Source organism: Aptenodytes patagonicus, chromosome W (assembly GCF_965638725.1).
Source record: "Aptenodytes patagonicus chromosome W, bAptPat1.pri.cur, whole genome shotgun sequence".
In the NCBI taxonomy this organism is placed as follows: Eukaryota; Metazoa; Chordata; class Aves; order Sphenisciformes; family Spheniscidae; genus Aptenodytes; species Aptenodytes patagonicus.
The window spans coordinates 16105914-16178002 of record NC_134981.1 but is presented as its reverse complement, the minus strand read 5'-3'; the positions used below and the strand labels follow the sequence as shown (position 1 = coordinate 16178002).

General features: G+C 45.6%; 1 protein-coding gene across 1 annotated transcript; it reads left to right on the top strand.

The window, feature by feature from the left end:
• Nucleotides 1-19998: 19998 nt before the first annotated feature.
• LOC143172174 (transducin-like enhancer protein 1) lies at nt 19999-63307 on the top strand. Its single transcript, XM_076361427.1, has 7 exons — nt 19999-21097; nt 21569-21669; nt 22918-22981; nt 23060-23104; nt 58629-58691; nt 59599-59703; nt 63302-63307. The coding sequence occupies exons 1-7, from the start codon at nt 21074-21076 to the stop codon at nt 63305-63307; spliced, it is 408 nt and encodes a 135-aa protein (XP_076217542.1). The 5' UTR covers nt 19999-21073.
• Nucleotides 63308-72089: the final 8782 nt, after the last annotated feature.

Here is a 72089-nt window from a genome sequence, read left to right as displayed (position 1 = left end):
GCTGTACCTTGTTATTGCAAACTTTAAACATAGTCTGCTCTTTCTTTATAACAAAAAACGAAGCTTAATGCAATTCTAAATAAGTATATCTAATAAACATTAATAGGGAATGATAAGAAGATGTGTGTTATAAAATTACACTTTGTATGTTTAAATGATGTGATACGACATTTTAAGACCTCTTTTTAGGTAGTCTATGAATATACTAATGGCATAAATATGTCTTAAGGCATTGTTTTAAGTCTGAAGTTACCAGTATCTGATATTTTATCTTTTAATTCTGCTATGAATAAGAAGGTTGTTAATAGAGGATACGTTCTGAGTTTACTTCCCACTGCAAGCTGTGTCACCATTTCTCATCTTGGTAGTCACACGGAGCCTGTAGAATTTGTTTATCCCTCATGTACTTCAAGTGTGACTATAAACCATTTATAATAGCAAAGTTCCTGATAGCTTTGCTCCAGCGGACCCCTCTTATGAAAAAGCCATTTTTTCCCAAAGGACAACTTCAGTCTGATCAGAGGGTCACTATAACTAACATTTCAGTTTGTATATTGGAACACTTTAAACCAGTGTGAGGCTTTTATCCTTCTTAACAGTATTTTCTGTATAGCAGAGTACATTGTTAGCAGGTGCAATAGCATACACTGCTATCGCTATATAAATAAGTCACAGAAAGGTGCCATATCTGCCTACCTGAATTACAAAGCAGAATATTGGAAGAGAAAACTTGGACCCGCGTATGCCCTGGGCCAGACTCTGTGTGGGTGCTAGGCTGAGTGTGGGGCCAGCTCCTTCGCATGGGCATGGCCACTGACGGATTGTGTATCTGTACTATTGCAAGATATGGTGCATATAAATCTATATGCTTTGAATGACCTTCAAAGTATGTATGTAATGTGTACAAATACTCCCCCAGCCATGGATATGTGTCCTGGTTTTGACTGGGATAGAGTTAATTTCCTTCCTAGTAGCTAGTACAATGCTGCGTTTTGGATTTAGGATGAGAATAATGTTGATAACACACTGATGTTTTAGTTGCTGCTGAGCAGTGCTTACACAGAGTCAAGGCCTTTTCCTGCTTCTCACACTGCCCCACTAGCGAGTAGGCTGGGGGTGCACAAGAAGTTGGGAGGGGACACGGCTGAGACAACTGACCCCAACTGACCAAAGGGATATTCCATACCATATGACGTCATGCTCAGCATATAAACTGCGGGGAAAAGCTGGCCGGGGGGGCTGCTGCTCGGGGACTGGCTGGGCATCGGTCAGCATTCTGTCCTATTAAACTGTCTTTATCTCAACCCATGAATTTTACTTTTTTTCTCTCCAATACTCTCCCCCATCCCACTGGTGGGGGTGGGTAGTGAGCGAACGGCTGTGTGGTGTTTAGCTGCCTGCCGGGTTAAACCACAACAGTCCTTTTAGCGCTCAACATGGGGCACGAAGGGTTGAGATAACGACAGATCTGACCAGAGCGTGTTAAGGCAAATTTATTATAAGCGTTCATCATATTGGTTTAACAGTCGCTGGTCACAATGTTGATTAATTCACTCTCAAAGTTGTCATGCTGGCTCTCAAATTTGTGTAATGTAAGACCTTACTTGCTGTATATGCTCCCTGTTGTGCTGTCTATCACCTCTGGGAGCTGGATCAAGGATATAATTTTGCTGCACTGTGTAACCCTACTGGTTTATGATGCGATAAAATTTTTGGTCGTGAGACTAATTTCTGTATTTGTATTTCTGTATTTCTACTCAGCATTGCCGTCATCTCCATATCTCGGGAGTCATTGTTTGGAAACTAGTAATAATTACACCTTTTACCTTTTCTCCTCGGGGAACCAATCTATGGGGGAGATGGGGGGGATACTTTCCCCTGCTCCTTCAGGCTAGCTACAACAGCTCTTGAGAATTCTGAATATCCTTAGGATGTTCAAACCAGCATGGTCCTATTGCTCTGTCTCCCGAATGTGGTTCAGGTCGTGATCTTGTTTAATGTTAAACAATTATTTAAGAATACCATTCAGAGATCAACCCCCGCGACAGGCACTGTGGCTACTCAAACCCCGTTGACAGGCACTGCAGCTACTCCAACCCCCACCACAGGCACTGCAGCTACTCAAATCCTGGCGACAGGCACTGCAGCTGAACCAGAGAACCAACCCATACCGGTATCAGTCGCCCCTATACACAAGAAGAAATACACCAGAAAATCAACTTGTTTAGTAAGGGGTGAAGATGAACCAGGGCCATCACGAGAACAGGAGGAGGAAGAGGCAGAACCCATAAATGAGATGGTAACCACCCGACCCCTATCCCTGAGTGAGCTGCGAGATATGCGAAAAGATTTCAGCCGTCGTCCAGGCGAGCACGTTGTCACCTGGCTGCTCCGATGCTGGGATAACGGGGCCAGTAGCCTGGAATTAGAGGGTAGGGAAGCCAAGCAGCTGGGATCCCTTTCCAGGGAAGGGGGCATTGACAAAGCGATTTGAAAAGGGGCACAAGCCCTCAGCCTCTGGAGGCGACTCTTGTCAAGCGTGAAGGAAAGGTATCCCTTTAAGGAAGATGTAATATGTCACCCAAGCAAGTGGACCACCATGGAGAAGGGTATCCAGTTCCTGAGAGAATTAGCTGTGCTGGAGGTGATTTATGATGACCTGAACAATGAACAACTATCCAAAGATCCAGATGAAGTCAAGTGCACACGACCCATGTGGCGGAAGTTGGTATGGAGCGCACCATCATCATATGCCAACTCATTGGCAGTGATGACCTGGAAAGATGGAGAGGGACAAACGGTGGATGAATTGGCTGGCCAACTCCAGCAATACAAAGAAAGTCTCTCTTCCTCCCTACGGGCCTGCATCTCGGCTGTGTAGAAACTGTCGCGGGAGGTCCAGCAACTCAGAGAGGATATGCCCTACTCCCCACCTGTATGGACCAGTATCTCAGCCATTACGAGTAAGCATCCCTCTGCTCAAGACAGAGGATATAGTGGATACACACCACGGGCCACCCTATGGTTTTACCTGCGTGAACATGGAAAGGATATGAGGAAGTGGGATGGAAAATCTACCTTGACCCTAGAGGCACAGGTACGTGAGTTGTAAGGAAAAACAATCACAAAAGGGGGTTGTTCCAGGAAAATTGCTGCTCCAGTTTCCAGCGGGCAGTTCCCCAGACAGAGTAGCAGGGCTGATCTTACACCTGATCTTAATAAAGGGACTTTTGATTTGCATTTCCAAGAAGTGAGTAACGGATACTACAACCAGGACTAGAGGGGCCCTGCCTCGAGCCAGGGGGAGGAAAGGGACAACCGGGTTTACTGGACCGTGTGGATTCGGTGGCCTGGCACATCAGACCCACAGGAGTAGAAGGCTCTACTAGACACCGGTGCACAGTGTACCCTAATGCCATCAAGCTATAGAGGGGCAGAACCCATCTGTATTTCTGGGGTGACGGGGGGATCCCAACAGCTAACTGCATGGGAGGCTGAAGTGAGTCTAACTGGGAATGGGTGGCAGAAGCACCCCATTGTGACTGGCCCAGAGGCTCTGTGCATCCTTGGCATAGACTACCTCAGGAGAGGGTACTTCAAGGACCCAAAAGGGTACCGGTGGGCTTTTGGTATAGCTGCCTTGGAGATGGAGGAAATTAAACAGCTGTCCACCTTGCCTGGTCTCTCGGAGGACCCCTCTGTTGTGGGGTTGCTGAAGGTGGAAGACCAACAGGTGCCAATCGCTACCACCATGGTGCACCAGCAGCAATATCACACCAACCGAGACTCCCTGATTCCCATCCATAAGCTGATTCGTCGACTGGAGAGCCAAGGAGTGATCAGCAAGACCCGCTCACCCTTTAACAGTCCCATATGGCCAGTGCGGAAGTCTAATGGAGAGTGGAGACTAACAGTAGACTATCGTGGCCTGAACTAAGTCACGCCACCGCTGAGTGCTGCCGTGCCGGACATGCTAGAACTTCAGTATGAACTGGAGTCAAAGGCAGCCAAGTGGTATGCCACAATCAATATCGCTAATGTGTTTTTCTCAATCCCTTTGGCAGCAGAATGCAGGCCACAGTTTGCTTTCACTTGGAGGGGCGTCCAGTACACCTGGAACCGACTGCCCCAGGGGTGGAAACACAACCCCACCATTTGCCATGGACTGATCCAGACTGCACTGGAACAGGGTGGAGCTTCAGAACACCTGCAATACACTGATGACATCATCGTGTGGGGCAACACAGCAGGAGAATTTTTTGAAAAAGGGAAGGAAATAGTCCAAATCCTGCTGAAGGCCGGTTTTGCCATAAAACAAAGTAAGGTCAAGGGACCTGCACAGGAGATCCAGTTTTTAGGAATAAAATGGCAAGATGGACGTCGTCAGATCCCAATGGATGTGACCAACAAAATAACAGCCATGTCTCCACCAACTAGCAAAAAGGAAACACAAGCTTTCTTGGGCGTCGTGGGTTTTTGGAGAATCCATATTCCAAATTACAGTCTGATCGTAAACCCTCTCTATCAAGTGACCCAAAAGAAGAACGGTTTCAAATGGGGCCCTGAGCAACGACAAGCTTTTGAACAAATTAAAGAGGAGATAGTTCATGCAGTAGCCCTGGGGCCAGTCCGGGCAGGACAAGATGTAAAAAATGTGCTCTACACCGCAGCCAGGGAGAACGGCCCTACCTGGAGCCTCTGGCAGAAAGCACCAGGGGAGACTCGAGGTCGACCCCTAGGGTTTTGGAGTCGGGGCTACAGAGGATCCGAGGCCCGCTATACTCCAACTGAAAAAGAGATATTGGCAGCATATGAAGGGGTTTGAGCTGCTTCGGAAGTGGTGGGCACTGAAGCACAGCTCCTCCTGGCACCCCGACTGCCGGTGCTAGGCTGGATGTTCAGAGGGAGGGTCCCCTGTACACATCATGCAACTGATGCTACATGGAGTAAGTGGGTCGCACTAATCACACAACGGGCTCGAATAGGAAACGCCAGTCGCCCAGGAATCCTGGAAGTGATCATGGATTGGCCAGAGGGCAAAGATTTTGGAATATTGCCAGAGGAGGAGGTGACGCGTGCTGAGGAGGCCCCAATGTATAATGAACTACCAGAAAATGAGAAGCAATATGCCCTGTTCACTGATGGGTCCTGTCGTCTTGTGGGAAAGCATCGGAGGTGGAAAGCTGCTGTATGGAGTCCTATGCGACAAGTTGCAGAAACTGCTGAAGGAGAAGGTGAATCGAGCCCATTTGCAGAAGTAAAGGCCATCCAGCTGGCTTTAGACATTGCTGACCGAGAAAAGTGGCCAGTGCTCTATCTCTAGACTGACTCATGGATGGTGGCAAATGCCCTGTGGGGGTGGTTGCAGCAATGGAAGCGGAGCAACTGGCAGCGCAGAGGCAAACCCATCTGGGCTGCCGCATTGTGGCAAGATATTGCTGCCCGGGTGGAGAACCTGGTTGTAAAAGTCCGTCACGTAGATGCTCACGTACCCAAGAGTCGGGCCACTGAAGAACATCAAAACAACCAGCAGGTGGATCAGGCTGCTAAGATTGAAGTGGCTCAGGTGGATCTGGACTGGCAACATAAGGGTGAATTATTTCTAGCTCGGTGGGCCCATGACACCTGTCGTAGTTTAACAGTTGGCAACTAAGCACCACGCAGCCGCTCGCTCACTCCTCCCCCCACCCCCCTGGTGGAATGGGGGAGAGAATTGGAAGAGCACAAGTGAGAAAAACTCATGGGTTGAGATAAAAACAGTTTAATAATTGAAATAAAATGATAATAATGTGATAATAATAATAATACACAAAGCAAGTGATGCACAGTACAATTGCTCACCACCCGCCAACCAATGCCCAGACAGTCCCCGAGCAGCGGCCCCCCCGGCCAGCTTTCCCAGTTTATGTACTGAGCATGACGTCACATGGTATGGAATGTCCCTTTGGCCAGTTTGGCTGTGTCCCCCTCCCAGCTTCTTGTGCACCTCCAGCCTTCTCAGTCGGTAGAGCATGGAAAGCTGAAAAGTCCTTGGCTAGTGTAAGCATTACCTAGCAACAACTAAAACATCGGTGCGTTATCAACTTTGTTCTCATCCTAAATCCAAAACACAGCACTGTACCAGCTACTAGGAAGGAAATTAACTCTATCCCTGCTGAAACCAGGACAACACCTCAGGCCCTCAAGGAAGAGATGCAACATATAGATGGACTCGTGATCGAGGGGTGGACTTGACCACGGAAACTATTGCACAGGTTATCCATGAATGTGAAAGATGCGCTGCAATCAAGCAAGCCTCTAAGGTATGGAGGACGATGGCTGAAAAATAAATATTTGGCAGATTGATTATATCACAATGTTATCGTAAGTCGGCAGATGATGAACTCTCTAAGACTCAATTTCGGAGTTTTAGAAAGCAGGCATTCTTTATTGCGGCGCCGGGCGCACAGGGGATCATTCCAACCTAATGTGCGCGCCGAGTTGTTCAACTCCAGAAGTTATATACAATTAGAATATATATACATATTCATTAGATTTCCTAGAAATGATTAACATATTCACGTTACTTCCTGGAACTCATCATCATATGTAAAAGTCTTTAACGCATGCACTCTTATGTTCATTGGTGGTCTCTCAGGGTCCTCTGGTGGTCGTCAATAGTCTTCCTCACTGTGTCCTTTTGCTCACCTCTTCAATTTGGCGTCCTTCAGTCCGAGTCATTCTTGTCTTTCTTAAAGGTTAACTTTAAAGGTTAACTACTGATGTATGGTCTGCCCTTGTTCTTTTCCTATTACTGTTACAGGGTGTTACATATACTTCTGAGCACTGATGTTATCACTCCCTCCTATTCTTTTGAGGATCTGGAGCTATTAAAGCTACAATCCTCACTACATTATTGGTTATGAATATATTGTAATTCTTTCAGATATTCTATCTTAGCTGATAACTGTCGCATTATACACCAGATTCTAAGATATAAAATTAATATCAGTAATAGGCATAATACAATTAGGATTATCAGAATAACGATTGGATGGAGCATCAAGTTCAGGATTCCTGTTGCAGTTGGTGACCAGCCAAGAAGAGTTTCCCACCAATGATGTTCTCTGTCGGAGTTTCCCTTTGTTCAGTGTCGACGACAGAGCGGGAGTTGCGATTCCGGAGTAATGACAGATCTCAATATGAGTATGGTCATTCTCCTTTATTTACACTTATAACAGGGCTTATATAGTTAACTACTATGGACACGTGCTACCTGCAGCTTGCAGATAGGTTACAGCCTTGTGTTCACGCGCATCTATCCTCTAGCAGATTGGCCCGTTCTTTCTGATCATGCGAAATGCCTTCATGGTCTTTATCTTGTTTTTCTCCTTCCAGCTGCACATTCCTTTCTCCGTTGTTTTCTGCTTAAGTGTCTTGTTATGCCGGGTGGTGCAGTGTTTGCTCATTAAAATCAAACTCAGGAATGTCCGTTAGTGAGACTCCCATTCCCACATCTCCCCCTTTTTGTTTTACTAGAAACACTGCTGAAACCGATCTTTCAATCATTTTTCGTATACATTGCAACAAACAGGGTACACAAAACAAAAATGCATATAAATACTATTACACATATCCCTCTTAGCTTGGCTAGTCCTTTTAACCAGCCACGAGGAGGAGCTGTCTGATACCCGCAAGTCTGCAAACGCAGCAGCCAGGGGGTCTTTCTCCCCGGTCACTCCCCCATCATTCATCGGAACGGATGGGGTGGCTGGGCACGCGCTTCATAACAACCTATAATTGGTTAATCACAGCTGTCCACGCACTCACAATACCCTTCTCATTGGTAGCTGCCGGCTGGTCTCGCCGATCTGTGCCTCCTCCTTATCCTGGGTGTTGTTCCGCTGTTGTTGTTCATCACGTAGCGAGGCTCCTTCTTCTGCTCAGGGAAGGATGGTCAAGGTCACCAGCCGTCTTTGTCAGCATATCCCTGCTACTGTTAAAAACATGGGTTGCTCATGGATACTAGATCGTGCCCCTGCTGTACCAGCCACTCCTCCACAATTCCCCCTTCTTGTTTTTGAGCAACCCAGACTTGATTAACAATTTTCATAATTGCTTTCTTCACACAGCTAAAAATTATACAAGAGCATATACTTATTACTAATATAACAATTAAAATGCGTAAGCTTTCTTTTATTAAACTTATTATCCAAGATGGCAGTTCCCCAAATATATTCTTAAGCCAGGTATCAAATAACCCGTGATCTTGTTGAATATTCTTGGTGTGGTCCTTTAACCATTGTAGCTGTTTGTGGATTGACTCCCCATGGTCAGACAGATTCATACAACACATCCCTTCAAAATCCTCACACCCATGTCCTTGTGCTAGTAACAGAAAGTCAATAGCAGCTCTATTCTGTAAAATCGCATGATGGAAGCTATCCTGATCTGCAAGTAATTTTCCAATAAGCTCTGTTGTCACATCAGCCTGCTTTTTAGCCCAACAAGCTAATTTCCCTACCTCATTTAGGGCCCTCGCAGCTGCAGCGCCTGGTACAAATAGTGAAAGGAAGACTTTTTCGGTGTCTCTAGGCAGAATTACGTCATCACGACAGTCTGGGGAAAGACCCGTGGCGGCTCTTTTTCGTCTTTGTTGTTGCCCTTTTCTTGTTATGGTTTTCCACCAATTTTGTCCCGGAGCCAGCAGGGTCAATTTTCCTAAGTAGCATGGCCCTCCTACAGCATTTGCTGGGATACCCTGCCAGGCCCTGTCCCCACATATTAAAAATACCTGTGGGGGCAACGCCTTTGGGGTACCATTGTTCCAGATCCCTATTCCTCCCTTTGTTTCCGCTCCAGCCGCTCCTAAAGCATAGCTATTACCACTGTCATTGGTACCACAAAAATCGCCCGCATCCTGATACTTGTAGTAAGATGCGTGAGAGGTGACATTAGTCCACCCTGTCCAATTTCTTGCCTGGTAGAAGTGGATACCCGTCTGTAGGGGTCCCCCAAATATAAAACATGTCTGAGTCCAATTTTTAGATGTATTTCCAACTCGCATCGACCCTAATAGTTCCAACTCCTGGGGATTCCAGGGTAGCGAGTGATTTAATCCTTTTATCAAATTAGCACTACAGTTGCTAGTTGCAGTCACATTAGTACAACTGCCAGTACTGAACCTGGCAAAGTCACCCTCCTTATATCCAGGCATACCTAACAAACAAGTCCTAAACGGCTCAGTTGCTGAGGCGAGGGAAAGGCAAAACGCGGGCTGCCCTGTTTTATTTGCCCAGGTTACCCACATATTTTCCCTTGGGTTAATGCAATGTATAGTTGCCGACCCTGGGATTATTAAGATTAGGCCAATTACGATCACATCTGCCTGGCTCAACATTTTCTCTTCTAGGCGAATTGCCTTTCTTTTTTTGTTGGGTTTTTTTTTGTTTTGGTTTTTTTTTTTTTTTTTTTTAAACAATAATCAATTTGGCAGTTTCGTGGACTGTATTTCGTGTCCAGTGGTTATTAATATTCTATACAGCACTATTTCTTTCAGATAGCAAGTTTCAGATCACCTTTGTGCGCGCGTGCACCGGGCCCACCACTTCTTATCACAATGGTAACACTGACACAATACTCACGGTACACACCGTAGGCACTCTTTGTTTTTGGTTTTTTTGTTTGTTGTTTTTTTTTTTTTCTCTTTTTTTTTTCTCTCTTTTTTTTTTTCTCTCTCTCTCTTTTTTTTTTTTTTTTTTTTTTTTTCCCACGTATCGCCCCCCACAAGCGATCGACAAAATGACTATACGCTTCAGTGGCACCTTGCTGTACAGAACTAAAGGATGGAGTGGACGAACCGGGTAAGGCTAAAAAGGCGTCTAGCGCCAGTTTGGCAGACAACTGCAACAAAGCAATAGGAAAAACCAACTGAGCATTAATATCATTAAACCTTCCCGTCCCCGTTATCATTTCCGCGGTAATCCCATAGAGGGGATCCCCCTGCGTTTGATGCTGTGCCGCAGCACTTGCCGCCCGCCGTGACCATTCCGACCCCCACAACAAATACTGCGTAGGTGACAATAAAAGCTGCATAAGGTTTTGGCAGTCAGCAGGGCACATCAGGTCAGCCGAAAAAATCCAGATTACAATTTGACGTGAAGCTTCTGATTTTATCCCATACTGGGACACAGTGTTTTTTGCTTGCTGTAGGATTTTCCAATCGTGAGGTGCCCACTTATTGCCGTTATTCTCTTGCAGCACAGGAAAAGCACTCGCCCCCAAGCTGGATACCGCTTGCCACTGCCCGTCCAGCATAGCGTCTCTAGCCACTTCGCTCCAGCGTCTGGGCTGAACCGCCGCTGGTGGTCCAGAGAGGCAAGGGGGTAGGGATTCCCCTGATGCCCCGGACAGGTGCTCCATCCCTCCCCTCTGGGCTGTAATTGTTAAGTCCTGTAACTGTTGCACCACCTTCTTCAGGAGCTCATTAGTCTCAGCCATACTCTGTTCTTTGCTGTCACCCTGTGGCGGAGTAGACGCACCTGAAGAGACTCCTAGAGGTGGGGCTGTTGGCCACGGAGGGGTTAACGGAACCAGCCGCTCCTCCTCTCCGGGTCGTCGCTCTTCCGCGACCGCCTCAGGTGAAAGAGGGGCCCCGTTACCGCTAGTTTCTGCATCTTTGCAGTCCGTAAGCGGAGGGTACGTTTCAAGCAGTTCAGAAGCGCCGTCACCCCCCAGAACACTATACTTGGCTTCCAAGGCAGTTCGTTTGGGGGTACCCGACATACCTTGGACTGCAGACGGCCCAAAGAACCGAAACAGTCCAGATGTTGTATTCTTCGGTCTATCAGGCAAGGGTTCTGGGGCTAGCATTTGAGTGGCTGCACAAGCCACCTTTCTTTCAGCTTTCATGGTTTTTAAAGTCTCTAACACAGACCTCCATAGTTCCCGCACTGTTTTAATCTCCTTCTTTGACTTTTCATCCCCCGTGATAGTCTGCTCCCACATAGTATTGCCAAGCTCTCGCCACTCAAGGTCAGAAAAAATAGTTTGACTGTCCTTAAAATGTCCCCAACGTTGTCCTAATTTAATCAACGTACATAATTGTTTTACCGTTGTCTCGATCCCTCTCTTGGAGAGGATGCTTACGAGCAACACAGCTGCCGCCTCTGTTTCCATGATAGCGGTCGCTCACTGGGAGGCAGTTGGCCAGACTGCTCCGTTATCTTATCCCCCTCCGATCATCGGGATAGTACAACTCCCAGCCGCTTTTCTCCCGCTCCCCTTCTCTCGCTGCTCTTACCGCAGTCTCGAAGATATGCGCCGAACCATCCTCTGCTACCAGATGTCGGAGTTTCCCTTTGTTCAGTGTCGACGACGGAGCGGGAGTTGCGATTCCGGAGTAATGACAGATCTCAATATGAGTATGGTCATTCTCCTTTATTTACACTTATAACAGGGCTTATATAGTTAACTACTATGGACACGCGCTACCTGCAGCTTGCAGATAGGTTACAGCCTTGTGTTCACGCGCATCTATCCTCTAGCAGATTGGCCCGTTCTTTCTGATCATGCGAAATGCCTTCATGGTCTTTATCTTGTTTTTCTCCTTCCAGCTGCACATTCCTTTCTCCGTTGTTTTCTGCTTAAGTGTCTTGTTATGCCGGGTGGTGCAGTGTTTGCTCATTAAAATCAAACTCAGGAATGTCCGTTAGTGAGACTCCCATTCCCACAGTTCTCCATCCTTTTTCACCCTTTCCATGATGTATTTCTTCCGCATCATGATGTACAGTAATTAAAGTTCTATGTCCTTTGTCTCGAACTCGTTCTAGTAATTGGCACAAATCATTATGTTGTAGCAACTTTTTCACTAATGTGAGATTCATTCCAATGGGGGTAGGTAACAAATCTTCATTTAGTGTATAATTGGATTGTAGTAACTGATAAGAGGTAACAGGAGCAGTATAGTTAAAATCACATCCCATTATGTTAGTGAAGTTGCAAACATATATTTGAATGGTTGCTATTATCTACTGTAACATTATCTACAAATATAAAATCACAAAAGGTTCTCATACAAACACATCCCTTTCCAATATATACAAGCATGGTTTCGAGCATTTCATCGGGATGCACTTCAAAATGACAGACGTTTTGCTCAGTGTCAAGGCACACATCTTGGGCTTTAATGGTGTTACTTTCACAGATAAATCCTTGTTGTTCCTGTACAACACATGTACTAACATCAACAGTCTGCCATTTGTTTCCATGTCGTTGGGCCCATACCCTATGTTCTAATGGATAGATTATAGCTCCGTTGTGATTTTATCCTAATGCAATGATTGGGTATATGGTGTATACCGAAGCATTATGAACTGTTAAAACAAAAGCTGTGGCCTTATTGTTGACGGGATCAAAAGTGAAATTAACTAAGTACCACCAGGATTGGAATTCTTTCTCAAATTTAGTTGCATTATCCCAAATTACCTTTCGAATTTCGGTGGATTAAGGTGCCCTCTTCCCCTTCTCTTATAATTGCCGCTACCATAGATTGCATCCACAATTGAGCCTGGACACAACTAAGGGCTAGAGAAACATTATTTTGGGCTGTAACAAGATTTGAAATGGTCCTTTCCATTTTTCAGAAGTCCAGGATTTGATGTATACCCAATCTCCGGGCTGGAATGGATGCGCTGGGGAATCAAGACCTAGAGATTCATTTAAGACTACATACTTATTTAGTTTTCGTAAAACTTTCCCGAGAGCAATCAAGTAATTTCTTGCATCATTCTCCCCTTGTATTCGCATCTCTCCTGGCAGTCCAGGTGTTTGGTACGGTCGTCCATACATCAATTCGTACGGGCTGAAATGTTGTCTACCTCGTGGTTGGACTCTAATTCTTAACAAAGCTAGAGGCAAGGCCTGTGTCCAATTCATCGAGGCTTCCTGACATATTTTGCTTAACTGAGTCTTGAGGGTATAATTCATTCTTTCTACTTTACCACTAGATTGAGGCCTATAAGGGGTATGTAAATCCCAACTAATACCTAACAGTCTGCTTATTTCGGTAACTACTTTGGCTATAAAATGTGGACCCCTATCTGATGACATCCCTAAAGGTACTCCAAATCTTGGAATTATTTCTTTTAATAATATTTTTACTACTTCTTTTGCTTTATTGGTGCGACATGGAAAGGCCTCAGGCCAACCTGTATACATATCCACGAGGACCAACAAATACTTTAGCCCCCCTTTTCTTGGCAATTCAGTAAAATCTATTTGCCAATACTCCCCAGGTGCCTGTCCCTCGGCAGTTTTTCCAAATTGAATTTTATTCTGTGTTTTTGGATTATTCTTACAACATATTTCGCACCTTTGTGTAACTGATCTTATAATTTCCACCATGTTTCTACTAATAACTGACTTTTGTAAATATTTCAACAAATTTTCAGTTCCCCAATGCACAGTGTTGTGTTCTTCCTTTACTAAATTATTCATGAGAGAATGAGGTATTATTACTAGACCTGTAGGTGTAACCGCCCATCCATCTTCCCGTTTTTCTGCTCGTAAAGTTTCAATTAGTTTTAAATCTTGCTTATCATAGACGGGGTTTTTCTGTAGGGGGATTCTTTTCTCTGGCACTATAGCTAGTACTTTCTTCCCTATGCCTTTTTCTGCAGCCCGCTTTGCAGCCAAACCAGCCAGCTTATTTCCTCGCTCCTGAGCGGTTTGTCCCGACTGATGAGCTTTACAATGCATAATAGCTACAGCAGCCGGAGCCTTTATGCTCTCCAGTAGGCTCAAGATCTCTTCTTTATGCTTTATCTCCGTACCTTGTGAGGATAACAATCCTCTTTCCTTCCAAATTGCTCCATGTGCATGCACTACTCCAAAAGCATATTTAGAATCTGTCCAAATATTCACACACTTATTTGCACTTAACTGTAGAGCTCGGGTGAGAGCTATCAGTTCTGCCTTCTGAGCTGACGTCTTGATGGGCAGTGCTTGTGCTTCCACCACCCTTTCAATGGTGGTGATTGCATATCCTGATACCCGCTTCTTTCATAAAGCTGCTACCGTCCGTGTATAGCTCCCAATCCGGATTCTGCAAGGGAACATCCTTTAAATCAGGTCTGCTTGAATAGACTTCCTCAGTGGTCTGCAGACAGTCATGTTCCGGTTTGCCTTCTTCTTGTCGAGTTGAGAGAAACATGGCAGGGTTAATCACGATAGTAGTCTTTAAGGTTACATTATCTCATTTGACCATTGCAGGGGAGCTTTTGATGACTTCAATAATTCATACAAGGGTTTTACCATCAGTCCATAGTTAGCAATCCATAATTGTCTCTGTCCCCTCAGAATTTCAAAGCCCAAATATATTACAGTTTCCTGAGCAATTTGGGCCTTTCCTTTCGACGCTCGGTAACCACTACGTCCGAGGAAATTTAATAAACTGACTGTCAGTTCCAAGCATTCCTCTCGGGAGTTCCCAGCTATTAGTATATCGTCGACATACTGTAGCATTACTCCCTTTCTATTTTCTTGTCTCCATAATATACTGGGTTTTCGTTCCGGTCTCAGGATTTTCCCATTCAAAGGCAAACAATTCCTGGCTTCCGGAATCAAGTGGGACGCAGAAAAAGGCATCTTTTAAATCTAAAACTGTAAACCACCCCTGATCCTCAGTGAGTGCAGTTAATAGTGTATACGGATTTGCCACCACCGGATGTATATCTTGGACAATTTGATTTACTGCTCTCAAATCCTGGACTAATCTGTAAGATTTTCCATCAGCTTTCTTAACAGGTAAAATTGGAGTATTATACTTAGATTCACATTCTCTTAATAACCCATATTTCAAAAACTTCTGTATAATAGGTACCAACCCAAGTTTAGCTTCTAACTTTAAGGGATACTGTTTCAATCTTACCGGTGCTGATCCTGGTATAAGGTCTATCCTTACGGGTTCAGCCCTCTTTGATTTTCCGGGTATTTCTCCTGCCCAGACGACAGGAATCACTGCATCCTCAACTTCAGCCGGGATTTTTCTTTTCACTTGCTCAATTTCCTGCAATAATAATATTGAAGCTTGGACAAATTTAGATTCAGGCATTGACACTTCCACTTCTCCATTCTTAAACTTTATTTCAACTTCTAGTTTTTCTAATAAATCTCGGCCTATTAAAGGTTTTGGTGCACCTGGTCGATACAAAAACTGATGCGTTACCCATTGTTTTCCAATTTTAAATTTTAAGGGTTTAAAGAAGGGTCGTGACTCCGGCTTTCCTGTTGCACCAATAATTCTCACAGTATCATATCCTAACTCATGTTTCTTCGTGTTCAAAGCCGAATAGGTGGCCCCTGTATCGACCAAACATTCTATTTCAGTTTCATCTTCCCCCAGCTTAATTTTAACCAGAGGCTCTGCTGGGGAAGATTCCTCCGGTCTTCTTCAATCCCTTGCCTCTACGGCTAACACGGGAGTGTCTTGTTCCCCAAATTTCTGCAACGATGGGCACTCTCGTTTCCAGTGCCCCCTTTTTTTTTTTTCTACAATAAGCACACTGTCTCTCCCCTATTGGGGACCTTGGGAATCCTCTACCACGTCCTCTTCCTTGATAACCACCTCTAAATACTCCCCTGGGTCCTCCTCGAGGACCATAGGTTCCTTCTAGCGTCGCGATCAATCTAGCATTTCCCTTTTCTTTCTGCTGATCTCTGTAAATCACCCAAGCCATATCCAACAATTTTCCCAGGTCCCTGGCATCTGCTCCTTGTAACTTCTGCAGCTTTCTCCGGATATCATCAGCAGACTGCCTGATAAACAAAGTTGTTAACTGATTCTTTTCTTCCTCTGACTCAGGATCCAGAGTTGTATACTTCCGAGCAGCTCCCTTCAGTTTATTTAGGAAATCAGTGGGAGGCTTCTTTCTATCCTGCTTAACCCTTGTATAATTTTGACCAATTTATCGCTTTTGGTATAGCATTTTTATACCAAACAGAACCCACTTCTGATATTGCATTAATAACATTTTCTGCCCATTATCATTAGGATCCCAGCCAGGATAATGTCCCTGCCGCTATTTGGGCTTCAACCTGAGTCCTTGCCGTCTTATGAATCATCTCCCTCTCTGTACTATCAAACAATACTTGCATGATAACTTCGATATCTTTCCAATCTGGATCCTGAGTTTTTATCATCATTTCAAAAGCACTAGCCACTTGATCGAAATTGTCCCTATAACTACCAGCAGCTATTTTCCAATTATTTAAATCTGTAATCAAAAAAGGCACTTTCACTACAACCGGACCATCATTCCCTACTGCTTGTCTCAACGGAGCTTGCAATGCGGTTCCCTGTCGATTACGAGTTCTCCTTGCCACCGGTGTGGCCCCTGCAGCATCTCTCTCGGACTCATCGTCCAATCCACCCTCTGCCCCAAAGGGCTCAAGTTCATGATTCTGAGGTCTTTGCCTCAACCCTGGAGCCACTAGCATCTCTAAATCCTCTTCCTGCTCATTCTGGGTCAACTTCAAACATCTCTGTCCAATACTGCATGCCGAACAACACCTTTTTAACACTTTCCCTTTTTCTCTCTCTCGCTTATCCTTTTCCAATGCCAATACCAGAGGATCAGTTGGGGCCAAATTGATTCCACACTCCTTTTGCCACTCAGGATGCTGCCTTAATGTAAAGAACATATCAGCATACAATACCTCATCCCATTTTCCTTCTCTCCCTGGAAACAGCATTAGTTGTAACAGAGTATTATAATTCAAAGTACCATTCCTTGGCCACTTTTCTCCATCTTCTAGTTTGTACAGTGGCCACCATTGTTTACAATACTTAATTAGATCATCCCTTTTCGTGACCCCACCAGGGGATCCTGCAATTTGTTTCCAATGTATTAAAATACAAGCCAAAGGTGATTTCTTTAAAATTCTCCTACCCATGGATGATCCAGCACCCATTTTATACACGGGGAATCACACACACACAAACAAGTCTTTCATACAACACCACAAATAACCGGTCACTATGACAAACAGACAAACTATAACAAACAGACAAAATGCTTACAATAATAGACAAGTTCTTACAGTATTTGTTACCGCGGTTGCTCTTAACATTTACCTTGAGTGGGAATTCCAATCCCTTTTAAACCAAACGGGGATTTTAACCCCTTCCAAACCAAACGGGGACGTTTAACCCCTACCAAACAGGGACCAGCCCCTACCAAACGGGGACATTGAACCCCTAACAAACGGGGATGTTTAACCCCTACCAAATGGGGACCAGCCTCTGCCCGGGTCCCAAACCCAACCCTGCGGAGCTTTCGCTGCATCTGACGGGCAGGTATCCAAATTTCTGAAAGAATGCCTTAATACTCACAAAACAATGTTCTTTGCTCAGGGGCTCTTCGGTCCGGGGATCGGGAAAAATCCTCTCCGAGAATCCCTCGGTGCCGGCTGAGGTTCCGCGATCCCAGGATCTGTCGAGGCTCAAGAGCAGGGTCCCATCTGGGTCGCCAAAACTGTTACCGTAAATCGGCAGATGAAAAACTCTCTAAGACTCAATTTGGAGTTTTAGAAAGCAGGCATTCTTTATTGCGGCGCTGGGCACACAGGGGATCATTCCAACCTAATGTGCGCGCCGAGTTGTTCAACTCCAGAAGTTATATACAATTAGAATATATATACATATTCATTAGATTTCCTAGAAATGATTAACATATTCACGTTACTTCCTGGAACTCATCATCATATGTAAAAGTCTTTAACGCATGTGCTCTTATGTTCATTGGTGGTCTCTCAGGGTCCTCTGGTGGTCGTCAATAGTCTTCCTCACTGTGTCCTTTTGCTCACCTCTTCAATTTGGCGTCCTTCAGTCCGAGTCATTCTTGTCTTTCTTAAAGGTTAACTTTAAAGGTTAACTACTGATGTATGGTCTGCCCTTGTTCTTTTCCTATTACTGTTACAGGGTGTTACATATACTTCTGAGCACTGATGTTATCATTCCCTCCTATTCTTTTGAGAACCTGGAACTATACTTCTGAGTGCTGACGTTATCAACACTCCCACAAACCCGCCAAGGCAAGCGCCATGTGCTTATAATGGTGGAGGCAACCACCGGATGGCTGGAAACATATCCCGTGCCCCATGCCACTGCCCGGAACACTATCCTGGGCCTGGAAAAGCAAGTCCTATGGCGCCCCAGAAAGAATTGAGTCAGACAACGGGACTCATTTCCGAAACAACCTCATAGACACCTGGGCCAAAGAGCATGGCATTGAGTGGGTGTATCACATCCCCTATCATGCACCAGCCTCTGGGAAAATTGAATGATACAATGGACTGTTAAAGACTACGCTGAGAGCAATGGGTGCTGGGACGTTCAAACATTGGGATACACATTTAGCAAAGGCCACCCGGTTAGTCAACACGAGGGGATCTGCCAATCGAGCTGGCCCTGCCCAGTCAGAACTTTTACGTAATGTAGAAGGGGATAAAGTCCCTGTAGGGCACATAGAAAATATGCTGGGGAAGACAGTCTGGGTTATTCCTGCCTCGGGCAAAGGCAAACCCATCCATCCGTGGGATTGCTTTTGCTCAAGGACCTGGGTGCACTTGGTGGATAATGCAGAAGGATGGGGAAGTCCGATGTGTACCTCAAGGGGATTTCATTTTGGGTGAGAATAGCCAATGAATTAAATTGTATGATGTTAATTGCTATGTCATACTGTATATCATCACTTCTATGGTGGCTATATGCCACATCAACGGTATTACAATAAGAATCACCTAGATTAATGAAGAATGAACTGATGAAACCGAGCAAAGTGCAGCGATGATAGAACCAGACAAGCGCAGCGGTGATGGGACCAAAACTGGCTTCAGCATGCAACAATGCAACACCACACACCATCTCTCCTGCCCTGAAGTACTGTTATGACAGATGGAGCCCAAAGTCATGGACTAAATGAACTCAAAGGACATTTTATAGGGATGGCCCATAGACTAAGGGAATGATATCTGTGTGTATATATGAAAGGACAGGAAAAGTGGTAGTGATTAATTGGGATGTACTGGAAAGTGTGGGGACCTGGGCATGACGTAGATGGTATAGAATAAGGGGTGGATACTGTCCTGGTTTCGGCAGGGATAGAGTTAATTTTCTTCCTAGTAGCTGGTACAGTGCTGTGTTTTGGATTTAGGATGAGAATAATGTTGATAACACACTGATGGTTTAGTTGTTGCTGAGCAGTGCTTACCCTAGTCAAGGACTTTTCAGCTTCTCATGCCCTGCCAGCGAGAAGCTGGGAGGGGACACAGCCAGGACAGCTGACCCAAACTGGCCAAAGGGCTATTCCATACCATATGACATCATGCTCAGTATATAAACTGGGGGGAGGTGGCCGGAGGAGGGGTGACCGCTGCTCGTGAACTGGCTGGGCACCGGCGCGTAAGCAGCCAGATTTTAACAGTGAATGAGAAAAAACACAACCCGTGCGGGTAAACGAAGTGGGCGGCGAGGTTACTGCCCCACTCTGCAGCGAGTGCTCCCCACCATTCCGCTCTGGTGCTGCTGGCCCAGGCGGTGGGGCCGCGCGCGCGCAGGCTCGCCCGCCCGCCCCCCCACGTTACTTTGATTGACAGCTCAGCCTCTCTACTCCTTCCCACCGACCTTCAACTCCTCACCTCCTCCCCGCGCTCCACACTCTCCTATTGGCCTGCTTAGAGAGGTTCTGCCGTTCCCAGGGAAAGGATGAGAGGTGGTGGGACGAGGGCTTCGCCCCCGTCGGTCCGCGGGGCCGTACTCTTCACCGCACCACCATTGGTGCCGGGGCCGTCGATTGGGCGGCGGTGGCGGCAGCGTGGGCGGGGCCGGGTGGCTGGTTAGCTCGAGGATTGTGAAACCGCCTGTTAATGTAAGCGGCGCGGGCTATCGTAGTGTTTTGCTTGGTCGTGGCGCCTGTCCCGGGGGGTGGGGGGATAGCAAGAACTTCCTTTCTCTCGGTCGATGAGGAGGGGACGTTGGGTGTGTTCTCAGCCGCTTTGATCCGGATTTTTCAGCCGGGGAGAACTTTATCCCTGGTCGGAGAGGAGCGGTGGGGGAGCGTTGAGGAGGCGAATGCTGCTACGTTATACCTTGCTTAGGGGGCTCTGATGAGACTCGCTCTTCTCCGATGTGCGCTCGGCCAGCGGAAGCTACAGCAGTGCCGTTGCACGAAGGAGCTTCCCGATTGATTTAGCTCATTTACGGATACATTTTTTTTTTTCTCCCCTCCCTTGACGGGGTGGGTGGCTTGGCCGACATTGGCCTGTAGGCATTTTGTTTTCCTTTTGTCCTAGGGATCTCTTTGCAAATAACAGAGGCCTCTCTGCTGTGTGTGTGATTGCCCTCTGTCCTCTTTGTTTCGTGCACGTGCTACTGAAGCTGCTCTCCACGGGGCTGGTGTGCAGAGCTTCTCCCCTCCCCCCCTTTCTCTCTTGTTCATCGCTCGGTGTCTTGCTGATGATCTGGCCCCTCCGCCGACTCCCGGGAGCAGTGCGGCCCTCCCCAGAGTCTTTTTCTCGCCCCTCGGCTTGTGACGGTCCCGCCGCAGACACCGCGTCCCGCTTCCTTCACCTGGATTTTTCCCTCTTGGCAAGAGGCACAAGCAAGGAGAGGAGTCCTTCGCCCGGGGTTTCCGGTCTTACAATTGCATCGGCAACTTGCGAGCCTGAGAGGGGATTATTTACTCCTACAGCGTCGGGACGGCCGTATCTGGGTACCGCTGAGGGCTGAAGCGCCGCGGAAAGAACACGGGGCGACTAGTGACTGTTCCGAGCGCGGCTCGACTTCCTTCCCTGGGCACCCCTGACCCACCCTAGAATAACAGCAACAAAGGACGCTGCAGCCAGAGGATGTCCCCGCGGCGGGGGCACTGAGCAGCGCCTCTCCCTCCTCCTGCTTTCAGCGGTGGAGGGGAGGGGGCTAGCGGGTGTCGCCGGTCCTTCCTCCCCCTCCGTGTCTCGGGAGTTGAAGTTGGGGTAGGGTGGAGGACTTGCTGCGAGAGTTGAGCTGCGAAGGAGCCCTGCGGCGGCCAGAGCCATGTTCCCTCAGAGCCGACATACCGTAAGTACGGCCCTGGCCGCAGCCAGGAGCACTGCTCCGCTCCCCGCCCTGCCACGGGGTGCATCCCCGGCTCCACCCCTCCCGTTAGGGGGTGTGTGGTGTTGGGAGCCCTCCCAAGTCTGTCCCCGCTTCGGGAGCGGGGCCGCCGCTTGTGTGCCGAAGTGGCTGGGGGAAGTACCCTCCCTCGTTTCCTTTTATTTTATGAGCAATTTATTTGCCTTAGGAATGACGGCAGGGGAGTCGGGGCTGGCCTTTCCGTTGCTGTCAGGCTACTTCCTCTCCCTCTCCGCCGTATTCGGCGGGAAGGAGTCAGCACGTCCCGCTTTCGGAAGATTGCGGCGGCAAGTGCGAGTGGAGCGGGGCCGGGGCAGCGCCTTCCGGAGCGCTGGGCGGTATTGAGGCGGGCGAGCTCGCGGCTGCGCTCTTGTCTCAACGTGCCTCTCTCTCTCGCGCCTGCCTTCTCCACGCCAGATCTCACATCAGGCTGTGGGTCAGCCTTTAAAATTCACCATCTCGGAATCGCTAGACCGTATCAAGGAGGAGTTTCAGTTTCTCCAGGCGCAGTACCACAGGTGAGCGCCAGTGGGCCGCACCAGGCCCCTTGCGGGGGTGGTAGTGGTGATGTCTGTATGTGTCTGTTTTTCCCTTTCCCCTCCCCGGGTACGAGGGGCTGTACTTAAGGGCTGCGTACAGGCAGTGGCGTGCGGCGTCGCCCCGCCGTTGTCGCCCGGCGGTCGTTGGCCGCTGTGGCTGCGGGCCCGGGTCTCCCCGGCACTGTTAATGCTTGCTAGCTGTTCTTGTAAGAGGCGGTGCGGAGAGTACCGGATCAGGGGTTGCTTTCAGTCTCGTGTTGTGACGGGGAGTTCAGCAGGAGGCAGTCTCTTGCATGCATACCTCTGCAAGATGTGAATCGGAATGAAATCTCTGCAAGTTTCCATGTTAGCATTCCCTTGGTTTTGATTAGGCTTCTGTTTTTCTGCCGAAGACACTATAGTCTGAGTCTTATCTAAAATTGTTGATCTGTCAAAGCCATTTGTTACTTAAAAAATGCAGTGTAAACTATAAACATTTGATATCACAAATGGAAGAATGTTGGCTTACATGTTAACTGCTCCATAGGAAGCTTATTGATGTCACTTAAAAACAAAACACACCCTCCAACAAAACAAACAAACAAAACTCCCCAAACCAGTGGTTTTAGAATAAAGGGAACGTTGAGGCTTTTTCCCTCTCAGTGAAAGTAGTCAGAGTTCTAAGTGGTTGTGAGTGATGAGATATGCAGGTGCCAAATGCAACTTCTTTTCACTTATGAAAGCAAATAGAAAACAAATTTAATAGTAAACGATACTCAAAGCTATTGATTTTTTTTTCAAGCTGTGGGTAAGATAACATAAACTAAAGATTACTTGAGGGAAAGAATTACAGGTGTACCAAAGTTGTAATACTAAGTAAGTGGTGTTACTTGGGTATAACTTACTATATGTTGTATACCAAGAAATAACTTATTTTACTACTGAGGAGAACTTCAGAGAAATTCAGATAATACCATAGCTTGAGAGTTGTAGCACTTCATAGCAACTCTTTGACAAAGTGTGAAATTGAATGTTATTTTTAAAAGCTGTTTGGGTCTCATTTCATGGGTGCTCTAGATACCTTTAAAATTTCTTCTTCAGCCTTTGTATTTAAAGGTTCAATTAAGTTTTTTGTGTTTGCGTGTTGAGTTTTTTTAATTAGCTTTTTTTGTTAAAATAAAAATAAAGCAGGTAGTTGTCAAAACAAATGGCATGACACTTGTATTAAAGTGTGATCTGTTTTTGTAGCCTTAAATTGGAATGTGAGAAACTGGCAAGTGAAAAGACAGAAATGCAGAGGCACTATGTGATGGTAAGCATGTTTGCTTTTTTAAGTAAATGTCTTCTAATACAATTGTAAGCCAAATAACGTATGCTCCTTTATTTGCAGTATTATGAAATGTCATATGGATTAGACATTGAAATGCATAAACAGGTAAGGCATTTCATTTTCTAAGCCACAATCTGTAGTCTGTCTAGTGTGTTTAAATGTAGCTGTTCTGTTTTATATTTGAATGACTGCATCATATGTCTGAAAGGACAAATTTGTAGCTATTGCTAGTAAACCTTTGCCCACCTACTCTCAGATGAGATGTAAATTAGGCTGAGCAACAAGGCTTTCTTAATGTTGGTTCCGATAGATGTTGGCAAAAATAGGAAAGGGCTTGTCTTTGGTTTTAAAAGTCTAATTCAGTGCTTTTTATATAGACTTATTTTTGTTGTTGATAGAACCTTTGACATGTAGAATTGGTCTTGTGTGTATAGCATATGTTGTGATAGTTGCTCAAATCCTTGCCATTTAAAGATATGGAAAGACTAGTGACTTGGAAAGCTCTAGTTATGAGTTTGCAAGTTCCCATAAAATTCACACTTATGGCCACTATAATGGTGAATAAAAAGTGTTGAACTGGAATAAGACACCATGGACCTCATAAGAGAAGAAAAGCTAAATGATTGCTCAGGCCAGAGGACTCAATTGAGTAGTCGTTGTCTGCCAAAGAAAGCATTAATGGCAGGGTGTAAGTATTGTATAGATATGATAACATTCACTTTTTCATCAAGATAGTGGTACAATAACTCTTTCAGATACCAATGGCCTATTTAAAAAAAAAATCATTAGATGAAGTTGCACAGTTAGATACATCTTAAAGTACAACAATATAATTATTTCTTGACTGTATATGTGCTATTTCATCTGAAACTTGTTTCATTAATTTAAAGAGCATGGCTGACTGGCTAGGGCACAGTGAAGAAACTGATTAGTTCAGGCTTCAGATCTTAAGTATATTCAAAGACTTTCATTAAGCAAGTGAATTAGAGTTGAATTTTGCTTTTGTAACTTGGAATTATTTTCTTAAGAATATTTTATTTGGTAAGGTGATATTACCTCATGGAAAGCTGGATAGATGTCTGGGATTCTGGTTTTTGTGGTGGTGTGATTTGTTATTTTCTTGGAGGGGGGTTTGGGGGGTTGTTGTTTTGGGGGTGGTGGTGGGTTTTCTGGGGTTTTGTTGGTGTTTTGGGGGGTTGTTTAGGGGGTTTTGTTGGTGTTTGGGGGGGTGGGGTTTTTTGTTTGTTTGTTCTTTTTTAGAGATGCAGTTGCTTGAATCCAAGATACAGATAAAAGCAGAAATATTATGGTAACTTGATTGTTTTAAAGTAATTAATTAAATAATTGAACAGAACGGCTAGAGGTTCTTACTTGGTTCTGTACTGTAGCTATTACAGTTTGTTCTTGTGTCTCATGCTTTGGAAGGATATCAGTTTTTCTGTGAGGTAACTCTGAGGCTTTGATTTCTTTGGGGGGGGGTGGGGTGGGGCGGCGGCTCCCTCTCCTGCTCCTTCATCAGTTAAGCCCACAAGATTAAGGAATGTCAGAACTGAGGTTTCTACTTTGACTGTAGTCACCTGTGTATTGCAAGGGTTTAATATTCAGTATGTATTGTGACTCTCATGACTGGAGTGCTGCAATGGATGGCTATAGACTCTTCAGAAGGGACAGGCGAGGAAGGAGAGGCGGTGGGGTGGCCCTGTATGTTAGGGAGTGTTTCGATTGTCTAGAGCTCAACGATGGTGATGATGATACGGTTGAGTGTCTACGGGTAAGGATGAGGGGGAAGGCCAACGAGGCAGATATCCTGCTGGGAGTCTGTTATAGACCACCCAACCAGGATAAAGAGGCGGGATGAAGCATTCTACAAGCGGCTGGCAGAAGTCTCTCAATCGCTAGCCATTGTTCTCGTGGGGGACTTCAACTTCCCGGACGTCTGCTGGAAATACAACACGGCACAGAGGAAGCAGTCTAGGAGGTTCCTGGAGTGTGTGGAAGACAACTTCCTGACACAGCTGGTAAGTGAGCCTACCAGGGGTGGTGCCTCACTTGACCTGCTCTTTACTAACAGAGAAGGACTGGTGGGAGATGTGGTGGTCGGAGGCCGTCTTGGGCTTAGCGACCATGAAATGATAGAATTCTCGCTTCTTGGAGAAGTAAGGAGGGGGGGCAGCAAAACCGCAACCATGGACTTCCGGAGGGCAGACTTTGGCCTGTTCAGGACGTTGGTTGAGAGAGTTCCGTGGGAGACAGTCCTGAAGGGCAAAGGGGTCCAGGAAGGCTGGACGATCTTCAAGAAGGAAGTCTTAAAGGCGCAGGAGCAGGCTGTCCCTGTACGCCGTAAGAAGAACGGGCGGGGAAGACGACCGGCCTGGCTGAACGGGGAGCTCTTGTTGGGACTCAGGAAAAAAAGGAGAGTTTACCGCTTATGGAAGAAGGGGCAGGCGACTCAAGAAGAGGACAGGGATCTCGTTAGGTCGTGCAGAGAGGAAATGAGAAAGGCAAAAGCCCAGCTAGAACGCAATCTGGCCGCTGTCGTTAGAGACAACAAAAAAAGTTTTTACAAATATATTAATGACAAGAAGAGAGCCAAGGAGAATCTCCATCCTTTATTGGATGCAGGAGGGAACATTGTCACCGAGGATGAGGAGAAGGCTGAGGTACTCAATGCCTTCTTTGCCTCAGTCTTTAATAGTCAGACCAGTTATCCTCAGGGTACTCGGCCCCCCGAGCTGGAAGACAGGGACGGCGAGCAGGATGAACCCCCTGTAATCCAAGAGGAAGCAGTCACTGACCTGCTACGCCACCTGGATGCTCACAAGTCTATGGGGCCGGATGGGATCCACCCGAGAGTGCTGAGGGAGCTGGCGGAGGTGCTCGCCAAGCCGCTTTCCATCATTTATCAGCGGTCCTGGTTGACGGGGGAGGTCCCGGACGACTGGAGGCTTGCCAATGTGACGCCCATCCACAAGAAGGGCCGGAAGGAGGATCCGGGGAACTACAGGCCTGTCAGCCTGACCTCGGTGCCGGGGAAGATTATGGAGCGGTTCATCTTGAGGGCGCTCACAAGGCATGAGCGGGACAACCAGGGGATCAGGCCTAGCCAGCACGGGTTCATGAGAGGCAGGTCCTGCTTGACCAACCTAATCTCCTTCTATGACCAGGTGACCCGCCTAGTGGATGAGGGAAAGGCTGTGGATGTGGTCTACCTGGACTTCAGCAAGGCCTTTGACACCGTCTCCCACAGCATTCTCCTAGAGAAGCTGGCGGCTCACGGCTTAGACAGGTGTACTCTGCGCTGGGTCAAAAACTGGCTGGATGGCCGGGCCCAGAGAGTTGCGGTGAATGGAGTTAAATCCAGTTGGCGGCCGGTCACGAGCGGTGTTCCCCAGGGCTCAGTACTGGGGCCGGTCTTGTTTAATATCTTTATCGATGATCTGGATGAGGGGATTGAGTGCACCCTCAGTAAGTTTGCAGACGACACCAAGTTGGGCGGGAGTGTTGACCTGCTTGAGGGTAGGAAGGCTCTGCAGAGGGACCTGGACAGGCTGGATCGATGGGCCCAGACCAATTGTATGAGGTTCAACAAGGCCAAGTGCCGGGTCCTGCACTTCGGCCACAACAACCCCATGCAGCGCTACAGGCTTGGGGAAGAGTGGCTGGAAAGCTGCCCAGCAGAGAAGGACCTGGGGGTGCTGGTTGACAGCCGGCTGAACATGAGCCGGCAGTGTGCCCAGGCGGCCAAGAAGGCCAATGGCATCCTGGCCTGTATCAGAAATAGTGTGGCCAGCAGGAGTAGGGAAGTGATCGTGCCCCTGTACTCGGCCCTGGTGAGGCCGCACCTCGAATACTGTGTTCAGTTTTGGGCCCCTCACTACAAGAAGGACGTCGAGGTGCTGGAGCGTGTCCAGAGAAGGGCAACGAGGCTGGTGAGGGGTCTGGAGAACAAGTCTTATGAGGAGCGGCTGAGGGAACTGGGGTTGTTTAGCCTGGAGAAAAGGAGGCTGAGGGGAGACCTCATCGCTCTCTACAACTACCTGAAAGGAGGATGTAGCGAGGTGGGTGTTGGTCTCTTCTCCCAAGTAACTAGTGACAGGACGAGAGGAAATGGCCTCAAGTTGCGCCAGGGGAGGTTTAGATTGGATGTAAGGAAAAATTTCTTTACTGAAAGAGTGGTGAAACATTGGAACAGGCTGCCCAGGGAAGTGGTGGAGTCCCCATCCCTGGAAGTATTTAAAAGACGTGTAGATGAGGCACTTAGGGACGTGGTTTAGTGGACATGGTGGTGTTGGGTTGATGGTTGGACTCGATGATCTTAGAGGTCTTTTCCAACCTCTATGATTCTATGTACGGCAACTGTAATTACATATCTAGTAAGCAGTGATATTGTGGCAGCTTTTAAGACTCATGCATTATACCTACATTAGTTCTAGCTGGGAAGGATAGAGTATGCTCTGTTGAACACATTTGAAGGGATTAAAACACTTCCTTGGATGAGAGTCTCTGGTACTATGCTTTTACATGTTAAGTAATTCTAATTTCTGATAAAAGTAGTACCTTCATATTAAAGACTCTTGATTTAGATGCCTGTTATGAGGATGCCAAATGGTGGTGTTATAATTTAGTATATAGTTCTTAGATTAAAAGAAACAAACAAAAAACCCCATCCTGCCAATGACAGTCTCTTGAATTTCCACTGCTAGCAATAAGTTCTGTGGAGACGTTTGGCAGAGAGTAATCATAATTTTTATTAAAACTGGTAATGTCCAGCTCCAAGGGTGCAGCCTGGCTCAAATTGATCATCGACATTGCCTGAGTGCTCATTATGTTGTAGAGAGGGCCTTTGGAACTCTCGTTATATTTGACATGAATTCTCTATAGGGGGAAACTGGGCATTACCTGGACTAGACAGGCTGAAATTATTCCTGCTTTTTATGGCTTATAACCAAATGCTAGCAAGGCATCATCAGGGGACATGAAAAAGTGTAATTTCTGATATGTCTGTTGCTGAAAAATTTAGTGATGGGGAAACTTTCCACTGAACAAGCTTTAACATTCTTAAGGCCTGCCTCCTGTGTGGATGTTATACTTGCTCTGTGTGAAGCCCTTCAGAGCGGTTGGGCTGCTGATTTAAAAACAAAATTATACCGCAGCAATGTTACTTCATGCAGTGTGCTGTGTACATCATTGTTAAAGTAGTCACTTGGATAAAATGACATAATTGTAGTTTACTTGTGAAAGGGTTGATTTCGTGTACTGATACTGTTGCATCGACAGTTCTGTCTGCATTTAATTTGGTAGTCTATGATAATTTAGCTGAAACAAAGTTAGTTAGGACTTGAGTTGCTATAAACACTTAATTGAGGTAAACCTTACATACATAAACAGCTGCATTGCAAACCTCTCCACTTGAATATGTTGCATTCAAGTAAAAAAATGGCCATGTTAAGGCTTCCTTCACAGCTTTAGATTTGCCACTTTGCAGTATTTATTTGCATAACTGTATGCTTAAATCCAGATGATGCTGCTGCATTTCAACCTGCTGGCTGAACAGTGGTCTGGGAATAAGTAATCTTTTAAACATATTTGTGGCTGGTTTGTGCCTTTCTCTTAAGAGCTGACCTTTGAAATTGTGTGTTTGTACTGGTTTTGGCTGGGATAGAGTTAATTTTCTTCAAGGCAGCTTGTATGGTGCCGTTTTGGATTTGTGCTGAAAACAGTGTTGATAACACAGGGATGTTTCAGTTACTGCTGAGCAGTGCTTACACAGAGTCAAGGCCTTTTCTGCTTCTCGCACCACCCCACCAGCAAGTAGGTTAGAGGTGCACAAGAAGTTGGGAGGGGACATGGCTGGGACAGCTGACCCCGACTGACCAAAGGGGTATTCCATACCATATGACATCATGCACAGCCTATAAAGCTGGGGGAAGAAGGAAAGGGGGGATGTTTGGAGCGATGGCGTTTTGTCTTCCCAAGTAACCGTTACGCGTGATGGAGCCCTGCTTTCCTGGAGATGGCCGAACACCTGCCTGCCGATGGGAAGCAGTGAATGAATTCCTTGTTTTGCTTTGCTTGCGCATGTGGCTTTTGCTTTACCTATTAAACTGTCTTTATCTCAACCCACGAGTTTTCTCACTTTTACCCTTTCAGTTCTCTCCCCTGTCCCACTGAGCAGGGAGTGAGTGAGTGGCTGTGTAGTGCTTAGCTGCCAGCTGGGGTTAAACCATGATAGTGTGTTGGGGGTGTGTGTGTGTTTGGTGGTTTATTAGTTTTTTTGCAGAATCTTCTACTGATACCTTGTTAGAACATCAGTCTCCAGGAGAGGGTTAAATAGAAGGGAATTAAGAAGCTTAGCTCTCTACAGCTCCTTAATAGGATGGTTCTATTGTTGAAAGGGGTTTAAAGATATATTTTTTGTTTGGTTTTTTTTTCCTGCTAGCATTTAAATTATTGGAATGAACTTGATGAATCCTTAACGTTTTGATGCTGTGTATGGGTGTTTTAAGAGGCTTTTATAGTTGGCTCTTTCACATAAGATATGCAGAACCTGTTTTTTATTTAGAAGAGAAAATGCTAAGCTTGATTGGGCCATAATGTTTTCCCTCAAAAATTGTACTTACTGAAAAAACATTAGATTTCTAAGTTGTACCACCACGTACAGCTACAACTTGAGTTGCCAGTTTGAGCATGGAGGAAAGACCAGGGTAATGGGCTCAACGTTCTCAACTTCTGAACCATGTTCAAGCCTGAGACTGATACTGTTAGGGAGTTACCTAACAGATTCAGGGCAACATATGAAATATGGCTATCTATTCTGTCAGGTTTTGGGTTAACTTCATATGCAACTTAATCAAAAAGTATGTCACAGTATAACCACTGTATGTATATTTAAAAATGCAAGATGATTAGGCAGCATTAGACTTGATTTACCACATCTCAGGTTCGTCATAGAACCATAGCTGTTAGGAATGAGTCCTTTCTCCCCCATGCTATCAAATTTCCCTTGCATAGGTGGAACTTAATTTGGCAAAAGTCTGTCTATATACTTCATGAATTAGTTCAAGTAGGCAAAAAAAATTGCTAGTAGTTTTTTTTGGGCAGGGAGGGGAATAAGTGAGAAGGAAGATGCTTTGTGAACATGCAGAACTCTGACAACAGGTCTCAGGGGAAAAAAAAACTTTAAAAAAAAAAAGGAATTATTTTATTTTTTGCTGGTTGTAACATGAAATGAAGTTGACGGGCTGATCATTTGAATTCCCTTCACCCTGTCCTCCTTCAGCATCTGTAGCAAAGGGGTAAAATTGCACTGTACCTAGTGTATAAAATGGAACATAATATCTTCTAGGTTTGATAGTAGGTCACTACTGACATAGAGTGAATGCCTTTTAAAAAAACAATTTTAGGTTAACTGATTGTTGTGGTTTAAACTCAGTCAGCAACTGAGTACCACATAGCCGCTCGCTCGTTCCTCCCCCCCGCCCCCAGTGGGATGGGGGAGAAAAATTGGAAGAGTAGAACTGAGAAACTCGTGGGTTGAGATAAAAACAGTTCAATAATTGAAATAAAATAACAACAATAATAATAATGTAATGATAATAATACACAAAGCAAGTGATGCACAGTGCAATTGCTCACCACCTGCTGACCGATGCCCAGCCAGTCCCCAAGCAGCAGCCCCCCTGGCCAGCTTTCCCCAGTTTATGTACTGAGCATGATGTCACGTGGTATGGAATGTCCCTTTGGCCAGTTTGGGTCAGCTGTCCTGGCTGTGCCCCCCTCCCAGCTGCTTGTGCACCTGCAGCCTTCTCAGTCGGTAGAGCATGGGAAGCTGAAAAGTCCTTGGCTAGTGTAAGCATTACCTAGCAACAACTAAAACATCAGTGTGTTATCAACATTATTCTCATCCTAAATCCAAAACATAGCACTGTACCAGCTACTAGAAAGGAAATTAACTCTATCCCTGCCAAAACCAGGACAATATCCACCCCTTATTCTATACCATCTGCGTCATGCTCAAGTCTCATATTTTCCAGTACATTTTCATTAATCACCATCCCCCTTTTTTTAATATATATATATATACACACACACAGAGAGATATCATTCCCTTCGTCTGTGGGCCATCCCTCTAAAACATTCGGTGAGTTCATTTAGTCCATGACTTTGGGCTCCATCTGTCGTAATAATCTTTCAGGGCAGGAAAAATGGAGGTGGTATGTGGTGTTGGATTGTTTCATGTTGAAGTCAGTTCTGGTACCATCATCACTGTGCTTTGCTTGGTTTCACTGAAGTTATTCTTCATTAGTCTGGGTGATTCTTATTGTAATATCATTAGTATGGCATATGATACTATGTAGTACTTAACATCACATAGTTCAGATCATTGGCTATTCTCACCCAAAATCAAATCCCCTTGAGGTACACATCGGACTTCCCCATCCTTCCGCATTATCCACCAAGTGCACCCAGGTCCTTGAGCAAAAGCAATCCCACGGATGGATGGGTTTGCCTTTGCCCGAGGCAGGAATAACCCAGACTGTCTTCCCCAGCATATTTTTTATGTGCACTACAGGGACTTTATTTCCATCTACAGTACGTAAAAGTTCTGACTGGGCAGGGCCAGCTCGATTGGCAGATCCCCTCGTGTTGACTAACCAGGTGGCCTTTGCTAAATGCGCATCCCAATGTTTGAATGTCCCGCCACCCATTGCTCTCAGCGTAGTCTTTAACAGTCCATTGTATCGTTCAATTTTCCCGGAGGCTGGTGCATGACAGGGGATGTGATACACCCACTCAAGGCCGTGCTCTTTGGCCCAGGTGTCTATGAGGTTGTTTCGGAAATGAGTCCCGTTGTCTGACTCAATTCTTTCTGGGGTGCCATGTCGCCATAGGACTTGCTTTTCCAGGCCCAGGATAGTGTTCCGGGCAGTGGCATGGGGCACGGGATATGTTTCCAGCCATCCGGTGGTTGCCTCCACCATTGTAAGCACGTAGCACTTGCCTTGGCGGGTTTGTGGGAGTGTGATATAATCAACCTGCCAGGCCTCCCCATATTTATATTTCAGCCATCGTCCTCCATACCAAAGAGGCTTTAACCGCTTGGCTTACTTGATCGCAGCGCATGTTTCGCATTCATGGATAACCTGGGCTATAGTGTCCATGGTCAAGTCCACCCCTCGATCACGAGCCCATCTGTATGTTGCATCTCTTCCTTGGTGACCTGAGGTGTCATGGGCCCACCGAGCTAGAAATAATTCACCCTTCTGTTGCCAGTCCAGATCCACCTGAGCCACTTCAGTCTTAGCAGCCTGATCCACCTGCTGGTTGTTTTGATGTTCTTCAGTGGCCCGCCTCTCGGGTATGTGAGCATCTATGTGATGGACTTTTACAACCAGGTTCTCCACCCGGGCAGCAATATCTTGCCACAATGCGGCAGCCCAGATGGGTTTGCCTCTGCGCTGCCAGTAGCTCTGCTTCCATTGCTGCAACCACCCCCACAGGGCATTTGCCACCATCCATGAGTCAGTCTAGAGATAGAGCACTGGCCACTTTTCTTGGTCAGCAATGTCTAAAGCCAGCTGGATGGCCTTTACTTCTGCAAATTGGCTCGATTCACCTTCTCCTTCAGCAGTTTCTGCAACTTGTCGCATAGGACTCCATACAGCAGCTTTCCACCTCCGATGCTTTCCCACAAGACGACAGGACCCATCAGTGAACAGGGCATATTGCTTCTCATGTTCTGGTAGTTCATTATACATTGGGGCCTCCTCAGCACGCGTCACCTCCTCCTCTGGCGATATTCCAAAATCTTTGCCCTCTGGCCAATCCATGATAACTTCCAGGATTCCTGGGCGACTGGCGTTTCCTGTTCAAGCCCGTTGTGTGATCAGTGTGACCCACTTACTCCATGTAGCATCAGTTGCATGATGTGTACAGGGGACCCTCCCTCTGAACATCCAGCCTAGCACCGGCAGTCGGGGTGCCAGGAGGAGCTGTGCTTCAGTGCCCACCACTTCCGAAGCAGCTCGAAACCCTTCATATGCTGCCAATATCTCTTTTTCAGTTGGAGTATAGCGGGCCTCGGATCCTCTGTAGCCCCGACTCCAAAACCCTAGGGGTCGACCTTGAGTCTCCCCTGGTGCTTTCTGCCAGAGGCTCCAGGTAGGGCCGTTCTCCCTGGCTGCAGTGTAGAGCACATTTCTTACATCTTGCCCTGCCCGGACTGGCCCCAGGGCTACTGCATGAACTATCTCCTGTTTAATTTGTTCAAAAGCTTGTCGTTGCTCAGGGCCCCATTTGAAATCGTTCTTCTTCCGGGTCACTTGATAGAGAGGGCTTACGATCAGACTGTAATTTGGAATATGGATTCTCCAGAAACCCACGACGCCTAAGAAAGCTTGTGTTTCCTTTTTGCTAGTTGGTGGAGACATGGCTGTTATTTTGTTGATCACATCCATTGGGATCTGACGACGTCCATCTTGCCATTTTATTCCTAAAAACTGGATCTCCTGTGCAGGTCCCTTGACCTTACTTTGTTTTATGGCAAAACCGGCCTTCAGCAGGATTTGGACTATTTCCTTCCCTTTCTCAAAAACTTCTCCTGCTGTGTTGCCCCACACGATGATGTCATCAATGTATTGCAGGTGATCTGGAGCCTCACCCTGTTCCAGTGCAGTCTGGATCAGTCCATGGCAAATGGTGGGGCTGTGTTTCCACCCCTGGGGCAGTCGGTTCCAGGTGTACTGGACGCCCCTCCAAGTGAAAGCAAACTGTGGCCTGCACTCTGCTGTCAAAGGGATTGAGAAAAACGCATTAGCAATATCAATTGTGGCATACCACTTGGCTGCCTTTGACTCCAATTCGTATTGAAGTTCTAGCATGTCTGGCACAGCAGCACTCAGGGGTGGCGTGACTTCATTTAGGCCACAATAGTCTACTGTTAGTCTCCACTCTCCATTAGACTTCCGCACTGGCCATATGGGACTGTTAAAGGGTGAGCGAGTCTTGCTGATCACTCCTTGGCTCTCCAGTCGACGAATCAGCTTATGGATGGGAATCAAGGAGTCTCGGTTGGTGTGATATTGCCGCCAGTGCACCGTGGTGGTAGCGATTGGCACCTGTTGGTCTTCGACCTTCAGCAACCCCACAACAGAGGGGTCCTCCGAGAGACCAGGCAAGGTGGACAGCTGTTTAATTTCTTCCGTCTCCAAGGCAGCTATACCAAAAGCCCACCGGTACCCTTTTGGGTCCTTGAAATACCCTCTCCTGAGGGAGTCTATGCCAAGGATGCACGGAGCCTCTGGGCCAGTCACAATGGGGTGCTTCTGCCACCCATTCCCAGTTAGACTCACTTCGGCTTCCCATGCAGTTAGCTGTTGGGATCCCCCCGTCACCCCAGAAATACAGATGGGTTCTGCCCCTCTATAGCTTGATGGCATTAGGGTACACTGTGCACCGGTGTCTAGTAGAGCCTTCTACTCCTGTGGGTCTGATGTGCCAGGCCACCGAATCCACACAGTCCAGTAAACCCGGTTGTCCCTTTCCTCCCCCTGGCTGGAGGCAGGGCCCCTCTAATCCTCATCACAGTACTCATTTCTCACTTCTTGTACGTACGAGTCAGAAGTTTCTTCATTAAGATCAGGAGTAAGATCAGCCCTTCTACTCTGTCTGGGGAACTGCCCGCTGGAAACTGGAGCAGCAATTTTCCTGGAAGAACCCCTTTCTGTGATTGTTTTCCCTTGCAATTCACGTACCTGTGCATCTAGGGTCAAGGTAGATTTTCCATCCCACTTCCTCATATCCTTTCCATGTTCACGCAGGTAAAACCATAGGGTGCCCCGTGGTGTGTACCCTTTATATCCTCTCTCTTGAGCAAAAGAACGCTGACTCCTAATAGCCGAGATACTGGTCCGTACAGGTGAGGAGTAGGACCTATCCTCTCTGAGTTGCTGGATCTCCCGGGACATTTTCTCCACAGCCGAGACGAGGGAGGAAGAGAGACTTTCCTCGTATTGCCAGAGTTGACTAGCCAATTCATCCACTGTTTGTTCCTCTCCATCTTTCCAGGTCATCACTGCCAATGAGTTGGCATATGACGATGGTGCGCTCCTTATAAACTTCCGCCACATGGGTCGTGTGCACTTGACTTCATCTGGATCTTTGGATAGTTGTTCATTGTTCAGGTCATCATAAATCACCTCCAGCACAGCTAATTCTCTCAGGAACTGGATACCGTTCTCCATGGTGGCCCACTTGCTTGGGCGACATATGACATCTTCCTTAAAGGGATACCTTTCCTTCACGCTTGACAAGAGTCGCCTCCAAAGGCTGAGGACTCGTGTCCCTTTTCCAATTGCTTTGTCAATGCCCCCTTCCCTGGAAAGGGATCCCAGCTGCTTGGCTTCCCTACCCTCTAATTCCAGGCTTCTGGCCCCGTTATCCCAGCATCGGAGCAGCCAGGTGACAATATGCTTGCCTGGACGACGGCTGAAATCTTTTCGTATATCTCGCAGCTCACTCAGGGATAGAGATTGGGTGGTCACTGCCTCGTTTATGAGTTCTTCCTCTTCTTCCTCCCCGAGCAGGGGCCGGCCCTCCTCCTGCTGTTCTCGTGATGGCCCTTCTCCAGGGTCATCTGCCTCGTACACTTCTTCCTCCAGCCCCCTTTTAGAAGAAGCTTCTTCCTTCCTTACTAAACGAGCTGACTTCCGCTTCCAAGATTTCTTCTTGTGTACAGGGGCGACTGATACCGGCACAGGCTGGTTCTTTGGTTTAGCCGCAGGGCCTGTCACCGGGGTCTAAGTGGCTGCAGGGCCTGTCGCCGGGGTCGGAGTGGCCGCAGTGCGTGTCATTTTACTGTCAGAGCCAGAGACCTTCTCTTCCCTTTGAGGGTACTGAATGGTGTTGAACAGGGCTCGGTAGGCATGGGCCAGGCCCCAGCATGTTGCAATGATCTGCATCTCTCTGGAGTTGCCAGGGTGACAGCATACTTTGTCCAAATGTTCTACTAACTTTTCAGGATTCTGCACTTGCTCAGGGGTGAGGTTCCAAAACACTGGGGGTGCCCATTGGCCTAGGTACTTGCCCATCTTGTCCCACACACCCTGCCAACTCATAATTATTCAGCCTTGGGGCAGATCTCTGGATGATATTCTTAAATTGCTTACCAACTTTAGACAAAACCGAAACAATATTCCCAAGAAGTACCAATAGAAGTATCTTAACTACCCAAGGCTGTTCAAGATACTGAAAAGTTACTGTAATGAAGGAGGAAACATCATAGAAGAAGGTAGTGACACTGCCATTCTGTATTTCTTCCGTAAAAAAACCTCTCAGAAAAGTCACTGTAATTGCTAGTTGTCTCCACGAAATGGTATCCGTGGTACAGTAATGGCTTCATTGCGAAGTTTACATACCACACTGAGGTCAAGGTCAATGTTCTAAAAACAAACCTCACAAATGAGACATCACCAATCACTGCAGACCACAGCAAACTGCAAAAACCAACACCAATCTTTAACATGTACAGCAAAGAAAAGAGCACGATGCAGATTATAAAAATCAATATCGAGAACAGAGAAACCAACATTGTGACCCACAACTATTAACAGATATAAGTTCCTTAATACACTCCGGTTAATCTGTTATTATCTCAAACCCTTCGAGCCCCACGTTGGGCGCCAAAAAGGACTGTCGTGGTTTAACCTCAGTCGGCAACTAAGCACCACGCAGCCGCTCGCTCACTCCCCCCACCCCCGGTGGGATGGGGGAGAGAATTGGAAGAGCACAAGTGAGAAAAACTCGTGGGTTGATGTGGGGATGGGAATCTCACTAACGGACATTCCTGAGTTTGATTTTAATGAGCAAACACTGTACCACCTGGCATGACAAGGCACTTAAGCAGAAAACAACGGAGAAAGGAATGTGCAGCTGGAAGGAGAAAAACAAGACAAAGACCATGAGGGCATTTCGCATGATCAGAAAGAACGGGCCAATCTGCTAGAGCATAGATGCGCGTGAACACAAGGCTATAACCTATCTGCAAGCTGCAGGTAGCGCGTGTACACTTCTGCTTGCTATAAAAGATGCTAACAAAGAGCAATAAAGGTCTTTGGTTGCTGTGTCTGCCGGAGTCCGTGCCGCTTTTCACCCCCACAAATGGCGCCCAATGTGGGGCGAAAATGCTGGAACAGAGCACCGGTGGGGAGCCAGCTGAACGAGTCATAGCCAGCGGGAGACAGAGTAGTCTCAGGAAAGAGCTGGAGCCGGAACTTTGAATCATCACCTCGTTGGAGCAGAGGTGAGCAGCTGGGAAACTTAAAATGGGATCGCAACTAACTAAGGAGGAGGAATCTATACTATGTACTATTAAGAAGCTGTTAGAAAAGTGTGGAATTAAGTATGATGATTATACCCTCCGCCTATTGCTTTCATGGCTAAAACGAAAGGGAATTCCCCTTGATTCGGCTACTGCTTTTAACGGCGAGCGGGAGACCCGCTACGGGGCGCGGGACTTGCTCAGTTAATGGGGGAGGACCCTATCAATACGCCGCAACTGCAGGCACGGCTGGCGCCTGAAATTTTAAGACAATCAGCAGACCTTGCGTTTCAAGCAATGATAAAGGTCCCTGATACAGGACGACCGGTAAAATCCTTTACTAGCATTAAGCAAGGGACCAACGAACCTTATATGGATTTTATCGACAAGCTCCAAGAAGCTATTCAAAAACAAATACAAAATCCTGAAGCCAAAGAGGCATTGCTTATGAAATTGGCTATAGAGAATGCCAATGAGGACTGTAAAAGTGTCTTACAGACATTGCGAAATCCGACCATAATAGACATGCTTGACGCGTGCAATCGTGTGGGTTCAATTACACATAAGAATGAGGTTTTTGCAGCCTGTTTAGCTGCTGCCTTGCATCCCGGTAACAAAGCGTGTTTCCGCTGTGGAAACTCGGGGCATTTTAAACGGCAATGTCCTGAGAATCCTGTACAGAAGGGAGGATCAGAAGGAATTCAGCAGCCCCCTGGTATTTGCCCACGCTGCCGCAAGGGGAGGCACTATGTTAATCAATGCCGGTCGAAATATGATCTCCGCGGTCGACCCTTGTCGGGAAACTGGAAGTCGAGCGCGAGGTGGGGGCGCGCACCGACACAAATGCCACCCCAAAATCCCCAACCCCAAAACCCCATGAGACCGCTGTCTCAGCAGGCCTGGATCACCTCAAGGCCAGAACCATCGGCAGTGCCAGAGTGGATGTCTCCACAGCCACCAATCTCTCTATAAACGATCAGACTGTGCACAGGGTGCCCCTCAATGTGAGAGGCCCCCTTGGCCAGGGGCTGAGTGCCCTATTGGTGGGGAGGTCCAGTGCTACTATGCAGGGTTTGTTTGTGTTACCTGGGGTTATCGACTCTGATTATACGGGACAGCTGCAAGCGTTGCTATGGACCCCGTCTCCTCCAGTATTTATTCCAGCTGGAAGCAGGATTGCACAGCTAGTTCCTTTTAAGAGCATGGTTCGTAATCGGGATCCTATTTCCCGGGGAGCTGGTGGATTTGGGTCCACAGGTGAACCAAATATTTTTTGGACTCAGCTTGTCCAAAGAACTCAGCCCACTTTGACCTGCACTCTAAAGAATAAAGGCAGCAAACCGGAACAACTGGTAGTGAAGGGAATGATAGATACAGGGGCAGACGTTACTATCATCAGTACTGCAAAGTGGCCTGGATCATGGGAAACCATCCCAGTCAACACAGGGCTAGTGGGAATCGGAGGCCTGTCGACGTCCAGGCAGAGTGCCAACTTAATACAGATTGTAAGCCCAGAAGGACAGGTTGCAACTATTCGACCTTTTGTGGTTCCTGCGCCGTTAAACCTGTGGGGACGAGATGTCTTGAGCACTTGGGGACTAGTGATTGGCACTGCTGATCCGCATCAACATTTTTAGCGGGGGTCACTGGCGCTCGGCCCACCGTTCGACTCACATGGCTCACCGATCAGCCAGTGTGGGTGGATCAGTGGCCCCTATCACAGGAAAAGGACGACGCGTTGCAAACGTTAGTGGACGAGCAAGTGAGTCAAGGACATCTGGTTCCCACCACCAGCGCCTGGAACACCCCAGTGTTTGTTATAAAAAAGAAAAGTGGCAAATGGAGACTTCTACATGATTTACAGCAAGTAAATGCCGTGATTCAAGATATGGGGACATTGCAACCAGGTATGCCTTCACCAACATTGATACCTCGTCAATGGGACATTGTGATTATCGATTTGAAAGACTGCTTTTTCACGATTCCCTTAGCGCCGGAAGATGCTCCCAGATTTGCCTTCTCTCTCCCAGTTGTAAACCATCAAAGGCCTAGGCTGCGATATCATTGGACGGTGTTGCCCCAGCGCATGAAAAACAGTCCCACAATATGTCAAATGTATGTTGCGCGTGTGTTGTCGCCCATAAGAAACAAATATCCTGACTTAATTTGTTATCACTACATGGACGATATTTTAATCGCCGGACGAGACCCAAAGGAACTCGTCACAGTTATGAAAGATATGTTGCAGGGGTTAAAGACATACGGCTTGCAAATAGCTCCTGAAAAGGTGCAAGTGCAAGCCCCGTGGAAGTACTTGGGGTGGAAGATTTTAGAACATACGATACAGCCCCAACCCATAACCTTGCAATCTAACATTAAAACACTGAATGACTTGCAAAAACTAGTAGGGACTATCAATTGGGTACGCCCATTGCTGGGAATAGATAATGACATGTTAAACCCACTGTTCAAGTTGTTAAAGGGTAATCCTGAGTTGACATCTCCACGAGAATTAACGACAGAGGCCAAACAAGCGCTACAAAAAATATCACAGGCTTACCGAAAGGCAAGCACAACGCGTAATTGAAGGATTGGGAGTTAACTTGTATGTCCTAAATCAGTCCCGACAAGCAGTGGGCCTCTTAGGCCAATGGGACAGCAAGGGTACCCAGGATCCCTTAGCCATCATTGAGTGGGTATTCCTGCCGCATCAAGCACCAAAAACGATAGTGACAAGGGTGGAAATGTTTTCGATGCTTGTGCGAAAGGGACGCGCGCGATGTTTGGAATTAACGGGCACAGATCTTAAAACAATTTATCTCCTACTGACTAAAGACCACCTTAATTGGTGTGAGGCTAATAGCCTAGAACTACAGATAGCGCTGGAAAACTTTAAGGGACAAATTCTAATTCACTATCCATCTCACAAATTATTCTCCCTTAATGAGGAAATTAGTATAATTCCTGAATCGTTGAGTAAGGAGGTACCTGTCGAAGGACCCACCTTATTCACCGATGGATCAGGACGAACAGGTAAGGCAGTTAATAGTGTGGTGTGAAAAAGGGGAATGGAAACATCAAGTTCACCATGTTGTAGGAAGTCCTCAGCTGGTGGAAATATATGCAGTAATTCAGGTCTTTCGCCAATGGGAGATGCCATTAAATTTGGTTACTGATTCTCAGTACGTCGCCAACGTTGTCAGGCGCTTGGAAAAGGCTTGGCTCAAAGAAGTTGATAACGAACCAGTGTTTTTAATGTTCAAACAGGTATGGGACTTGTTGAATCGCCGCGTAAACCCGTATTACGTGCTCCACGTGAGGAGTCATATCTCTCTCCCAGAGTTTATATCAGAAGGGAATGCACGAGCTGATCGTCTCGCTGCCCCCGTATGGACAGTCCCTGTACCAGACGTTTCTACACAAGCCCAATTGTCGCACGAGTTTTTCCATCAATCTGCCTGAATGCTGCGTCGACAATTTGGGTTGACTTGGGACACGGCACGAAGTATTGTACAAATGTGTCCTGACTGTCAGCAATTAGTTCCCATACCCCAAACAGGGGTAAATCCCCGAGGAGAAAAGGCCCTACAGATTTGGCAATCCGATGTTACTCATATCGGAGAATTTGGCAAACAAAAATATGTGCATGTTTCCATCGATACATTCTCTGGAGCTCTATGGGCGACTGCAGAGACCGGAGAAAAAAGCAAAGATATTTTACGGCACTGGAAAGGGGCCTTTGCTGCTCTAGGGGTTCCACACCAGATCAAAACGGACAATGGGCCCGGGTACATAAGCGCAAAAACGCAGGCCTTTTTGGCACAATGGGGCATTCGACATATCACTGGTATCCCTTATTCCCCTCAGAGCCAGGGTATCGTTGAGCGGGCTCATCTCACTCTCAAGCAGCTACTACAAAAACAAAAAGGGGGAATGCTAGGGGAATCACCACAAGCCCGCCTCCATAAAGCAATATATGTGTTAAATCATCTTACAATAAGGGAAGACAGGACAGCAGTTGGCAGCCCTAACACAGTAATAGCGAGACACTTTACATCTTGTAACTCAGCTTCTCCAGCAGGAGAAAGGGCTCGGGTGTGGGTCAAGTCATTGGAAAATAGCCAATGGGAAGGCCCTTATGATCTTATAACATGGGGGAGAGGATATGCTTGTGTTTCCACAGATCGTGGACCCCGGTGGATACCTGCCCGCTGCGTTCGACCGTATCTGGACAAGGAGCCCAAGGAGCCCACAGATGCATCAACGGTTTGAAGTAGATTACTGGGACTTACACAAAGTATCTCATTCGATATTTGGGGAACCACCTAGTGGGCCAGGCCATGCCGGGGTATATAGGGGACCAAGTGGGTTGCCATTAGCCGTGGACTGGGAACACCAGGCGACAGAGAACAGTCAACTGGATAATCGAGAGGTGACAGGAATTCCCTGCCTCCAGTGTCCCGGATCAACACATCACGCATGGACTTTGTGCAAATGTGATAATTGCGAAAGAAACCGGTATTGTCACTCTCAGTTCCGGGCAGGAAGGTGCACAAGGTGTAAAGGGAATACCACCGGGAACGCCGAACCACAGAATCTACAGCTAGTGTGTGGGAGATCACATTGTGTCCCCCAGCTGTGGACTGTGTGGGAAACGGACTGGGAAAGTACCAAACGACAGTGTGACAAACGACTTGGGTGGAAACGGAACAAAAAGAGAACGTAAACCATGACGCCAGCATGGGGGGGTGTCTTGTGGCTAGTATCACTGTGTGCGGTTGCTGCGTTATGGGCACCCTCACAGCCGAAGGAAAATGTTTGGGTAACTCTGGCCAATCAGACAGGACAGGATTCCATCTGCCTGTCGATATCTTCCCCCGGAACCCCTTTTCTACCTGCCTAGTGGGGCTTCCTTTAGATAATTGGGACTTGGGCCTGATCAGTCCTTTCAAGGAGGCCTGCGGGGGGGGACAACACGCCACCGACAATTGGGATGGATGCCTACCACATCTTAATCACTTGCCAATAGAACCTCAGGAACTCGAGCTATTAGGGTCCATAAAAATGGATTGGTGTTTGTGTTTCAATTATTCAGGGGCCAATGTTTCCCGAGTCTGGCCTGGCATTCCCTCTCATATTAAAGGTGGGCCGTGTTCGTTGGGAAGATTAACTCTACTAATGCCAAACACATCTATGATCCTAGACCACAGAAGGAGCACCCCTAAGACACGCAGTAAGCGCAGAGCACATGCCTACACTTCACAATGTGATGATGCTGTCGACCTATGGAACCGGAACACTATAGCTACGGTTGCAATCTTGGCTCCAGGTGTCGCAGCAGCAAAGAGTTTGGTCACATTAAATAAATTAGGATGTTGGCTAGCGAAACAATCAAATGCAACCTCTGAAGCACTAACGGGATTATTAATGGATGTAGATTCTATACGACATGCTACTTTGCAAAATAGAGCAGCGATAGATTTTTTGCTTTTAGCGCAAGGCCATGGGTGTGAAGAGTTGGAGGGAATGTGTTGTATGAACCTATCTGATCATTCGGAATCAATTCACCGCAGCATTCAGATGTTGAAGGAAGGAGTAGAGAAGCTAAGAGTGGAAGACCCCTGGGACTGGTTGGATAAATTATTCGGGAAATGGGGTCTAAGTGGCTGGTTAAAAGGACTAGCCAAGCTAGGAGGGCTATGCTTAGTAATGTTCCTTTGTATCCTGGTTTGTGTGCCGTGTCTGTTACAAGGTATGCGAAAAATGATTGAAAGATCTGTTTCAGCAGTGTTTCTAGTAAAACAAAAAGGGGGAGATGTGGGGATGGGAATCTCACTAACGGACATTCCTGAGTTTGATTTTAATGAGCAAACACTGTACCACCTGGCATGACAAGGCACTTAAGCAGAAGATAACGGAGAAAGGAATGTGCAGCTGGAAGGAGAAAAACAAGACAAAGACCATGAGGGCATTTCGCATGATCAGAAAGAACGGGCCAATCTGCTAGAGCATAGATGCGCGTGAACACAAGGCTATAACCTATCTGCAAGCTGCAGGTAGCGCGTGTACACTTCTGCTTGCTATAAAAGATGCTAACAAAGAGCAATAAAGGTCTTTGGTTGCTGTGTCTGCCGGAGTCCGTGCCGCTTTTCACCCCCACAGGTTGAGATAAAAACAGTTTAATAATTGAAATAAAATGATAATAATGTGATAATAATAATAATACACAAAGCAAGTGATGTACAGTACAATTCCTCACCACCCGCCGACCGATGCCCAGCCAGTCCCCGAGCAGCGGCCCCCCCGGCCAGCTTTCCCCAGTTTATGTACTGAGCATGACGTCACATGGTATGGAATGTTTCTTTGGCCAGTTTGGCTGTGCCCCCTCCCAGCTTCTTGTGCACCTGCAGCCTTCTCAGTCGGTAGAGCATGGGAAACTAAAAAGTCCTTGGCTAGTGTAAGCATTACCTAGCAACAACTAAAACATCGGTGTGTGGTCAACTTTGTTCTCTTCCTAAATCCAAAACACAGCACTGTACCAGCTACTAGAAAGGAAATTAACTCTATCCTTGCCGAAACCAGGATATCTAGCTTAGGTTTAAACATGACCTTTCTGTAGTTTTAACTGACATCTAAGTTCAGAGAAATGTAGCTTGGGTACTGAATTAAAAATACTAATTTTGCTTTGGAAATTAACATTTTGTGGCTTTATCATTTGGAGTTTTTATTCTGTTAATGCTTCTGTTGCTGCTTCTTCTGCCCACCACTGCTTAAAATATGGTAGAGTTTCATATTTTTTTTTTTTCCATGTTAGTCCTTTGGGGTTTTTTGTGGGTGGCTGACCTTGTGATGAAAATTAGTAGTACAAATGTGGGGTAGAGGAAAAGCTGTATTTTTTTAATGATATGTCATGTTAAACTGACAGCTTACGCTCAAAATACAGGGATTGTTCTTGTTATTGAAATGAATGCTACCTATTGCTGCTTGTTAGATTAAATTTCAACTATCTGTTGAGAATAAACCTTCCCATCCTTTCCTCTTGATTAGAAGGCTAGTAATGACAGTGTTTGTTTGGGGTTGGTTTTTGTGGGGGTGGGGGGGTTGTGTTTGGGTTGCTATCTGTTGACACAGGGTGTATCTGAAGATGTCAATTACAGAATAGTAAAGCCTATACTGTTGAACTGTGCTGCTTATTTCAGCAATTCTGCCTGAAAATGAAAATAAAATGGGCTCTAAACTATAACTGAAGACTAATAAGATATACATTAAAGAATTCCTGGGTAAGAAACTGTAATATTTAACTGATTTCTGGCTTGAAAAAAAAAGTCTGTGGTGGGTTGACCCAGGCTAGCAGCCAAACAACCATCTAGCTGCTTGCTCGTTCCCCCTGCCAAGCAGGACAGGGGAGATAAAATAGGAAGAGCAAAAGTTTAGAAAAATTCTGTGTTGAGAGAAAGACAGTTAAGTGAAAGCAATCACTTGCCACTCTCCATGCTGTGGCCACCTTGCAAGACAAATGCCCTCCTTAGTTGACCCCAGTTTCTATTGCTGAGCATGAAATTACATGGTATGGAATATCCCTTTGGTCAATTTGGGTCAGCTGTCTTGGCTGTGTCCCCACCCAATTTCTTGCCCAGCCTCAGCAAGTGCTGAGGAATAGGGGGTGGTGGGGGGTGGGTGTGTATGTATGTGTGTGCATGCCTTGACACTGTGCAAGTACTGTTCAGCAATAGCCAAAATTGTGTGTTATGTGTTTTAGTTGCAAATCCAAAACAAAACAACCTATGGGCTGTTATGAATAAAATTAACTCTCCGCACTTTATTCCATCTCATTTGCATCATGCTCAGGTCCTGCTCTATCTAATACATTATCATTAAAACACACCCCACCACCCCCACATCCTTTGACATATATGCAGAAATCATTCCCTTAGTCTATGGGCCATGCCTATAAAATTTCCATTCAGCTATCAATGACAGGGACTCCATTTGTTACAGTGGTCACTCAGGACAGGGGAGGTGTTCTGTTGGGTTCTTGGGTGCTAAAACCAGCTCAGGTTGGGTTACTACTGCACTTGCCTGATTTCTTGCAAGGCTCATCTGGTTGTTTGGGTGGTTCCTGTTATGGTACTTCCTATAACATAAAACTGAAATCATGGGTTATTTTTCCCCAAGGTTAAATCTCCTTGAGGTACACACCAGATTTCCCCATTCTCCTGCAATACCCACTCAGTGCACCTGGGTCCTTGAGCGAAGACAATCCCACAACTGGGCTTGCCATTTCCTGAGGGAGGAGTACCCTACACTACCTCTCCCAGCCACTTTCCTGTGTGTGCTAGGGGGACCTTAACTCTTCCCACAGTATGTAGGGGCTTTGTTTGGGCAGGACCAGGACGGTTAGCAGATCCTCTGGTGTTAACCAGCCAAGTGGATTCTGCTGGATTGTCTGAATCAATTCTTTCTAGGGTACTGTATCACCACAGGATTTTCTTTTCAGGGTCCAGGATGGTGTGTTTTGGTGGTGGAATGGTTTACAGGGTATGTTTCCAACCATCCAGTAAGCACATAGCGCTTGCCTTGGTGGGTTTGTGGCAGTGGTCCAATGCAATTGATCAGTCAGGCCTCCCCATGTTGATATCTCAGCCACTGTTCTCTGTGCCAGAGAGACTTTACCTGCTTGGCTTGCTTGCTTATGGCACATGTTTTGCACTCATGGATAACCTGTGCAATGGTGTCAATGGTCAAGTCCACCCCTTGATCATGAGCCCATCTGTATGTTGCATCTCTTCCTAGATGTCCTGATGTTTCATGGGCCCACCAAGCTATGAATAGCTCACCCTTATGCTCCCAGTCTAGGTCCACCTGAGCCACTTCAATTCTGGCAGCCTGGTCTACCTGCTCATTGTTTTGATATTTTTTGGTGGCGTGGTTCTTGGGCATGTAAGCATCTACATGACATACCTTTACCATGAGGTTCTCTACCCAGGCAACAATGTCCTGCCACAATACAGCAGCCCAGATGGGGCTACCTCTGTGCTGCCAGTTGGTCTGCTTCCATTGCTGTAGCCACCCCATAGGGCATGTGCCACCATCTGTGAGTCAGTATAGAGATAGAATACTGGACACTTTTTTACTCTCATTCAGCAATCTCTAGGGCCAGCTGGATGGCTTTCATTTCTGCAGACGTGACTGGATTCACCTTCTCCTTCAACATGTTCTCCAACTTGTCATGTGTGATTCCACACAGCAGCTTTCCACCTCCGATGCTTTCCCACAATACGACAGGACCCACCAGTAAACAGGGCATATTGCTTTTCATTTTCTAATAATTTATTATACAGTGGGGTCTCCTGGGCACAGGTCACCTCCTCAGGTGATGCTCCAAAGTTTCTGCCTTCTGGCCAGTCCACGATCTCTTCCAAGATTCCTGGGCAATTGGGATTCCTCGCTCAAGCCTGTTGAGTGATCAACGCTACCTACTTACTTCACGTAGTGTTGGTCGCATGATGTGTAGAGGGGATCCTTTCTTTGACTGTCCTGTGCAACACATTCAATTGTGGTGCCTAGAAGAGCTATACTTCTCTACTGACTACTTCAGAAGAGGCTCAACCCCCCTCAAATGCTGCTAGTATCTCTTTTTCAGTTGGGATGTAGTGGGCTTCTGATCCTTGATGCCCCCATCTCCAAAACCCTAGAGAGGCCTCAGGTTTCTCCTGGTGTTTTCTGCCAGAGGCTCCAGGTGAGGCCGTGCTCTTCGGCTGCACTGTAGAGCACATTTTGCACAGCTAATCCTGTCCAGACAGGCCCAAGGGCTACTGCATGAACTATCTCCTGTTTGAGCTGTTCAAAGGCTTGTCACTGCTCAGGGCCCTAGTCGAAACAGTTCTTTTGGGTCACTCGATAGAGAGGGCTCACAATCTGATTGGAACCTGGAATATGCATTCTCCAGAATCCTACAAGGCCTAGGAAAGCTTGTGTTTCTTCTTTTGTTAACAAAAAAGCCCCACCAACTATTTTATTGATCACATCCATAGGGATGTGACAATGTCCATCTTGCCATTTCATTCCCAAGAACTGGATCTCCAGTGCAGGTCCCTTGACCTGTGTGCTTTTTTTGTAATGGCAAAATCAGTTTTCAGAAGGATCTGGATTATTCTTTTTCCTTTCTCAAACACTTCCTTTGCTGTGTTGCCCCACATGATGGTGTCATGAATGTTTTGCAGGTGTTCAGGGGCTTCATCCTGTTCCAGTGCAGTTTGTATCAATCCATTGCAAATGGTAGGACTATGATTCCACCCCTGGGGCAGTTGATTCCAGGTGTATCGGACATCTCTCCATGTGAAAGCCATCTGTGGCCTGCACTCTGCTGCCAAAGGGATTGAGAAAAATGCTTTGGCAATATCAGTTGTGGCATGCTATTTTGGCAGCCTTTGACTCCAGTTCATATTGGAGCTCTAGCATGTCCTGTATGGCAGCACTCAGAGGTGGTGTGACTTCGTTCAGGCCACGGTAGACTGCTGTTAATTTCCACCCTTTGTCAGACTTTTGCATTGGCTGTGTAGGACTATTAAAGGGTAAGCGAGTCTTGCTGATCGCTCCTTGGCTCTCCAATTGATGAATCAGCTCTTGGGTGGGAACCAGGAAGTCTCGGTTGGTGTGATATTGCCGCTGGTGCACCGTCACGGTAGCAATCGGCACTTGCTGTTCTTCAACACACAGCAACCCCGGCGACAGAGGGATCCTCCAAGAGGCCGGGCAAGGTAGACAGCTATTTAATCTTCTGTGTATCCACAGCAGCTACACCAAAGGCCCACTGGTACCTTTTTGGGTCCTTGAAGTACCCTCTCCTGAGGTAGTCAACGCCAAGGATACACGGAGCCAGTCACAATAGGGTGCTTTTACCGCTCATTCCCTGTTAGGCTCACCTCAGCCTCCAATACAGACAACTGTTGGGTTCCCCTTGTCATTCCAGAAATCCGGATGTGTTCTTCCCCCCCTTGTACCCCGATGGCCTGTGGTGGGTTGAATTTGGCTGGTGGTCAGATGCCCACCCAGCTGCTCTCTCACTCCCCCCTCCTCAACAGGACAGGGGGAGACAACATGATGGAAAAGCTCACGGGTCAAGATAAAGACAGGAAGGTCACTTACCAGTTACTGTCATAGGCAAAACAGATTCGACTCAGGGAAAATTAATTTATTGCTAATTAAAGTAGATTTGGAGGGTGAGAAACAAAGATAAAAATTAAAACAGCTTCCTTCCCCTTGCCTTCCCCCCTGCCCCAAGCTCAACTTCACTCCTTCATTCTCAACTCGTTTAACTTTTCCCCGGTCTCAAGCAGTGCAAGGGGGATGGGGAACGGGGGGGTTACAGTCAATCCATAAGAATTCGTCTCTGCCACTCCTTCCTCCTAATGCTTTTCCCCTGCTCCAGCATGGTCCTCTCCATGGGCTACAGGGAAATTCCTGCTCTACTGTGGTCTCTTCCATGGGCTGCAGGGGAATATCTGCTCCGGTGCCTAGAGCATCTCCTCCTCCTCCTCTTCCTTCTTCTCTGACCTTGGTGTTCATAGGGTTTTTTTCTCACACTTTTTTTTTTTTTGCTCACTCCTTGCACTGCCGTGCAGCGTTTTGCCCTTTCTTAAGTATGTTTTTACAGAGACACCACTAGCTTCATTGATTGGCTCAGCTTTGGCCTGTGGTAGGTCTGTCATGTAGCTGGCTGTAACCGGCTGTGTTTGGCACAGGGCAGCCCTTGACCTCTTCTCACAGAGGCCACCCCTGTAGCCCCCTCCCCTGCTACCAAAACCTTGCCACATACACCCAATACGTGGCCCTAGGGCCACGCTGTGCACCGGTGTCTACCAAAGCCTTATACTCCCATGTGTCCGATGTGCCAGGCCATTTAATCCATGTAGTCCAGTAAACCTGATTGTCCCTTTCTTCTGGGTGGCCAGAGGCAGGGACCCTCCACTCCTGGTTGGAGCATTCATTTTCTGACTCCTGTAATAGCAGACCAGAAGTGCCTTCATCAGTATCAGAAGGAGGAGAGGCGTCCTTTGCCTTTTACTGCACCTGGGGAATTTCTCAAGAGCAACTGGAGCAGTAGTCTTTCTGCATGAACCCTTTTTAGCTGCCATTTTTCCTTGCAATTCATGTACGTGGGCTTCTAGCTTTGAGGTAGGTGCACTGTCCCACTTCCTCACGTCCGCTCCATGGTCGTGCAGATAGAACTACAGGATGATACGCGATGTGTGCCTGAGGTTCCCTTTCCCTCACACAGGGGAAGGTTGATTCCATGCAGCACCCTTGATAGCTGAGATGCTGGCCTGTAGGGGTAAGGAGGAAGAGAGATTCTCTTTGAGTCGCTGGACTTGGCGGGACAGTTTCACCACAGCCAACACGCAGGCTCGTAGGGTGAAGGGGGAAGAGAGATTCTCTTTGAATTGCTGGAGCTGGCGGGAAGGTTTCTCCACAGTCAGTTCCTCGGTGTCTGGATGGTCCGTCATTGCCAGGGTGTTGGCATATGATGTCACTGTGTTCCGTACTAATCTCCACCACATGGCCCACGTACAGTGGATGTCATCTAGTTCTTTGGACATCTGGCTGTCGTGCAGGTTGCTGTAGACCATCTCCACCACTGCTAATTCCTTCAGATACTGGACACTTTCCTCAGCGGTGGTCCACTTGCCTCGGTAGTTTTCAAGTTATTCCTTGATAATAAGATACCTCGCCTTCACGCTCAACAGGAGTCACCTGCAGAGGCTGCAGGTTGTTGCCCCTCTTCTGAGCCCTTTGTTGATTCCATGATCCCTAGCTAGGGATCCCAGCTCCCAGGCTTCTCTACCCTCTAATTCCTGACTGTGGCCCCCAGTATCCCAATTTGCTTGCCTGGCTGGTGGCTGCCATCTTTCTGCATATCTTGCAGCTTGCTCAGGGATAGGAACTGTGTGGTTTCCGACTCATTTACAATATCTATCTCTTCCCTCTCCTGTTCTTGTGGCTGCTCTGCTGCAGAACAGGCTGCCTCTTCTGATTCTCCCTTCTGCTCCCCCTCAGGCAGAGCTTTTTCCTCCCTTACTAACTGGGTCAACCTCTGCTTCCGTTATTTCTTCTTGAGTACAGGAATGACGACTATAGTTGAGGGTTGGTCTCTGCTTTAGCCACAGTGTCCATGTGTATATCCTCATATCCAGAGCCCCTCACAGTGTCCATTTGTATGTCCTCAGATTGAGAGACCCTCACAGTTTGTATGTCCTCAGATCCAGAGGCTCTTACAGTGTCGGCTTGTGTGTCCTCAGATCCAGAGACCCCCTTGGTCTTTTGAGGATGCTGGACACAGGTCTGGTAGGCATAGGCCAGGCCCCAACACAGCGCTAGAAGTTGCTCTCTCTTTTTGGTATAGCCAAGGTATCTTCCCTTCAAGTGGTCTTCCATTTCAATAGGATTCCACTCCTGTTTGGGCATAAACTCCCAGAGGGCCATCAGAGGTAGGAACTGTTCTAAGCACCTTCCTAAATTCTCCCACACACCTTGCCACCCAGGAATCAGCTGCCTCAGGGCACATTCCTGTGTGGCATTCCTAACTGGTTGGTTAACCTTATGAAAAAACAAAATCAGGTTCACGGCACACACCAATACAAGCATTCTCGTTACACGAGGATGTTCAGGAAACTGGAGGCCATTGCAACAAGGCTGGAAACATCTATCTCGGAGAAAAAGGGGAAGGTGCCATTCTTCATTTCCTCCACAAAGTGGTTCCCAGAGGAGAAGAGGAAGGTGTAATTGTTAGTTGTCTCTCTGAGATGGTTCCTGGAGTACTGGGACAGCAGCAATGCAGGGCCCAAATACTAGATTAGGCTCAAGGCCAGTGCTTTTATCATAGCTCTCCAAGGCGAAGCAAAACAAAGTGATAAACAGCACAGCAAAAGCCAAAAGCAGCCATCAATAAGCCCTGGAGTTTGATGTACAGCAAGAAAGGGAGCAAGCAACGGAGCAAGTGAGAGAGCAAGTAAGTCAGTGCCAAGTACCAGCTAAACAGGTATAACAAATTCAGTCTAGCACACTCCAATCAGATATGTTATCCTGAACCTCTCAAGCCCCACATTGGGCGCCAAAAAGGATTATAGTGGGTTGACCCTGGTGTTATGGAAATTAAGCGTGTCAGCCACCATAACAGGGTTTGACTCTAGGTTTCCGCTGAATCAATAAGCCAAAAAGAGATTCTTCTATAAAGTCCTTTTTATTAATAGCGCTACAGCTCGAGCTGGGTGCCTCCGAAGAGGGACCTCGAACAAAGAAATCCCTGGGCAATTATACCCTTACAATCTAAATTCCCCACCCCTCATGCAACAGTTCAGACCAGTAGTAATATTAGGGTCTGGGGTCTTCCCATTCTTCATTGGGTCCTTTCATTGTCTCTAGGCGGGCTGTTTCTTTTCTTATCTCTAAGGTTGCAGCTTCTGTTAATGAATGTAGCTTCCTTATCTTCTGGCTTGAACTGGCTCTGGGGCCTTCTTTTACTTGACTAGGTAAAAGTTCAACATATCTAGATGAAAGTTCACAGCTTGCGGCCTAAGGCTTCAGCAAATTTAGCTACCAATGCTAAGCAAGTTATGCTAAACAAGTTCTATATAAAGTATACCAAATTGTACAACACTGGCCAGCAGCCAAACACCCCTGCAGCTGCTCGCTCACACCCCCCACAGCAGGATGAGGGAGAGAAAGCCTTGATGTTGTGCAAGCACTGTTCAGCAGTAGCCAAAACACTGGTGTGTTATCAACACTTTTTTATCCACAAATCCAAAACACATCGCCATACAGGCTGCTATGAAGAAAGCTAACTCCATCCCAGCCAGACCCAGTATAATGTTCCATAAAGAGGGCTGTTAGATAGAGATGAAATTTGGTCTGAGGTCAAGTCATTTGCAGCAGTCTAACAACATGATTTTTCTTCTCATCCTCACCACATATTATCTCAAATTTTTCAGTAATGACCAGAAGTGTAATTTTGACCTTTACTCCCTAGTGAGTTACTTTGTTACATGATGTAAATGGCAGGTAGTGGCTGTCATCTGAAAGGTTTTCAGTGTTATATTTGGCTTTCTATGTGTTGAAAGTGCCAGTGGAGGCAGAGTAATTTAGAACTGCCTTTTAAAGCTTTTGTGAATGTAATTTAACAGTCTTCATATTCTTTTTTTTTTTATGTGAGTTTTTCTTTAAAGGGATGCATTAAGACAGGCTTTTTTTAGTATCTTAAGTGTGTGTTGCATAAATTCTGCATATTATGTTTGTTCATATTACAGTAATATTCAGTGGTGTGTTTTTTCCCCTTTTCGAGTGAGTTTCCTACTTAAAACCCCTTTTTCTTATTTAAGTAATAAAAAAACCCAACCCACCCCACCAAACAAGCCCTGGAACAGACAGCATGATCCTCTATAAAAAAAGGTTTATGTAAATAGTAGCTATAAAAAGGATTTTTGGAGCAGGGAATTAGTGTTAACAAAGTAGCAAAATTTGGTATGAGTACACAGACAGTTGCTGGATTACTTTGTGGGCAAAATACTGGTTTCACTGAACTAATATGAAACTTGCAAAAATTTTGTCTTAGTAGCTTTCAACTGGACAGAATACTTTTCTCATTTTTAAATGTATTTCTCAATCGTGCAACATAATATCTAAGGAGGCTTCAGAGGCAGTGAACAGGTAAAGCAGGGGAAAAGTGTGAGGAAGGAGTGTCAGAGAGGAACTGTTATGGGCTGACAGTAATCCCCCTTCCCCTGTGTGCTGCTTGGGGGGAGGGGGGGAAAGGTAGAGGAGTCAGGAATGAAGGAATGAAGTTGAGCCTTGGGGAAAAAAGGGGAGGGGGAGGTGGTGTTTTAATTTTGTTTTTATTTCTCACTATCTAAGTCTATTTTAATTGGCAATAAATTTATTTTCCCCAAGTCAGGTCTGTTTTACCCACGATGGTAACTAGTAAGTGATCTCCCCATCTTTATTTCGACCCACAAGCTTTTCCATCTTATTTTCTCCCCCATCCTGTTGAGGAGGGGGAGTGAGAACAGCTGGGTGGGTGTCTGGCAGCTTTGATATGCTCCATACTCAAGTCCCCTATTAGAAACAAATATATTAAAGAAGTTCTGCATTTGGAATGCAAACAATTAAGGGCACTTGAGATGCTCTGCTATGAACTGCCACAAAGCTATGAGCATTTTCACTAGATGTAGACTTACATGGTATGCTTTACCAGGGAACCAAAGAACATGGACAGTTAGTTATGTTTATCTCTGCTCAAGCAGCTTTCTGCAAAATTGTTTGTTTACTCATTCTTCTGACTGCCCTACCTGTCATGATCAGCAGTTACATAACAGCTATGTTGTATTTGAAAGCATCTGTAACTGACATAGCTTTTTTTATTTTATGTTTTTCTTTGTTTGTTTAAAGATCTCAAATGCATGAGCCCCAAATCTGGAAAATATAGCTTAGGCCACCAATTACTGATGTTTAGTCCTGATTAACCAAGCTCTTTTGGAGTCCTTCAGAAACAGTTCTTGCTTTCAAGAAGGAATATATAGGACTCCATACAGTACTTGGTTGCTCCATACAGGACTTTTAGAGGATTTATGGTGGTAGGTTTTCTTGGTAGAGACCAAATAAACTATTTAAATAACTAATCCTGTCTGTATCTCTATATTTAAAATGTTCACCATTTGTATATGGATGAAGAACATCCCTGTTTCAGTTCCTTCCCAAACTCTTAATGGAAAATTAACGCTTGCATGGTAGAGGGAACCATCATTAATTCTGAAATCTATCCCCAGTAACTACATTCTTTTCAACTTTATATGACAGCTTATATGTAAATTGAAACCTTTAAGAAAGGACAATAAGTGCAGGAGGGTTGAAGTAAAGCATTTTTTCCTACTTAGCCTCTGGTCTTCAAAACCCAAGCTTTTCAAATCATTTGAGAACTCCTACAATGTTTGGGTAGATGATAGAAGAATATATTTTTTTTTAAATTTAGTTTGTCTTTAGATCTTTTATTTTTCTTGTGTTTAAAAGATGATTGCAACTTTATCAGTTGTAACTGTGCTAGAGTATTTCAAAGAATTATTAGGGAGTGTATTAAATATGGTGTTATTGCTTGGAATGTGAATGCAAAACAAGATTTTTTTTTTTTAGTGTTGTAGCAGTGTTTGTGGATGGGGAATAGTATACTTATGGGATGGCTGTTGCATGGATGATTGCTTTTAGCTGTAACTTTTCAGGGTTGATCTGTGTTTCAAAGATATTTCATCTTGAAAGGTGAAAGCTCATTGTCTTTTGAACAGCTAGATTTATATTTAAAGTCATTATGAAACTTGCTTTTTTCTCAGTACTGAAAACAACCTCTTGCAACTTCTGATGGGAAAGATTAGGTGAATTGTGCATTAGTACCTAACTTTATCAACTCATTAGAGAACAAAAATAATTTCTGAACGTGTTTGTGAATGAGAATACTTTTACTAAGTTCAAAATCTCATAGTGGATAAATAGGTTTAAGTAATATATTTAATTGTGTGTGGGTAAGAGTGCTAGTAGGCAAACTGTCTTTTAAATGTAAGCAGACTTTTGTTATAAAGTATAGAATAGTCTTTTCAGTTTCCTTCCTTTCAGTGTAAATACCTATTAACTGGCACTTGTAACAGCAGCAAGAAATCTGAAAACACTTTTATTTATGGTACGTACATATAAATTTAGCTAGAACTATGGATTAATAGTGGGGATGCTGTTCGTGCATGATGAGCGTTGATGTACTGCTTCGGTAAAGCCAAATTCAGAAGGATACTTTTTTCAGTTCTGATATTAAATATTCTGATACTGAGACAATAATTTTAAAATAAGATTGATTATTCCCCCTTGTACCCAGTTCAACATTTAACTTTTCAGTATACAGAGGGGATCTCTGTTGAATACTGGAATGAAGAGCAATTGCAAGTGCATCTCTTCTTCAAATGAGTCCTATATATCTTGCAGCTGTTTTTAAGAGCTTCTCATCTATGTTTTGTGCATAAATCAATTTTCTGTTAGAGCTAGAGAGAAAGAACTAGGAATAGGCTAATTCTACATGTCCTACATATTTCAGAAATAAAGGAAGAATGATGAATTATCACATCTTTGTCTCTTTTCTTCCTCCTGGTTTGTCTGGTCCTTTTTAATAGGCTTTTCATAGAAAAGAAATAATTAAAAAAAAATAAAATCTATTGGACCTGCAAGGGGACTGGTAATTAGTACATGATGTTGAGTTGTGTTCTCTCATTTTACTGTGAGCCATTCTACATGCTATGTTACTGCAGTGAAGTTCAGATATTTGGGACCTGTGTGGAAAAACCCAGTAATGTAGACAACTTGCAAGTTTTATAGACTCTACTCAAAATAGATTCTTTCACAGCTATGATAAGGATACTTCTCTCAGGATTACAGAATAAGGAGGCTTTTCTTTGGGCCATACAGATTGAAACAACTTTTCAGTAGAAACCAAATGAGTTCATTTTTACTTACTTTATTTTTTTCTTTCTCTCCTCATCACCTGCTATGATTCTTCCTGGCTTCTATCCTGAAAACAAAGGAAATCTCATTGATTTAGGGCAATTAACTTGTTGGAAGCTAAACATCTTATTCCCTTCAATAAGACTGCTGTATAACAGACTGTCTTTCTATAGCTGCCATACCTGGTATCTGTCTCCAGAAAGCAAGGTATGTGAAAAATGCCCTTCTGTGAGTAGATTCTCACCATTGTGGAAGTGTTCTTTCCTGAAGTTAACCTACACTGAATGTACCAACAGATTTGAAATAGTTAAGTGATGCCAGTAACTTCCCTGTGTTATCTTTATTAGTAGCTTGTGTAATACCAGTACTAAAGGCCACACTGGGAATGATGGATGTTTTATGGTCATAGCCCAAACAAAACAGAACTGCTTGGTGTTTGGTACTGTGTGAGATGGTAGATGTTTCTATTGAGAGGATACAGCTCTGCTCCCCTTGTTGGGGAAGGGTGGGATGAGAGGTGCTAGAAAGCAACTGTCATTTTGTTGCCTTTTTGTCCTAGGAAGAACCCATCCAAGAACTGTAGGGGAGACTCATGTCTTTGCAAAACTTCAGCGTGAACAACTGTGGAGTACTTTAGTTCACACCAGAGAAAAATGGTATTCTAGAAGTCCAATGCCATCAAATATTTTCTTGGTTTCCGTCAGAGGTGGGGAAAGAGGTGTGTATTGGGTGTACATGGCAAGGTTTGGGTAGCAAGGTAGGGGGCTGCAGGGGTGGCCTCTGTGAGAAGAGGTCAGAGGCTTCCCTGTGCCAGACACATTTGGTTCCAGGCGGCTTGGCAACAGACCCACTGCAGGCCAAAGCTGAGCCCATCAGCGAAGCTGGTGGCACTTCTGTGAAAACATATTTAAGAAAGGGCAAAACGCTTCACAGGCAGAGAGGAGCGAGGGGAAAAAAAAAAAGTGAGAAACAATAGTGCGAACACCAAGGTCAGAGAAGAAGGAGCAGGAGGAGGTGCTCCAGGCGCCGGAGCAGATCATAGAATCATTAAGGTTGGAAAAGACCTCCAAGATCATCGAGTCCAACTGTCGACCCAACACCACCATGCCCACTAAAACCAAAGATGTTTCCCTGCAGCCTGTGGAAAAGACCACAGTAGAGTAGGCATTTCCTTGCAGCCCGTGGAGAGGACCACAGTAGAGCAGATTTTCCTGACAGGATCTGCAGCCCGTGGAGATCCCACGTTGGCGCATATTTTTTCCTGAAAGTGTGAGGAGGAAGGAGTGGCAGACAGGAACTGTTATGGACTGACTGTAATTCCTGTTCCCCATCACTGTTGCGTGTGTGTGTGGGGGGGAATAGAGGAGTCAGGAATGAAGGAGTGAAGTTGAGCCTTGGGAAAAAAGGGGAGGGGGAAGGTGGTGTTTTAATTTGTCTTTGTCACTATCCAAATTGATTTTAATTGGCAATAAATTAATATTCCCCAAGTCAAGTCTGTTTTGTCCATGACAGTAATTGGTAAGTGAACTTTCTTGTCTTTATCTCGACCCACGAGCTTTTTCATGTTACTTTCTCTCCCTGTCCTGTTGAGGAGGGGGAGTGAGAGAGTGGTTGGGTGGGGGTCTGTTAGCTGGCCAAGGTCTAATCACCATAAGATGTTAAAGCTAGTCTACCATATTTAGATCCCTGAGACAGAAAAGCAACGTGTGGCGCTTTTTTCCTAATTGCTGCTTGACTGGCATCTAAGGATCATCACAAAAAAATCTCTCCCTAAGAAATTTGGGATGAAATGAAGGTTTGGGGAAAGGGTCAGCAGATGAATTAGCAATATTTTCATCTAACTTCTTTGAGAAAGTTTATCTTTGCTTAGGTTTTGGAATGTTTTTTCAGGGAAAACCTAAATTCTCAGCAGTGATCGCTTATTTCCCGTGTCTTTAAAAAAAAAATAATCAAGAAATATCCACATGACTTAATGATATAGAGGCTGACAAGAGCTTTCCAGAGTATCTTGTATATAGGCTCGATTCAGATCTGGGTACTAACCTTGGTTTTGTACAACTTTTTTAGAACAACTGCAGGAGGTGTTTTTAAAGGAAAACCATATCTTTCTGTGGGAGTTGAGCTTTTGTGTGCTTTTGAAGTCCCATTTAAGACTTGAGAGTTAATTATAATAGCCATTCTGAATGACTGACAGACATATAGGTATGGAAAGCTGTAAATATAAGTAAGGCCAACTAATGACAAAAAGAAGAACCCTGTGCTCCACCAGAAATCCTGTGCTCAGATCTTTGTTAAGGATGGTAAACTGAAAGTGGTAGACGTATAAAGCTGATGAAAAGTAGGTCTCAAAAATTTCATCCTGATGTGTTCTCTGCCACTTTCAGTGAAGGATTGTTCCGCTCCTGGTTTCTTGGACTATTGTTCTTGTTACTCATATGCTTGATAATTTCAGTAATAATAAATCTACCTTTTAAAAGGCTTTATCTTGGATTTAATGGATTTCATAAATGCTTTACTTGTTAATGAGCTATGTACAAGGACCAGATTTGTGCTTAAATGTGTATACAGATTAGGTACTTTAGACATGGCAGATGTCCTAGAGTAGCTAACTAAATCTGTGTCCTGATCTCGGCCTGTTTATTAAGTGTTTATATTTGCAGTAGTATGGGGTTTTTTGTTTGTTATTGTCTCCAACATGTGAACTTAATATGATCCTGTACACTAATTGATATATGGGAACAAGCCTAAAACACAGTTTTAATCAAAGCATTTACTCTTCCTCTATAGACAGAAATTGCCAAGAGACTGAATACAATTTGTGTACAAGTCATCCCATTTTTGTCTCAGGAAGTAAGTAAAATTGGCTGTTAAATTTTAAGTATGTTGCCTCTGTTTGCAAGTTAGCTAGTTTTAAGATGTTAATTTTATCACAGTGCACAAGTGTAAGGCACATCTGTTATAGCTGAAGTGTGCAAAACCCCTGCTAATTTGGTCTAACAAATCTGAGTTCTAACTATTGACAATGGCTCAGCCTCATTCATTCCCTGAGGAGAGGGGGAGTCTAAAATATTATCAATGTAACAAATTGCTTTTGTTTCTAATTGTGATGATTGTTATTCAAATATGAATCTAGTGAAATAAGAATGCTGGTCTTGTCTATATAATTCGTATCAGATTTTAGCGTAGAAGGTGAGTAGTTAGATGCAAAACCTTGTTTAAAGTTACAAACCTGCATAATAGATCTGGTTTGAATGACTATGACTGTAGCATATTGTAGGCTGTTACATTTGAAACCTCTTATTTTGGATATGCCTTTTCAAATTCTACAGGTTACAAACAGTATTTGTAATTCCTGTTGAGTTCAGTGAAGCACTTAAGTCTTCCTGTTTGAAATTTCAGTAGGTTTTGCTGTGTGGGCACAGAGTATATAAATGTTAAAATTGACACGTTTGAAGTTTACATTATTGTCCTGTCAACTCAATTAGAAACTGATGATTTGTTAGAAAATTAATATTGAAGTGGCACAGGGAGAGAGGTGAGCTGACTGCCTTCAGGGTTCTTGTTTGCTTTTGATGAGCAGGTGAGAAATAGGGCACTTACCTCTTACCTGCATAAGATGTATCTTGTAAGAGATAGCCTGGGCTTCTGCAGAGAAACTGATTATTCAGATATTTGTGGTCCTGGTTTGATTTTTAGTATGATTTGGTACAGTCAATACTTTAACATAAATTCCCCCCCCCCCATCTTCTTTTAATAGCATCAGCAGCAAGTGGCCCAAGCTGTAGAACGTGCCAAACAAGTGACCATGGTGGAATTGAATGCCATTATCGGGGTACGTGGCCTTCTAGGTCTACCTTCTAAAGTTTGTATTACCTGCTTTCATACCTTACTGCTTTATTATTTTTTAAATAAGCTTAATGTTTTGATATCTAACACTGTTTTGATGCCTAATATTGCTCAAGTGTGTTTGACTTGGTTTGCACAGATTCTAGCAGGGATAAAGTTAATAGCAGTTTACTTTATCACAATATCATTTTGTAAAGCAACACTGTGCATAGCAAAGCTTTTCTAGCAAGAAAGATTATGATTAGGACAGTTGCTTCTTTATTTATAGATATTGTATGTCAGTTGATCTAGTTACCTTTGCCTCATGCTTTTTGTTATGTTTGTTCTTGGAGCCTGTACAACTGTTCATTCTTCTTTATTTTCCTTTCTTGTGAATCTTTCATGAATTTTAAAACAGCAAGCTAATGAAAAGAAACTTCACTTGCTTTTGAAGTAGTATTAACTGTCTGACGCCATGGTCTAAGCCTTTTACCAAGTTTGTGCATCTAAATATGCTGAAATAAGTTAATACTACTTGCTTGTGACTGGTTGTCAGTCACAAGTCATTTGTTTTGTATTAACGAACTTTGTGAACTATACATTCCTTCCACTGCATGAGTTCATTTTCCCTGATACTATGTCTAGGATATTTCTCGTGTTTGCTGCCCTTCCAGACTGTGAAAGAAGTAGCTGAAACTTTCTGGTTTTATTCATATGCGAATGCCTTGAGCAGATTCAAATTACTTATTTATCAATTTCTGTTTATTCGTTGTGAGAAGATGCCCTGTCAGTTTTTATTGTTCCCTCATGCACATTGTAATGATAATTAGCCATGCTGCTGTATGGACTAACAGTGCCATAGTCCAATGATGTCTACAGACACTGGAACCAGATAATTCATCTGTGTTTAAAATTACATCCCAACTGGAGAGGGGGGGAAGAAACAAAAAAAAAACCCAACATAAGAGCGAGGGAAGATGTTGTGGTTTAACCCGGCAGGCAGCTAAACACCACACAGCTGTTCGCTCACTCCCCGCCACCCCCAGTGGGATGGGGGAGAGAATCGGAGAGAAAAAAAAAAAAGAGTAAAATTCGTGGGTTGAGATAAAGATAGTTTAATAGGACAGAAAAGGAAGGGAAAATAATAATAATGATGATAAAAGAAGATACAAAATAAGTGATGCACAATGCAATTGCTCACCACCCGCCGACCAATGCCCAGCCAGTTCCCGAGCAGTGGTCACACACCCCACACACACCCCCCGGCTAACTCCCCCCAGTTTATATACTGAGCATGACGTCATATGGTATGGAATATCCCTTTGGCCAGTTTGGGTCAGCTGTCAGTTAGAGTATAGCGGGCCTCGGATCCTCTGTATCCCCAACTCCAAAACCCTAGGGGTCGACCTCGAGTCTCCCCTGGTGCTTTCTGCCAGAGGCTCCTGGTAGGGCTGTTCTCCCCAGCTGTGGTGTAGAGCACATTTTTTACATCTTGTCCTGCCCGGACTGGCCCCAGGGCTGCTGCATGAACTATCTCCTGTTTAATTTGTTCAAAGGCTTGTCATTGCTCAGGGCCCCATTTGAAATCGTTCTTCTTTCGGGTCACTTGATAGAGAGGGCTTACAATCAGACTGTAATTTGGAATATGCATTCTCCAGAAACCCACGACGCCCAAGAAAGCTTGTGTTTCCTTTTTGCTAGTTGGTGGAGACATGGCTGTTATTTTGTTGGTCACATCCATTGGGATCTGACGACGTCCATCTTGCCATTTTATTCCTAAAAACTGGATCTCCTGTGCAGGTCCCTTGACCTTACTTTGTTTTATGGCAAAACCGGCCTTCAGCAGGATTTGGACTATTTCCTTCCCTTTCTCAAAAACTTCTCCTGCTGTGTTGCCCCACACGATGATATCATCAATGTATTGCAGGTGTTCTGGAGCCTCACCCTGCTCCAGTGCAGTCTGGATCAGTCCATGGCAAATGGTGGGGCTGTGTTTCCACCCCTGGGGCAGTCGGCTCCAGGTGTACTGGACGCCCCTCCAAGTGAAAGCAAACTGTGGCCTGCACTCTGCTGCCAAAGGGATTGAGAAAAACGCATTAGCAATATCAACTGTGGCATACCACTTGGCTGCCTTTGACTCCAGTTCGTATTGAAGTTCTAGCATGTCCGGCATGGCAGCACTCAGCGGTGGCGTGACTTCATTTAGGCCACAATAGTCTACTGTTAGTCTCCACTCTCCATTAGACTTAGCCAGTCACAATGGGGTGCTTTTGCCACTCGTTCCCAGTTAGGCTCACTTCAGCCTCCAATACAGTTAGTTGTTGGGATCTCCCCGTCACCCCAGAAATACAGATGGCTTCTGCCCCTATATAGCTTGATGGCATTAAGGTACACTGTGCACTGGTGTCTACTAGAGCCTTCTACTCCTGTGGGTCTGATGTGCCAGGCCATCGAATCCACACAGTCCAGTAAACCCAGTTGTCCCTTTCCTCCACCTGGCTGGAGGCAGGGCCCCCCTAGTCCTGGCCATAGTACTCATTTCTCACGTCTTGTAAATGCAAATCAAAAGTCCCTTTATTAAGATCGGAAGTAAAATGAGCCCTTCTACTCTCTCTGGGGAGCTGCTCACTGGAAACTGGAGCAGCAATTTTCCTGGAAGAACCCCCTTTTGTGATTGTTTTTCCTTGCAACTCGCGTACCCGTGCCTCTAGGGCTGAGGTAGATTTTCCATCCCACTTCCTCATGTCCTTTCCGTGGTCACGTAGGTAAAACCACAGGGTGGCCCGTGGTGTGTATCCACTATATCCTCTGTCTTGAGCAGAGGGACGCTTACTCCTAATGGCTGAGATACTGGTCCGTACAGGTGGAGAGTAGGACCTATCCTCTTTGAGTTGCTGGACCTCCCGCGACAAGTTTCTGCACAGCCGAGATGCAGGCCCATAGGGAGGAAGAGAGACTTTCCTCATATTGCCGGAGTTGGCCAGCTAATTCACCCACCGTTTGTCCCTCTCCATCTTTCCAGGTCATCACTGCCAATGAGTTGCATGTGACGATGGTGCACTCCGTATCAACTTCCGCCACATGGGTCGTGTGCACTTGACTTCGTCTGGATCTTTGGATAGCTGTTCATTGCTCAGGTCATCATAAATCACCTCCAGCACAGCTAATTCCCTCAGGTACTGGATACCTCTCTCCATGATGGTCCACTTGCCTGGGTGACACAGAACATCTTCCTTGAAGGGATACCTTTCCTTCACGCCTGACAGGAATCACCTCCAGAGGCTGAGGGCTTGTGCCCATTTTCGAATCGCTTTGTCAATGCCCCCTTCCCTAGAAAGGGATCCCAGCTGCTTGGCTTCCCTACCCTCTAATTCCAGGCTACTGGCCCCGTTATCCCAGCATCGGAGCAGCCAGGTGACAATGTGCTCGCCTGGACAACAGCTGAAATCTTTTCGCATATCTCGCAGCTCACTCAGGGATAGGGGTCGGGTGGTTACCATCTCATTTATGGGTTCTGCCTGTTCCTCCTCCTGTTCTCGTGATGGCCCTGGTTCATCTTCCTTCCTAACTAAATGAGTTGATTTTCTTGTGTATAGGGGCGACTGATAACGGCATGGGTTGGTTCTCTGGTTCAGCCATAGCGCCTGTCGCCGGGATCTGAGTAGCCGCAGTGCCTGTCACTGGGGTTTGAGTAGCCATAGTGCCTGTCGCGGGGGTTTGAGTAGCTACAGTGCCTGTCATGGGGGTTGATCTCTGAATGGTATTCTTAAATAATTGTTTAACATTAAACACGATCACGACCTGAACCACATTCGGGAGACAGAGCAATAGGACCATGCTGGTTTGAACATCCCAAGGATATTCAGAATTCTCAAGAGCTGTTGTAGCTAGCCTGAAGGAGAAAGGGAAGGTGAAGGAGTGGGGGAAAGTGTCCCCCCCCATCTCCCCCATAGATTGGTTCCCCGAGGAGAAAAGGTAAAAGGTGTAATTATTACTAGTTTCCAAAAAATGACTCCCGAGATATGGAGATGACGGCAATGCCGAGTAGAAATACAGAAATACAAATACAGAAATTAGTCTCACGACCAAAAATTTTATCGCATCATAAACCAGTAGGGTTACACAGTGCAGCAAAATTATATCCTTGATCCAGCTCCCAGAGGTGATAGCACAACAGGGAGCATATACAGCAAGTAAGGTCCTACATAACACAAATTTGAGAGCCAGCATGACAACTTTGAGAGTGAATTAATCAACGTTGTGACCAGCGACTGTTAAACCAATATGATGAATGCTTATAACAAATTTGCCTTAACACGCTCTGTTCAGATCTGTCGTTATCTCAACCCTTCGTGCCCCACGTTGGGCGCCAAAAGGACTGTTGTGGTTTAACCCGGCAGGCAGCTAAACACCACACAGCCATTCACTCACTCCCCACCCCCACCAGTGGGATGGGGGAGAGAATCGGAAAAGAAAAAAAAAATAAATTCATGGGTTGAGATAAAGACAGTTTAATAGGACAGAAAAGGAAGGGAAAATGATAATAATAATAATGATAATGATAAAAGAATATACAAAATAAGTGATGCACAATGCAATTGCTCACCATCCGCCGACCAATGTCCAGCCAGTTCCCAAGCAACGGTCACCCCGCCCCCCCGGCTAACTCCCCCCAGTTTATATACTGAGCATGTCGTCACATGGTATGGAATATCCCTTTGGCCAGTTTGGGTCAGCTGTCCTGGCTGTGCCCCCTCCCATCTTCTCGCTGGCAGGGCATGGGAAGCTGACAAGTCCTTGACTAGGGTAAGCACTACTTAGCAACAACTAAAACATCAGTGTGTTATCAACATTATTCTCATCCTAAATCCAAAACACAGCACTTGTACCAGCTACTCGGGAGAAAATTAACTCTATCCCAGCCGAAACCAGGACAACCTGTTACCATGCTGCAGGTTTTTTTGAAATGGATTTTTTTATTGTGCTGGAGGGGAGTGTTAGTAGGTTTTTCTGATTACCAAGTTGAATAATAATTACTAATTGCAAATTGCATATCTTATGAGGGCTGTACTAACTTCCTAAAGTTTGGTTGAAATGGTAGTTTCAGCAGAAAGCAATCTGAAACATTGAAACATAAAAAGTTCACAGTTTATGTTCTGCATTTTGTCTCACATTACTTATTGTTACATTTGAAAGAGGCACTTAAGTAGAACAGCGTGGCCTACATGAACCTCAAAGAGAAACTTCCAAGTCTAAATGCTCAGCCAAATAACAGGATGATACTTGAACAGACTTTAGAGAATAGGGCTGGCCTGAACTGAGAGAGTACTAAGTGGAACTTAAATCTAGCCAAATATGTTATTCTTTGACATAGTATTAGTGTGGTAAAATGTCTGGCTTATGACTTCAGACACTAATTACTTGCTGGTTACTGAAACCCAAGAGAAAATTAGGTGCCACTTTATTTCCACAGTATTTGGCAGCATAATTCCTCTTCCAGTTAGACCCAGAGTATCCCTGGAAAGGAAGGCCTACTGTCAGTACCACTTGCAGTAGAGCTATTGACAGCAGATTGGGTTACTTTACCCTTTCTGCACATTGTGCTGCTGTAGTACAGTTGCAGCTTTGCACGTCTTATTTCCACCACTTTCTAATAACCTAGTTTTGAATACAGAAGAATCTGGCAAATTTCACCATGCTACTCCCTCAGCTTTGAGGGCTTGACGTTCTAGGGGTATTTTTCATAGTTTTTCAGAGTTTAAGCAAGTTTAAGTTTTCATAGTTTAAGCAAGCTACATACAAGAAAAACAAGCATGTTAAGTTTTCTCATTTCTACTGAAAAGGTATGGAAAGGATATTGCATTATATAAATACAATTTTAAGCCTTTTAAAATGTGCAGTCTTGTTTATTTTTCTCTTGAGATGGGTTTTTCAGGTAAAGGCAACAACAAAATAAAGAATTGAGCAAAACAAAGGTTATTTGAAAGTTTCAGATTAATTCTGATCTGAAAGATTTTTCTTTTTTAAAGGTCCCTTTATTTCAAACTGCAAACACAGAGCTGCTGATTTCCAGCTCTTTTTAGAAGAGGCACTTTTAGGGGACGCAACAGTGCCTTTTTTGTCAAAAGAGAGAAAAATGACTTATAGGAATTGTTGCTTTGGAAATAAGACATTCAGGTCACAATTTTCCTTTTTGACTTCTGAGTTAAAATGTTGATGTTAGGACTTGGATAGTTTCAACCTATAGGTTTGTTAGCTAGGAGAATTTTCTGATAGGAATAGTACCTACAGGAGATGCCTTTGATAGTCCCAGTAATTTCTGTTTCTCAAGATGAGAAAGTGTCCTGGTTTAACCTCAGTCGGCAACTGAGCACCACACAGCCGCTCGCTCACCCCTCTCCCCCCCCCCCCCGGTGGGATGGGGGAGAGAATTGGAAGAGCACAAGTGAGAAAAACTCGTGGGTTGAGATAAAAACAGTTTAATAATTGAAATAAAATGATAATAATAATAATATGATGATAATAATAATACACAAAGCAAGTGATGCACAGTACAAATGCTCACCACCCGTCGACCGATGCTCAGCCAGTCCCCGAGCAGTTGCCCCCCCCCCGGCCAGCTTTCCCCAGTTTATGTACTGAGCATGACGTCACATGGTATGGAATGTCCCTTTGGCCAGTTTGGCTGTGCTCCCTCCCAGCTTCTTGTGCACCTCCAGCCTTCTCAGTCGGTAGAGCATGGGAAGCTGAAAAGTCCTTGGCTAGTGTAAGCATTACCTAGCAACAACTAAAACATCGGTGCGTTATCAACTTTGTTCTCATCCTAAATCCAAAACACAGCACTGTACCAGCTACTAGAAAGGAAATGAACTCTATCCCTGCCGAAACCAGGACAGAAGATTAAAAGAATGAGCCTCAGCTTGAAAACTCCTTTCATTAGTTTCTCAATTGCAGATCTGTAGTCAGTTTGCCTGTGGTAAACTATCGACAGTCAGTTAGGTGAAATGAACTGGGAGGATGACCTTCATATCCCTTTAATAGCTTTTTCCTCCCTGAAATGGGGAGCTTTAGCGGATTTTCAGCTTAAATTTTATTCAAGCTGCTTTATTACGCTTGACAGATTAGCTTTGTATAAGCATACCCCTCTTGAAATCTGAGCTGGTTTTTCCCTTCATATTAAAATTTGACTGTTACTCAGTTGATTTGCTAATCACATTTTAAAAACCCACACAATTATATCTGTATTTTCACAATTTCCTCCATGCTTTGCTTGCATAATGAGTTACTTTATTTCACAGGTCAAAACAGGTATTCATACAGCACATGTACATTTGTGATATTTGATCAACGAAGATTACCAAACTGTACATTCTTGCATTTTTAAAGAATGAATTATTTTTTAGGACAAATTCGGAATATGTCAGAATATTGGGACTCCAAGTGCATAATAATGCAAGTACAATTTAAGACAGGTCAGACAGAAGCTTTATGATCATCGTGAGAGAACATTTGGGCAACATTTCCCCCTCTGCTCCTGTGTTCTCTGCCAAGTGGTTGCAGAGACCCCACTTATATACTGTTCAAAGAAAGAGGTGAGGAAAATAATTCTAATATTAACAAAGCCAGGTGTGCATTCTTGGGAAGAATGGAATTCAGACAATCATTTATATGTTAATAAGCCCAAGTACCCATGCTTGGTAGGGATGGACACCTTAAGTAGCTTGTTAATTGCCACAATTGACACTATGGAGAGATGGCTCTTGGTAGAGCCTGTAGGAGTGGCACATCCAGTATTATCTTAGCTCAGAAGTGGGGGTTGGAAAGAATCACAGGCTGCTAGCTTTTAGATGAAAGGAATTTTCCTTTTGTTAAGATAAACTTCTTAGCCAGACCTCTCAAATCTTAAATATTAATAACTTTCCACCACAAATGGAAAGCCCCTTTTAAATGAACGAGTCTTTTATGCAGTAAAAGGAAATATGTATTAAAATATATTTTAAAACATTCTTGCTGGACTTAAGATAGCAAAAATTGGTTTGCCAAAGTAGCACTGTCTCTAACATAATTAATTTACCTCTTTTTAAGTCTGCACAATATAGTCTTTTAAAAACAATAGGATCTACAAGTACTGCTGTGGTGGGTTTGTCACTAAAAATCGGGAATAAAACTCCTTAACACTGGTGTATTAAAGAGCAGGCATTACTTTATTCGGCCGGGTGCATGGGGGATCTCTCCTAGCATGCACACTGTATGTTGCATCAACTCTTCCTTATATGGTTCTGCGATGTACATATTCATAATAATTTCTTGGGAAAATCATGCATATTCATTATATTTCTAGGAACTAATTATAATACTTGCATAGTCCTTCACGCGTGCGTTTTGAGTCCTTAGGTGGTCTCTGGAGGTCTCTCGTGGTCTCTTGTGGTCTTTGCAGGAGGTGAACTTTTCTTGAACCTTTGGGCCCTTCTCCTTATATGGTCACAAATTGGCTCATCACTGCCATTTGCCACAGTTTTGGTTGTCCTTGTCTGGTTTCTGCTAGTACTTATCTGTCTCTCACGATGTGCTTGTTAGCTGTGCCTTGTATGTTTGATGCATGCTTGATTAGTCCAGCATTTTATCTTACAACTATTTACAACAGGTTGACCCTGGCTGGATGCCAGGTGCCCACCAAGCCGTTCTATCACTCCCCCTCCTCAGCTGGACAGGGGGAGAGAAAATATAATGACAAGAACAGGGAGAGATCATTCACCAAATACCATCACGGGCAAAACAAACTCGACTCGGGGAAATTTTAATTTATTGCCAATTAAAATCAGAGTAGGGTAATGAGAAAATAAAAACTAAATCTCTAAAACACCTTCCCCCCACCCCTCCCTTCTTCCAGGGCTCAACTTCACTCCTGATTTTTCTCTACCCCCCCCCCCCCCCCCCCCCCCCGAGCAGGCATAGGAAGACGGGGAATGGGGTTGCAAGTCAGTTCATCACACATTTTCTCGCCACTCCTTCCTCCTCAGGGAGAGGACTCCTCACACTCTTCCCCTGCTCCAGTGTGGGGTCCCTCCCACGGGAGACAGTTCTCCACGAACTTCTCCAATGTGAGTCCTTCCCACAGGCTGCAGTTCTTCACAAACTACTCCAGCGTGGGTCCCCCACGGGGTCACAAGTCCTGCCAGGAGCCTGCTCCAGTGCAGGCTTCCCACAGGGTCAGTCTCCTTCGGGTGCATCCACCTGCTCTGGCGTGGGGTCCTCCACGGGCTGCACTGTGGATACCTGTTCCACTGTGGACCTCCATGGGCTGCAGGGGGACAGCCTGCCTCCTCGCCATGGTCTTCACCACGGGCTGCAGGGGAATCTCTGCTCTGGCGCCTGGAGCACCTCCTCTCCCTCCTTCACTGACCTTGGTGTCTGCATAGCTGTTTCTCTCACATATTCTCACTCCTCTCTTCCAGTTGCTGTTGCGCAGCAACTTTTTCCCTTTCTTAAATATGTTATCCCAGAGGCGCCACCACCGTCACTCATGGGCTCGGCCTTGGCCAGCGGTGGGTCCATCTTGGGGCCAGCTGGCATTGGCCCTATCGGACTTGGGGGAAGCTTCTAGCAGCTTCTCACAGAAGCCACCCCTATAGCCCCCCCTGCTACCAAAGCCTTGCCACGCAAAAGCAATACAACCATATATTTAAGACCTTTTTTGTGGGAAAGCTCTTTGGAAGCAGGAATAGAAACTTCAACTTTTCTCACTTTTTTTAAATTACCTAAAATTCTCCAGAAGAAATACTTTCCTGTATCTTTTGAAACAGTTCTGAACAATGCAATACAAATCCAAAACTGAATGAATGAACTAATGAACAAATTGGACGCAAGTTCTTTGACCATGTAGATGAATGTGTATGCATAATACTGTCCTGGTTTCGGCAGGGATAGAGTTAATTTCCTTCCTAGTAGCTGGTACAGTGCTGTGTTTTGGATTGAGGAGGAGAACAAAGTTCACCGATGTTTTAGTTGTTGCTAGGTAATGCTTACACTAGCCAAGGACTTTTTAGTTTTCCATGCTCTACCGACTGAGAAGGCTGCAGGTGCACAAGAAGCTGGGAGGGGGCACAGCCAGGACAGCTGACCCCAACTGGCCAAAGGGATATTCCATACCATGTGACGTCATGCTCAGTATATAAAGCTGGGGGAAGAAGAAGGAGGGGGGGGACGTTTGGAGTGATGGCGTTTGTCTTCCCAAGTAACCGTTACGCGTGATGGAGCCCTGCTTTCCTGGAGATGGCCGAACACCTGCCTGCCCATGGGAAGTAGTGAATGAATTCCTTGTTTTGCTTTGCTTGCGTGCGCGGCTTTTGCTTTACCTATTAAACTGTCTTTATCTCAACCCACGAGTTTTCTCACTTGTGCTCTTCCGATTCTCTCCCCCATCCCACCCGGGGGGAGTGAGCGAGCGGCTGTGTGGTGCTTAGTTGCTGGCTGAGGTTAAACCACGACAGTCCTTTTTGGTGCCCAATGTGGGGCTCGAAGGGTTCGAGATAATGACAGGTTTGATTGGAATGTGCTAGATCGAATTTATACCTGTTATAGCTGTTTAGCTATTAAGTGGCAGGCTCCTGTGCTTGCTATGGGGCTTGCTTGCCTTACTGTATATTAGAGTCTAGTGCTCGTTAGTGGCTGATTTTTGCTTTCGCTGCTTGCTATACTGCAGTACATCTTATCATCATATTCTACTGTGCCTGGGAACATTTTGATAACAGCAATGGCAATGCGCCTGGGCTGGCAGATGGCCAGGGCATCGCTGCTGTTTCTGTGCTGCTGTACTGGACAGGCTGGAACTCCAGTGTGAACTCGAGTCGAAGGGACCGTGACCTGTGGATGAGTCCATGCGGGAGCAGGACACCCCAAAGCGTCTGTGGCCATGGATAAGCCCATGCCCGAGCAGGTACATCTCGAAGTGTCTGTGGCTGCGGTTATGTTTGTGCTACAGCAGGTTTACTTCTGAAGGGACTGTGGCTGCGAGTAAGGCCACGCTGGAGCAGGTATATCTCTGAAGGCATTGTGGCCCATGGAGAAGGCCATGCTGGAACAGGTGCATCTCAAAGTGACTGTGGATAAGTCTATGCTGCAACAGGTGTACCCCTGGAGAGACTATGGCTCATAGATAAGGCTCCACTTGGAGCAGGTACTACCCTAAAGGACTGCAGTCTGTGGATAAGTCCAAGCCGGAGCAAGGGCAAGGGGAGGAGTTCATTGCAATGTTAAACCCTATGGTTTGATCCGAAGGGACCAGGGGTGGAGATTGTAATGGAAACACCTTTAAATTGTTGTAACCCATGATTTGAGTTGCATGTTATAGGAATTACTAAAGCAGGAACCACCCGAACCAGTGGAGGACAAGCCTTACAAGAAGCAGTGCAAGTGCAGCAGTGACCTGACCTGAGCTAGCTTTGGTGCCCAGTAACTCCACACAACACACCACCTCTCCTGTCCTGAGTGACCACCATCACAGATGGAGCCCAAAGTCACGGACTAAATGAACTCAATGGATATTTCATGGACATTTCTGGACATTTTACAGACATTCCACAAGGGTGGTCCATAGACTAAGGGAATGATATCTGTGTGTTATATCAAAGGATGGAAAGCGGGGTGGGTGGTTAATGAGGTTGCACTGGAAAATATGGGACTTGAGCATGACGTAGATGATATAGAATAAGGGGTGGATACTGTCCTAGTTTCAGCAGGGATAGAGTTAATTTCCTTCCTAGTAGCTGGTACAGTGCTGTGTTTTGGATTTAGGGTGAGAACAATGTTGATAACACACTGATGTTTTAGTTGTTGCTAGGTAGTGTTTACACTAGTCAAGGACTTTTTAGTTTCCCATGCTCTACTGACTGAGAAGGCTGGAGGTGCATAAGAAGTTGGGAGGGGGCACAGCCAGGACAGCTGACCCAAACTGGCCAGAGGGACATTCCATACCATGTGACGTCATGCTCAGTATATAAAACTGGGGGAAGAAGGAGGAAGGGGGGGATGTTTGGAGTGATGGCATTTGTCTTCCCAAGTAACCGTTACGCGTGATGGAGCCCTGCTTTCCTGGAGATGGCTGAACACCTGCCTGCCCATGGGAAGTAGTGAATGAATTCCTTGTTTTGCTTTGCTTGCGTGCGCGGCTTTTGCTTTACCTATTAAACTGTCTTTATCTCAACCCACGAGTTTTCTCACTTGTGCTCTTCCGATTCTCTCCCCCATCCCACTGGGGGGGAGTGAGCGAGTGGCTGCATGGTGCTTAGTTGCCGGCTGAGGTTAAACCACGACATACTAAAATTAGATATATGTCACTGATCTCAGTCTTGATTGATAATTGATAATTATCTTTTGCTGCATAATACGTTTCATGCTCTGATATATGCTTGATTTTGATTGAAA

Excerpts from the sequence above, each read along its gene's own strand:
- LOC143172174 (XM_076361427.1), top strand. The coding sequence starts at position 21,074 with ATGTTCCCTCAGAGCCGACATACC. Across the intron at positions 21,098-21,568 it reads TCCCTCAGAGCCGACATACC|ATCTCACATCAGGCTGTGGG; the intron begins GTAAGTACGGCC and ends TCTCCACGCCAG. Across the intron at positions 21,670-22,917 it reads CTCCAGGCGCAGTACCACAG|CCTTAAATTGGAATGTGAGA; the intron begins GTGAGCGCCAGT and ends CTGTTTTTGTAG.